This window comes from Spermophilus citellus (assembly GCF_964194105.1).
Source record: "Spermophilus citellus genome assembly, chromosome: 2".
Taxonomy (NCBI): Eukaryota; Metazoa; Chordata; class Mammalia; order Rodentia; family Sciuridae; genus Spermophilus; species Spermophilus citellus.
In genome coordinates, this window is record NC_138183.1 from 212666733 (window position 1) to 212738821 (window position 72089).

Genomic DNA, 72089 nt, shown 5'->3' on the forward strand with positions numbered 1-72089 from the left:
GATCATGTGAAGAAACAGCAGGAAGACAACCAGTTACAAGCCAAGGAGGGAGGCCTCAGAAGAAACCAACCTTGCCAACATTTTGATCTCAGATTTTCTGGCTTCAGAACTATAAGACAATAACTTTCTATTGTTTAGGCCACTTAGTCTGTGGTACTTTGGCAGGTTGTCCTAGGAAACTTATATACACAGAAAGCGATAGCAAAGTTGGTCTAGAAGCCAGGTCTGCCGAATCCTTGGCCCTTCCCATGACAGCACTCAGCTAGGAGATTTAGTTCTCTCCTCCATACCCATTCCCGAGGAAGGCAATGACAATGAAAAGGAAAATAGTTAACCCATATACAGAGCCTAGAATGAACCAGGTTGTCCTCTACTCTTCATTTATTAGCTCACTTAATTCTCAAGATAGCACTGTTAAGTAAGTTCCGTTATTGTCCCATTCTTACAGATGATGAAATTGAAGACCAAAGATATTTAGCAACTCTCCTAAGCACACAGAGCTACTAAGGCCTGGAGCTGGGATTCCAGGCATGGCAGGCAGCTTCAGGAATGCGCTCCGACAATCACATTATTTTACTGGGGTGGGTCTGTAAGGCAGATGAGAGTTAATGGGGACACATAAAAGCATCACTGTGTTTATTTTCATATAACATTAGAAAAGGGTGTCCTTATTCTAATCTAAAATAGCTCATTGGAGGCATAAAAACAAAGGCAGAAGGGAATAAGGAATCTGACTAGGAAGTGGAATATTAGAATTTATTTGCACTAGAATCTTCCAATATGTTAGAATATCAATATAAAAGCATTGAAGTAGCAGCTTTCAAGCCTCCCTAAGTTCAATAATACCTTCAACATAAATCCTTGAAAATGAAAGAACTAAACTACTTTGACTAAGGCACAGTAAGAGAACTGGGTTGAATCCTCTCTCTCCTCCACCTATCTGCTGAGTGACTTTGGGTTTATGGAATCAGTCTAAATCTCTTTCCTCTTCTGAGAGAAGAGAAAAATAACATCCATCTCCTGGATTAGACATAATTCATGGAAAACTCCAGCACACATACTAAGTGATCAATAAACAGCTTTGATTAGGTAAAGGAAATGACCACACCCAAAGCTTCTGTTTTCTGTGAAACCTTGCCCAGTGCTTGATCCTACTCAGTTCTAATTACTTGCTCTTTCTTCTGGCTCTTAATGGAAGGTGTTGAACTTCTATTTGTCACTCAATTTGTCCTTCCTTGTATTATTAAAAATTGATGACACATCTGTACATCCACCCATCCACTCAATACAATTGTGCTGAGTAGTTTTCAATGCCATGAGGGAACTGGAAGTTCACAGATGAAAAAATATGGTTCCCATTTTCAGTAAACTTGGGCTTTGAGGGTAACCCAGGGCTTGTGTAACCAGTAGGCAGGTGCACTAAAATAATCATAAGAGTTTTATAATTTAATTGTATCATAGGAGTATTTTTCATGGGAAAATTCCGTACTTTGTTGGATTTCTAGACACTTATTTTACGGTTTAACCTTATTTTTATAGAATAAGAGAGTCAAAATATTTTCAGTTCATCAGATTTTCAGTTCTTTAGCTTCTAAATGTCTTAATCCTGTTTGGTTTGGCATCAGACACATTAAGGAATAATTCAAAAAACTGTGCTAAGCGGAAAAAAAGCCCCAACCTATTCTGGGTGCCCATGTAGAAGAGCTTCACGCCCCCATTGGTGCTCCTCGAAGACAGGAACTTATTCTTTCTTTCTTCGTCGTGGACCACTAAGCAGGAGAGGGCTTAAATGCCAGCTCCTCCAGACTATGAAAGGGAATAGGGATGGGGACATTAATCAGGACAGAGTTTAAATGCCAGCTCCTGCAGTCCAATTCCCGTCTAGCAGTCGCGGAGGAACTCAAGGATATTTTCTGTTTTCTATGAGGAAACAGAGTCCTCACAGAATGCGATAGAAATGACTTGCCCAAGAACACACAAACGGACAGTGACAAATATGTTCGTAGCCAACACCTATTCCATCCATAATCACTTTATAAACTTTGGCTGGGAGCTTTACATGCTTTTTCTCATTTAATTCTCCAGACAATTGCCTGAAGTAGGTACTCTCGTCTTCCCCATTTTACAGACATGGAAGACTTTCACAAGGACATCTGGCGTTAAGTAGCCCAGTCCAGGTTTGCTCTCCACAGACGGTAGTTGACGTTGGAGTAACTTACCGACTCCCGGGGCAGATGGCGCAGTCCAGAGCTAGCGAAAGGAGCCGGGAAGAGAGCGGAGGGGCGGGCCGGGGGCGGGGCCTTCGACTGGCGGTTCAGGGCTAGACTCCCGGGCTCCCACCGGGTGAGGGCTGGGATTGGCTCTCCGAGGCTGATTGACAGCGCCAGGCAGGAGCCTGGACCGCGGAGGCGGAGGCGGGGGCGCGAGCAGGAAGTAGGAGTGGAGGCGGCCTGGGGCGCACTGGCCGGCGGGCTACGGCCGCCACTTTGCCGGGGAGTCACCACGCTGCGGGTGCCTGAAGAGATGGAGGGGCCGGGGCTGGGCTCGCAGGTGAGTGTGGCCCTACTTGGCTGTCCGGTGGCGGTCCGGCTGCGGCTGAGAGGAGAGGGAGGCGTGGATGTGAGGCAGCTTGGTGAGGGGCCTCCCGGGGGTGGCCGGGCCTGGGATGGGGAGGCGGGAGCTTGGAAACGCCGAGAATGAGAATGATGCTGGGACTTCTCTCAGAGACGACAGGGGAAAGGTGGGGGCCCTAGCCGGCCCTCCCCACCTCCATCCCCGGGCCGTGGCGCCCCCTGGGACCGGTTCCCCTTGCCTGGCAGACCTGTGAGGCCTGGGACGGGGGTGGGGGTGGGGGGTGTCGTCCGGGGAGAGGTGTCAGGTGACAACACCTGAGTTGGATCTACCTGTCTTGACCTTGGCCCGGAGTCTGAAGGTAGTTTCTGTTCTTCAGCGCTGGCGCCCCGGCACCCGCCTTCGCCCATGTGCTTGCTTACTCCTTGAAAGCAGTAAGACTGTTTAGGCTGGAGGAAGGGAGATATGTGATGGCTATCTGCAAAATTCCAGACGACTCCCTTCTTTGCATGAGGTTCATATTACCAAAAGCCAGATGTAGTTCCAGAAAACGGAAGGGCCAGTAGAGGAAGTTACAGGAGGTAGTTAGCTCCAGGAGAACTAGAATTTCGACTTGCTTGCTTTGAGCCTTCCCCACCCATTAGATTACTGACTGGCATATTGTAGATGCTCACTTAATGTTTGTTGAATAAACGAAGGATTCCAAGATTCTGCCAGACAGTACTTATATAACAGATATTTTATATGCATTTTTCATTCCAGAATGGAAATATCCTTAGGAAGTTATCCCATTTACAGATGGAAAAAACAAAGCTGCCCCCAATGAGAGTTAGGTGGTAGATTTTTCAAGCAGTTTGAAATTATTGGATTAGTTGGTTGGTAAAAAAAAACCTCGTCCAATCCTGAGAGTGTTCTTCATGCTCTCCTTTCTTTTAACAGTCTGGTGTATGTTTAAGTGAAGAACATGTGTAGAAAAAATGTTAAGGTTCTTGCATTTTGAAAGAAGAAAAAATGCTTTTCAATCCACCTAGATTTTCCAAAAGCATGTAGAATCTGCACATGGAAACTGTCTCATTCTTTTTCTCATACAGCCTCAAAGAAAAGTTGGTAAGGAGTAACTATTAAGTCTTAAATACTGCCACTTATTTATAAAAGTCTTCAAGTGCTTAAAGTTCACTCCCTTCTCCTGAAGGGAAGATCACCCTGCCTCATTTCTGGGACATGGAGGGAAAGAATGATTTGGAGGTGGGAATTAGTGAGGAAAGATAGTGACATTCGTTGGTTGTTAATAATAATTGCTGTTGTCAGTTTTTTCAATTATAATGTAAAGGCCTTACCCATAAATGGTGCTTTACAGTTTGCAAACTACTTCCCCATTTTTAAACCTCACTACCATTCTGTGAGGTGGGAAGGGATGATTATCCTAATTTTAGAGTTAAGAACGGAGGCTCAAAAAATTGAAGTCACTTGCTACAAATCAAAAAGCAGCTAAGTGAGAGTTAAGACTTTGTTCATTCATTCATTCTATAAATGTGTTTTGAATTTCTGCTAAGAGTTAAGCACCATTCTAGGTGAACAAGACAAATAAAATCATTCCTACTGTGATTGAATTTGGTTCTCTTGAATTCAAGTTCATTGCTGCTGGGATTTTGCCAAAATTTGTGTATATAGTCTGGTCACCAGTTTCCTTTTTGACCTCCTCTTTTCCTATTTTCTTGCTCAATTAATGAACCCCAGCCACACTGCCTTAGGGCCTTTGTACTTACTATTTGCTCTGCCCTGATATGCTCTTTCCTTGTGTATCCACAAGGGTTATTGCTCCACTTCTTTCAGGTCTTGATACAAATGTCACCTCAATGTGACTTTTAATCATCATGTTTAAAATCCCAAGCCCTTTCCAACTTCACAACTACAAGCAGCACTCCCTGGCCTCCTTCATTGCTTTATATTTCTCCTTGGCATATAATATTTGGCATATTAATTGGTCCTTTCCAGTGGTCTATTTGCCCTCCACTAGATATAAATGCTACAAGGACAGTGATTTATATGCTCCCTGCATCTAGAACAAGATCTAGTACCAGTATTTAATGAATGATCTTGTGGAAACTTAATTCTGGTACTTTTGTTAAAAAATGTCATGAGAAATTTTAATGAATATCTGTCAGATCTCAATATCTTGCCCCCTCTGTTTTATTTGATAACCAGGCAGGATAGTGACCCTCATCCGAGTTTTGAGTGTGGTTTACACATGAGAAAGTATCCTTTTTTCTCTCTTGCTGTCCCATTCTCACTCTCACTCTCGCTCTTAGCCTAGATCTTGGTTTTCTCTTAATGTCAACTATTAACTCCAGCAGTACTTATTTACTCTTTAAAAACATAATTTGATTATGATATTTTTGTGCAGAAGATATTACATGATACCTTATAGCTTAAAGATGTAGTTACCCATTGTATAATCAACCACTTCAAAACAGTGGTGTAAAACAGCCATTGTCATGGTCATGAACTCTGTGCTTCAGGGATTCAGACAAGCTGGTATAGGGTTGGTGTGTTTCTTTTCCACTGTGTCAAAAGCCTCACCTGGAAACACTCTTAAACTGGAGGTGGGGCTGGTATCTTCTAGGGGTGTCTACACTCACAGGTCTGGCAATTGATGCTGACTTTTAGCAGGGACAGCTACATGTAGCCTGAGTCTCAGCACAGCATGGTAGCTGGTTCTAAAAAAAAAAGCATCTCAAGAGACAGGAAAAGGAAGCTGCCAGTTTCCAAGACTTGCTAATTGGCATAGCATCACTTCTGCAATATTTCATTACTGAAGCAGTCACAGAGCTTAGACTCAAGAGAAAGGAACCTAGACCCCTACCTCTTGAAGGAGAGTTTGAAGGAATTTGGGGATTGTGTTGTAAAAATCACCATGAAAGCTGCACACGGTGGTGCACTCCTGTGATTCCCAACAACTAGGGAGGCTGAGGCAGGAGGATCGCAAGTTCAAAGCCAGCCTCAGCAAAGTGAGGCACTAAGCAACCCAGTGAGACTCTGTCTCTAAATAAAATACAAAACAGGACTGGGGATGTGGCTCAGTGGTTAAATGCCACTGGGTTCAATTCCTGATACCATATTAAAAAAAAAATCACCATGGATATAGCCAAATGTCTCTTACATAATTTTCATATTCTCTTGTTTTATTCCCATCCCGTTCTGTAGAAGAGGCCTCTTTTTCGCTTGTTCTCACTCTCTTACTTTTTGTCTATATATTTTAATTAAAGCAACTGGAGAAACAAAACAAAACAAAATACTTGTATTATTTTGTATCTTGAGGCATTTATGAACTGAAATCCTCAGTGGACCAAAGGAGGTAAAAGGAAACAGAGTAATAGAATACTTGGAACTACATGGCTTTTCAGTATATTAGGTAGTTTAGAGGTTCTTAAATATGTTTAGGAGAAGTTTTAGGGTGTCAGTGGATATCTTGAAGTTATAACCAGCCACCATGCTGTACTGAGGCTCAGGCCATGTGTAGCTGTCCCTAAATTATATTAGTTTGTGTAGTTCTGAGTATTTCTCTGATTAGAGAGACCTTATTTATAATAACCTTTTCAAGGACTATGACATTAGGAAGATTTAGGAACCATTGACCTAGTCCTATCCTTGTAACTTTTCTGTAAAGTTGAGACTCCAAAATATTAGTTTATTTCTCAAAGATCCACAGCAGAATAGTAGCAGAATCTAGATATCAGGACTTCTGATTCAGTACTTTTTTTCATCACTATTCAGGTGATCCAGTCATGATAGTGATCTTGTTTGATTGGTTGCTGTCACCTGGAATCCAGCCATTCTTCAATCCAAGGGCTGAAAGTAGTCTATTTGACCGTGTTCTGAGGCTAGGGAAGAGAATATGGGCTCCTTGAAATCCAGGGTTCTCGTCATTTGTGATCATTGCCTGTGCCTAGAATAGTGCCTAACAAATAGTAGGCATTCAGCAATTATCCAGTGAATGAAGGAAGTGTGGCAGAAATTATGTCTTACTCATCTTGTGCAATTGGCACTCGGTGTTTTTATATTTCCCTGAATGAAGATTAATGAAATCTCTTGTGAACCTTCTTGCCATCATGAGCATTTGCTTAGACTCTTGTGTTACCTTAACATTGTAGGTGTCCATGTAGCAGTTAAGCTTCCGTATCCATAAGGGCAGTTTGCATGCAGCAAATTCTTCATCAGTGCACAAGTCAGTAGTGACAATTATAACAGCTTCTCTTATACTTTATAGGTATATTGATTTGCCCCTTCCATTTTGCAAATGTAGAAACTGGAACCAAAAATACCATAGAGGATTATCCACTACTATAGCCAACATGAGAGTATTAGGAGGCTTTAGTTAGTTGATACCTGTCTCATCAGCACAGTGAGGACAGATGAGGCTGAGAGAATACTGTAGAAGCAGGGATTCAGTCTCATTCCTGCCTTTTGAGACTATGGATTTTCTCTTTCTCTGCATGGCCTTATCCTCCTTTTTCTTAACTTGCCTTCAACTTCACGGAAAACAAAAATTTCTACTCCCCTCCTTTTGAACATGCAAACAGAAGCCAGTTGCCAAAATCATATTGTCTTGGGTCATGTTACAATCTTACAAAGGCAGTCCAAATAAGATTTTACTTCGATCTGAATTGAACTTACAATAAGATTGGACAATATATTTCTAAATTATGTTCATTAATTTTAATTAAATAACTTATTAATAAGTTATATGCTTATCATATGCTCATTGAAGCTTTGAATTAAAGTTAATAAATATAAATCTGCTTCAAATTAGCCTTTTTTGATAATTTTAGATTGTTTTGGAAGGGTACTTATTTGTTAGGTTGGATTAGATAATCTAGACACATGAAATTCTCATTATAGATACTACTTGTGATATGCTGAATGTCCCACTGTCAGCCCCTTTAACTTTACTCTGTCCTAGATTACCTTATAAACAGAATATAATGAGCCACCTGCTTCACACAGATCAGTGAGACTTCCAGCCAGTGTTAAAAACTAATAAAGCTTAGAAAACTCAAATTGTTTTTATTGTTTTCCCTTTTGTTTTTAAGATAAAAGTCATTTTTAACACTTTTTTTTTCTTTTTTTGGTAGTGCTGGTGATTAAATCCAGAGCTTTGTGCATGCTAGGCAAGCACTCTACCAACTAAGCTACATTCCCAGCCCAAAATAAAGGTCATTATGACAGAAATTTTAGCATTTTCACCCTTTACCTAATGGATCACTGCATATATTACCTTGAATACACTTGTCTACTTTGGAGACCATTGACTTCAAATAGAACAGGCTTTGATTTTATATAGTCATTTCTAGGTTTTACTTTGATCTTAATTGAATTTAGAAAATACACCATGATCTCTGATATAAGGGGGGGGGGTGACTCAAAGTGGGATAGGGAGGGAGAGCATGGGAAAAGATTATTTCTAGATAGGGAAGAGGGGTGGGTGGGAAAGGGAGGGGGAGGAGATTAGCAAGGATGGTAGAATGTGATAGTCATCATTATACAAAATACATGTATGAAGATTTGAATTTGGGGTCAACATATCTTGTATACAAACAGAGATATGAAAAATTGTATATATATATGTATGAAGAATTGTAATGCAAAGAAAAGAAAATGTATAATGGCATAATTTGGCGTGAAGATACTTTATATACAGTTACGAAAAATCGTGCTGTATATGGGTAATAATGAGTGTAATGCATTCCACTATTGTTATGTATTTAAAAATAAATAAAATTTAAGTATAAAATATTCATGTTAAAATTCAAAAAATAAAAAAAAAGAAAGAAAATACACCATGAACAGAAAATATAGACTGTTCCATACTTTCTTTGGGGGGGATGTATTGGGGATTGAACTCAGGGGCGCTCGACCACTGGACCACATCCCCACCCCTATTTTGTATTTTATTTAGAGACAGGGTCTCAGTGAGTTGCTTAGTTCCTTGCTTTTGCTTGAAGTTGGCTTTGAAATCACAATCCTCCTACCTCAGCCTCCCTAGCTGCTGGGATTACAGGCATGCTTCACAGGGCCCAGCCTGCTCCATACTTTCTTATCACCCTTTTTGGCATTTAAATTATAGATTGCCTTCTATGTTTTAACTTTATATTTTCCCCATTGGACCTGAGCTCCTAAAGGATAAACATTGTCTTCTGTGCTCCTAGCACAATTCTTTGAACATCATTAATACACAATAATTAATTGCTCTTAATTATAAATTATCTATACATTGAAACATGTAGTCCTCCTCAACTTTATGCATGAGAAATGAAACTGATATCTTTAACACCTCAAGGGATTATAGAATCAACATATTTGTACCTATGAAAGGAGTCAGTTTTCTATGATTTCAATCTGTACATAAGAAAAAAAGGATTTATCTTCCTGACTACAAATAGAAACAGATATTCACGATCTAGGAAAACAAGTAAACTATGAAAAGACAGTCCAAATATGAAGAGACATATACATAACAACAAAACAAAGCACTCAAATAGCAACTAGAAGTGTGCACATGAAAAACAGGATGCCATCTTTTATCCATCAGATTGACAAGATTGTAAAATGATTGATGATTGGGAAGGTTTGTAGGGAAAAGACCATTTAACATGTCTTACTATTAGTGGTATAGATTGGGGAGGGCATTTGGTCAATATCTAGTTTAAGTGCATTTTTTTTTAACTTAGTAGTCAGTCCTGCAGAAGTAGAATATGCTGGGTGTAAATTGTAGGATTATTTGTGGAACTGAAATCAAATTGCATCTCTTGCTAGGAAAATGGTTGAATAAATTATGCTAGATATGTACAATGTAATAATTTAACTATTACCCACCAGCAAGGCTGTACATGATGTACTGTAAGTGAGAACAGTAAGCTGAAGAATAATGTGTATCCTATCCTTTTCAAAATAAATATAAAAAGGAAATTATTTTAAAATGTGCAAATGCAATGTAATATCAGGTGTGCATGTGTGTGGGAGTTATATCTACATACAGTCCACAATTCATCTGTGAAAGAGCAAATATAAAGAAAATAAGGAAGTATACATCAGATTTAATAATGCTTATCTCTGGTGGCATAGCATGAGAAGGGAAAGAGTTCAGGTTATTGACCCTTTATTCACTTTTATATTATTAGAGTCTAAAATTAATATATATCATTTCATAATTTTAGAATTCCAGTAAAACAATTAAGTTTAATATAAAAAATTGATTTTTCTATCCTTGGCTATTTTTGTTCCTTTCTTACTCACTACACTAGAAATGCTGACTATAATTCAACCTTAAACCCTTTTCTTCTTCCATTTGAATGTGATTATAATAATTGTGATATGAAAAGAACCCCAAAGAAATGTTCTTAATTACCTTTAAATTAGCTACATGTTTATTTGTAGCTGTGTGTTTGATTATTTATCAGATAAATCAGAATTTACCTATTCAAGAGAGCATTGTAGTTCTGCTTCTAGGTAAGATGGAGTAAGCACACTCCACCCTGTCTCACTTACTGAAAGCTGCTATGAAGCCTGGACAGAATTCAGAGAGATGCTCTTTAAGGATTCTGTAAAGTAAATAGTAGCATTTAGATTGAAGAGGAAGATCAGAATTCAAAAACCACAGAACCAATTCACTTTTTTCTCTTGTTTGCCCCTAGTAGTATGGACTTGAGCCCTTGAAGTGAGCATCAGTGCAGACAGAATTCCATGAAAAGTCATCTAACTCTGCTTAAGGAGCAGAAAAGTGTCCAGGCAGTACAGGCACTGGAAACTCTGGGGGAGAACTTTCCTGGCTGAATAGAGGAATTGAGATCCCAAGGAAAGTAGTTCTTAGAAGTGACACCAGAAGCACAATTGAACAAATTGGTACATTGAATTTCATCAACATTTAAAACTTCTCTGTGAAAGACTTTTTTTTTTAACAAACTTTTGTTTAAACTTTATTCTGTTTATTTATTTTTATGTGGTGCTGAGGATCGAACCTAGTGCATCACACATGCTATGCAAGCACTCTACCACTGAGCCACAACCCCAGCCCAAAGAGACTTTTTTTTAAAAAAGGGAAAACTATAGACTAGGGGGAAGTATTTGCAGGTCACATATCTTGCAAAAGACTTATATCTAGAATGTAAAACATAAGGAACTCAGAACCTAATTGTAAGAAATCAAACAACTTTGTTTGAAAATGGGCAAAGACAGGCTGGGGTTGTGGCTCAGTAGTTGGCCACATTTGTAAATAGTACTTAGTTTTATATCCTATGTGGTTTTCTGTTTACTCATACTTTTAGTTTCTGAGAAAAGGTTGAAATCCCCAAATATGATTGTCAATCTTTCTGTTTATCTTTTTAGTTCCATCAGTGTTTGCTTCATGAATTTTAAAGTTCCTTTGAGTGTACATACATTTAATGTTATGTCTTCTTAATGAATCAAGTGCTTTAATATTATGAAATGTCCTTTAACTCAGGCAATATTTCTTATTGTGATACGGACTTTCTTGCCTCAGCTTGCTAAGTAACTGAGATACAAGTGTGTGTCACCATGCCTCACTTCAAAGAATATTTTGGTTAAATTTTCTAGGTTTACATTTTTCCCCCCAGCTCTTTAGTTGTGCCATTTTCTTCTGGCTTTGTCGTTTCTAATGATAAATCTGAGTTCATTTTTTTATTTCTTTGAATATAATACAACTTTTTTCTTCAGATCACTTTTAAGATTATCCCTTATCATTGGTTTTTAGTGATTTGGTTTTAATATGCTTTGGTATAGGATTTTTGGGCTACCCTGTTTTTTTCTTTCTATGCTTCATTTTGGATATTTTTTATCACAATGTTTTCAAATTTTAGTCATCTTCTGTACAATCTGCTAATATTGTCTGGTATAATTTTCATTTCAGAAGTTATTTTATATAACTTAGATTTTATATAACTTAGATGTTCCAACCAGATCTTTTCTTATATCTTAATTTTCTCTCTTCATTTGCTATTCTCCCTTAAATATTTGTGCATAGTTATAATAGCTGTTTAATGTTCTTTTTTTTCTTCACTAATTCTGTCATGGTTATAATTTCAAGGTCTGATTCTTCTGGTTATGAATCCCTATTTGTTTCCTGGCATGTTTAATGAGTTTTGACTGGATGATGGACATTGTGAATATATGTTGTTGAATCTTGGGCTTTGTTACCTTTCTTTAAAGAGCATTATATTACTGCTGCTCCTGCTCCTCAGTTTGAGTTCTTTGAAGCTTAATCTTAACTCTTACTAGAATACTCCTAGGATAACCTTACTTCAAGTACAGTTCAAACCTACTAGTAAGGTATAGTCCTCTGAGGCCTCCTAGAATAACCCAGATCATTAAAGACTTTCCATTTTGGCTGGTCAGAGTTGTACCATCTTCCTGCCATGTATACATTCTGGTAGTTCTTTTAATTTATAAATCCCCAATTTTTTGCCTCACTTTGTAGATTTTTTACTCTGTATATTACTGTCATATTTTAATACATTTTTTAGTTGTAGATGACACAATACCTTTATTTATTTTTATTTATTTATTTTATGTGGTGCTGAGGCAAGACACTCCACCACTGAGCCACAACCCCAGCCCTACTGTCATATTTTTGAAGCCCATTTTTTTCCACTTAGCTCATTTCCCTTGAAATCACTTCTATACTTTCGAATTTCTAATTTCTGTCTCAATTTAATGAGGCTGCTGAGCTCTAAAAGCGTTTTCCTTGGAGTGCCCACAGTTCTGAAATTGCTAGGACAATCAATGGTGAATCTCACCTTTTTTTTTTTTTTTTTTTTTCTTTTTTCTTAGGGGATCAAAGTCCTACTTTTCCTATTATCCAAAGTCTGAACAGTTTATTTCATATATTTTGCTAAGTTTTCTAGGTTGTTTTTTTTTTTTTCCTCCCCAGCAAGCAGCAAAAGGTTCATTTTGCTATTCTGGCTATACAGATTAGAACTAGTACAGTGTGTCTATATTTATCAGATTGGCAAAAATTACCACATTTGATGACACCAAGTATTGGTAAGGATTAGAGTCACAAAAATTCCCATATCCTGGACTCTTTTGAGAATTGTATATAGTGTGTGTGTGTGTGTGTGTGTGTGTGTGTGTGTATACACTCATATATTGTATTTATACACACATATGTATTTATATATAACTTATATGTGTGTTTTTATATATTTAAATTATATATGTATATATATATATGTGTGTGTGTGTGTCCAGAGATACATACAAGATGGCTCATAGCAGTATTGTTTATAATAACAAAAAATTGAGAATAATCCAGGTATCTAGCTATTTTTATCTATTAAAATACAAATTAATTGATTATGGTATGCTAACATTTTTGGAACATTATACAGTGATGAAAATGAACTAATTGTAGCTTTTCACAACAACATGAATGAAGTTTGTAAGTCTAATATTAAGTAAAATATTATAAAGAATACATATGATGCCATTATATAAAAATTAAAACCATACTTTCTAGGGTTGCATATTTAAAGGATAAAACTATAAAGAAAAACAAAACAAAAAGTAGTTCCTTTAGTGTAAGAATTTGAGCATAGCACTTGTTGGGGGCAGTCTTCCAGGTGCTAGCACCATTTTTCTTGAACCTTAGTGATAATTTCATAGGGTTCATTTTATATTTATTCTTTATGCTGTAGGAAAGAAGAAGTCCATTTGTATACATATATGTTTCATGTACTCTTTTATATTGATATATCAATATTTTAAGTTTAAAAACATAGTGAGGTTTTTTTTTTTTCCCCCTCTGAGGACAGTTTCCTTAAGGAAAGTCTGAAAACATATGTAGGTGGTGTCATTGGAATAGCTAGTAATTTCCCAAGGAAACTGTTTTGAAGATATCAATTTTGTTGTTTTATTTTGTTTTGTTCTTTTAATTGGCTTTTAATATTTTAGACCAGGTACCTGTTAATTTGCTTAATAATAATTCAAGAAAGTTGTGCCGTACCTCAAATTGTCATTTCTTTAGAAAAAGCAATATATTTATTGACATTGAATAACTTAAATCTGTTCCTTTTGGGAATTTCCATATTTTGTTAAATTAATTAGATTGATTGCAATTAATAAATGGTATGAAGTACCATGATGGAGTCACACTTTATAGTCTGAATTGTAAATGATAAGTACGTTTGATATATTTGTACTTTTAGAAAACCTTAAATATCTCTTCATCTGGAAGTATCCCACTCTCAAGTAAAACTAGGTCTGTTTCAGGGGGTGAAAGTGATTCAGTGAGCCTCATTTGTGATAATAATTTTCACCTCTCCTGTCTGCTTGTCCCCCCCAAATAGTTTAACAGAATTGTTGACTAATGTCAAAATTGCTGATCTAAATTGATTGTTTGCCCTAGAGGTAATAATGAACTCTAAAGGCAATGGTAATAAAAAGGAAAAACAAGACATTAACAATCTACAGAATAATTGTTCTTAAATTAGGATTTTGTGGGCTTTTTAAAGTAATATTAGAGCTCTTTTGGGTTTCTGCTAAGATCTAAGCTCTGTTTTTGATACACTCAAGCTTTTTGATAAATAAAGTTGCTGTTTGCTCCTGCTTCTAATATGTTATCTGAATGTAACATTTGCTGATTTAGTTGATGGGACTATCTTTTAACAATGACCCTTTTTACCCTCACAGAACTCTAGTCACTTCTATGTTAGATATCTATTGAAGCATAATAAATTACTACATTTTAGTGATTTAAGATAACATCTATTTATTATCTTTTAGTTTCTATTTGTCAGAATATTTGGGTCCTGTGCTCATGGTCTCACAAAGCCACAGTCAAGGCTGTGTCCCATTTTGGAGTTCAGGATCCTCATCTAAGGTCATGTGGGTTATTGGCAGAATTCAACTCTTTATAGATGTATGATCAAGGTCTCTTATTTTCTTGCTGGGTGTCAGCTAGGAATACCTTCGTTCCTATAGGCTACCTGTAGTTCCTTGCCATGCAACCCTCTCAGGTTCCCTCATATCACAGCAGTGTACTTTTCTAAAACCAACAGAAGGATTTTCTAAGACAGTCTTAGATAACACTGTGGGATTAATTATCCCATCACCTTTGCCATATTTCATTGGCTAGAAACAAGTCACACGTTGTACACGGGAAGGGATAATGCAGGAGCTTGATTCTTTGGTGAGTATCGTTATGAGTTTGTCTACTGCAACCTCCCAAAGTAGGGGCCTGCCAACATTCTTATGATGACATTAGCCATGATCCTTTACTCACAAGTAACAGGCCCATTTGTTCATTTTCATCTGACTTTTGTTTTATGAGAAAATATGTCATTTAGATTTTTCTATTATAGGTATCTTTTTTAGTGAACGAAATTAAGATAAAGAAAATATTCCCTAGGATATACATCTATGATTCAAAAAATTTCCAATTTATTAGTATAGATATTGTTGATAGCAAATCCTTCATTATGTAATTGAATATGACATTAATTCTTTTATATGCTTTGTCACATTGTTCTTACTCTTCAGTGCAGGAATCACAGCCATGGCCCCCACCCTCCAGGATTTGGTCGACATGGAATCTCTGCTCATGAAAACAAAGACCTTGCCAAAGCAAGAGATGTGCTTCCTCTTATAGAGGACTCTAGTAACTGTGACATTGTCAAAGCTACTCAGTAAGTCTTCCAAATCCTTTCTTTTATTCTTATATTGTGTTGAATTATAATAATGTATGTGCACTTTATGGGTTTACCTTCTTCACTTCCTACTGGGTAGGTCACTGGTACCAGCTCGAAGATAAATGTTTGTCATACCAGCTTCAGGACCCATAGTACCTTAGCTGTTTATGTACCAGACTGTCCCCTTAGGTCACTAGCAGAATTTATCTTGTCTTTGTAGCCCCAGGGCTTTTGCATGGTTCTGTCTCCTGTTACATGACTAATAAATGTTTGTTGAATGAATGATTTAGAATGACACTAAAACTGAAGTGAATATAATTTTAAAATGTACTATAGCCTAAATATAGATGGGATGGAAAATATCAGCTCACATATATATTTTTAACTTTTTAATATTTATATTTTTCCCTTTCCCTCTCACTCCTCCACCCCATCTAGAATTCATCTATTCCTCCCATGCCCCACTCCCTATCCCACTATGAGTCAGCCTCCTTATATCAGAGAAAACATTTGGCATTTGTTTTTCTGGGATTAGCTAATATCACTTAGCATTATCTTCTCCAACGCCTATATTTATGTATTTTTAATCTTCATTGAATATAGATGGGATGGAAAATACCTCACACATATATGGTGTTTATTTTTTCAATAAACACCTATTTATGTAGCATTTACATTATATTAGGTATTATAATTAATCTAGAGATGAAAAAACATGGCAGGATATGCATACTTACATATAAAAACTATTATTTTATATAAAGGACTTAAACATCAATGGATTTTGGTCTGAAAGGGATCCTGGAATCAATCCTCCGTGGATCCAGAGAGCAACTGTATTGTATTTCTGTGTTGTCATAAAAATGGTTTGAATAAAAAAAAGACATGGTAAAAGAAAGAAATTTTGATATTTGTTGATAATTTTAATTATAATCAATTATGCCTTTCTTTTTCTTATTTGAGATACGGGATTTTTGAACGCTGTAAAGAGTTGGTAGAAGCAGGATATGATGTCAGGCAACCAGACAAAGAAAATGTATCACTTCTTCATTGGGCTGCTATTAACAACAGGCTGGATCTTGTAAAGTAAGATGCGAGATATGTGTGGTTTTTGTGTACTTGTAATTCTAGACCTTTTCTTCATTTGTCTTTTTTTTTTTTTTTAAGACCAAGTATGAGTGTTGAGCCATCTGTAATCTTCAATTATAAATAAACACCTGAAACTTTGTGCCACACACTTCAGTTCATTATAGGGTTGAAGTGGAACTTAGAGATCATCCAATCCGGTACCCTCATGGGTCCAGAAAGGAAAGTAGAGAAAGCTAAGGAGGCTCATCAAAAAGCTAAAGGTTCCAGTGGCTGGGGAGGTTGAATCAGAAGTTTAAAGCCAGCCTCAGCAAAAGCAAGGCACTAAGCAACTCAACGAGACCCTGTCTCTAAATAAAATAACAAAACAGGTCTGGGGATGTTGCTCAGTGGTGGAGTGCTCTGGAATTCAATCCCTGGTACCAAAAGTTAAAAGTAAAAAAAAAAAAAAAAAAAAAAAGAGAGAGAGAGAGAAAGCTTAGGAAGTAAAAGCGAACATTTTTGAAAATGGAAAAGTATAACATAAGGATAAAAGAAAGTTTCATCTAGTTTAGAAGACACATTGACTTATTTTATATTGTAATGTCAGGAGGAATAGATAGATAGGAAATTAAACCTTTTTAAAATTTAAATATGGGATAATTTTAGGTGAGCATGTATCAGATTATATAAAATTTATCCCCTTCATAAAGCCCTACTACCTACCCTTTGTTTTTTGTTGTTTCAACTTTACAGTTTTCTTAACACATACTCACAGGCATATTCCTGGTATATTGTTTAGATAACATGAAGAGAGCAATTGTACTATATTTCTGTGTTGTCAGAAAGATGGTTTGAAAAAACAAAAGACATGGTAAAAGTACAAAGCACAACTTTGAAGTAATGACTTAATTGTTTTAAACCATAGAAGAAAATCACTCTCATTGCATTAGAGGTTTGTTTGCTTTATACAGTGCATCATATCTACGTTCCCCAAATAGAGTGTAAAACATATAAAATGTCTAATTTTTCTGAAAGGATTTTAAATTAATTTTTTTTACTACGTTTAGAATATTTCCACCTGGTAATTCTAATTTTGAACTGTTAAAATTGACCTACTTTTACCTTTCTCTGAGTTAAATAGAGTATATACTGTTCCCAAAACTTTTAAATGTGAACTGAAGAGTACTGTGGTAGTTTTAATCTGCAAAGAATAGTTATCATGTGTTTGGTATGTGAGTTATAAAAGAATACTAGTTACATCAGCAATGATTACTGATGTGAAGCTGAGAATATTTCACCATGGATTTGTATGATGCTGTCTTTTAAATTTTTGAGACTTCTGTAGATTTGAGTTCTTTAGAGAGGGTTGTTATTATAATTTCTGTTTACTAATACATTTTCTCTAAGGAAAAAAATTATGTTTTCTGTCCCAATATGAATTTTAAGTTTCAAAACATATTTTCATTTGTGTCTGTTTTTAACAGGTTTTATATTTCAAAAGGTGCTGTTGTAGATCAGTTGGGTGGAGATTTAAATTCAACTCCTCTTCACTGGGCCATTCGGTGAGTTGTTTTTTTTTTTTAATCCTGAAACTAAATAGTCATCTGTGACTGGTAGCCACCATACTGTAAATCACAGATACAGGCAATTCAAAGGATTTTCTTTTTCCCCTTTGCTTAAAAAGAAATTACAGGGAGTTTCCAGAAAGGATAATTTTGGTGTTTAATTCAGGGCTCGATTATGATTATCAAACACAAATATGAGTGTTATACTTTATTTTTTTTAAATAGAACAAACATCTTTTATATTTTAGTCACCCTGAATAAAAGCAATAGTTCAGTGAACTGCAAACACAGTCATTTCAGTATTCAGTTTTATAACAGATGTCCATTTGGTAACTTATAGTTGTAATTTTATTTTAAAAAGATAAATTCCCTCTCAATATAAAGAGAGGGAATTCTCTCTTTTAGTATCAAATGTGTCGATTCAGGACAAGAAATTTTGAGTGGGTCAACTTATTAGAACATTTCTATTGACCTGTCAAAATTCCTTTTTTCTCTGGTATATATTGGCCTTCTGAAACTGAAGGAATAAATCTGAATACTTGACAGCTTCCACTTTTATTTTATTTCTTCTCTGCTGGGAAGTTGACAAGAACCTGAAACTAAAGTGAGTAATTGTTTTTGTAAGGCAAGGAGTTGAATCTTTTCTCCATAGACTGAGTACTGAAGAACCTGATGGTAATATTATCACAGTGTATCCACAGTCTCTGAATATTATACTTCCATATATCTGGCACATGATTTTTTGCTTTTAAAACAGCAACAGTGAAGTGTAAGGGCTTTTAAGGTTTTCTTTATTAGTATTAGTCATGTAAAATTATTATTTACACATGATTGTAACCTAAGGCTTAAGTTAGATTGGGAGGCTGTCAGGTTTATCACTTGCCCTTAGGAAGGAATATCCTTATAGTTTTAAGTTTGGGGCATCCAAATAAAAGACATTTGTACAATCTAGAGTGTTTTAAAAATCTCTTAGGAAATGTTCTTTATATCTAACCATTATGTCTAAGTGATATTAGTTTCTTCCTGAATTTTTGTTGTGACTGAATTCTTTTTCAACAGAATAAAACATAATTTTTTTATCTTATATTTATAGACAAGGGCATTTACCCATGGTCATATTATTACTCCAGCATGGTGCAGATCCTAGTCTCATTGATGGAGAGGGATTCAGCAGCATTCACTTAGCAGTATTATTTCAGCACATGCCTATTATAGCATATCTCATCTCAAAGGGACAGGTATGTTTTTAAATGGATCTCATACTACAGCTATTATAATCTGAAGAGATTATTAGTCATAGTCTGTTCTCATTTTTAAAGCAGAAGTTATTAGATATACTGATATTCAAAGATTAGACTTGGTAAGTCTAACTATCGTGTACTGAGTTTTCAGCTTCATAGAAGGGTAAAGATCATATAATAGATAATTCTGAAACTTGTAAACCTGTAATAGTTTTTCTTATGAGCCCAGTAATTTGCAGAGTTTTTCAACATGGCTTTAAAGCCTATATTTTGTTTCTGGTTGAATGTGGAAATGGATCACTAAATTAACCCATCATTTGCTTTCATTATTTGAGCCCAAATGGTAGCCAATTTGATTGTATGCCTCTTATTGTTCTCTAAAGTAATTCCATGAAAAATGATTCGCCTTAAGAGACAGAGGTTAAATTATAGGTTATTGGCAGTGGAGAGTTTCACTGTCAGCTGTACTTGCCTAGAATGTGCCTTTCTGGAAGCAAAGTAGTTTATGTATTAGCATTCTTGCCTGAAATAGGCAGGAAAACATGTTTGCACAAATGCTGTTGGAGCAATTGTGTTCCCTTTAAATAAGTACTTTCTTTCAGACTTAGCCAACTGAAGTAGAATAATTATAACAGTCTGATAACCGTCTGAGTTTCATTTTGAAAAGACATATGAGGAGGAGTCTTTACTGCTTCTCTTCCAGCTCCTTCCCAAGTTCTGTTCCCGAAAACCTCTAAGAAACTTCAGTAACTCAAATTCTTTTTTTGGTTTAGTTGGAACCATTATTGTACACCTCATACATGGACCTGTTTTACAAAAAGAAGTTATTCTCATGGGGATATGATTTCTTTCTTCTCTCTTTAAAATAATAAAAAGAATTTTTCCTGTTACACTGTTTGAAACTTAAAATAAGTCAAATAATACAAATGGCCTTAGAAGATAGGTTGTGCACTATTTCTGGGAGCATTCAAATAGAGACTGGATAACTTTGCTTAAGAAATGATAGTATGTATTCATATGTCAATTAAGATCTAAATTCGTTGACTTCCAGGGCATGTACATTTATTATATTTGATGATGGTTATCAACATTTTGCTTTTTTTCCCTAGCTATCGTATAATGCTCTACATCACATATTTAAATTTTACTTTTATTCATATCATATAATGCTCTATATCACATATTTAGATTTTACTTTTAAAAATATTTTGTAGAAATCCATGGATTTTACCCTATGGAAGTGAAGAAGAACATTTTTTATTTGATAAGACTTGAACTCTTTTTATAGAAACAATGGTAGTTTCTGAATGTATAAAGGAAGTATTTCTATCAAGAGAGAAAAGAGGCTTTTGACTATGTTTACAGTTTTGTTAATAGTTTCTTCTTTTTGAATAGAATGTGAATTTGACAGATGTAAATGGGCAAACACCTCTCATGTTATCAGCTCACAAAGTAATTGGGTGAGTTTAATTGAATTGCCTCAGTCTGATTCTTGGTTCCTACAATTTCTTTTCTGTGAAACTATGAGATGATAATACAAGCTGATGAAGATACTTGCCTGGGGTTATGATATGGATTTTTGAGGTATTTGTAGTTAGAAATGCACCACTGAAGTACATTTTCTCTTTTCTGAAAGCTTTGGTGAAAAATTTGAAAACTACTAAGAAAAAAGTTTCCTTATACAATAATAGAGATTCCTTAGCATATGCTTGTTGACATGACTGATATTCTACAAGTTTAAATGTTTACAAGTTTAAATGTTCTCATAATTTGAAATCTAGATGATCAATTTGCTTTCCAGAGAACAATAATTTGAAGTTCTCTGACATTATTGTTGAGTCTCTGAAAATATTAATTATAACTCACCTATGAAAAGAGTCTATTTACATTTCACATTAGACACATTTAACTTTTTCTGTATAATTTATAAACATACATAATTAATGACTAGATTGTAGTCCAGCTTCTGGTATTTATCTGTGCAAATGCATACTATAGTTTTCACTTTTTCAGTTTGTTTATGTCCTTGAAATGAATTGCCAGTTCTGCTTTTCCTTAGGACTTCTCTTGTAGGATCTGAGTTTCTTTTAATTATGTTTCCTTTTTTTTCATGGAATGATGGGATTGAGGGTGAAATATTGTTAGAAAGCATTTTCTCTCTGTGGTGGCACACACTTTTAATCCCAACTACTCTGGAAACTGAGGTAGGATTGCAAGTTTGAGGCTACTCTGGGCAATTTAGCAAGATCCTGTCTCACATTAAAAGTAAAAAAAGACTCGGGAAGTAGCTCAGAGGTAGATTGCTGTTGGGTCAATCCTCAGTGTCAAAAAAAAAAAAATAGAAAGCATTTTCTCTTTACTGAGCTCTGAAGTCAGGTATAATATCTAAAGATCTTCATTGAATAATCATAGTAGAATATTATTTTTCTTGGGAAAAAAGTATATTCTTCATACTCTAACATATTTCATATACTTCTTTATACTCTTGAGTATAAAGGAAAGAAAGGCATTGATGTTTAACATGAAAATATTTTATTGAATTTTTATCTTTCTAGTTTATACCTTTCTAACCTGTACAGATATTTTAGGGCACTTCAGTTTTGCATCTGCAATCTGCAATATGGTGCAAAAATCTGAAAAATTTTTTTGAGCCTAAACATGTTGCCACAAGTGGAAAATTCCATATCATGAAACTTGGTTTCATGTACAAAATTATTAAAAATAGAACTTCAGGCTATGTGTATAAGGTACATATGAAATATCAATGAATTTCTTGTTTAGATGTGGGTCCCATCCTGAAAATCTCTATTATATATGTGTAAACATTCCAAAATTAAAAAAAAAAAATTAGAAACATCCCAAGCATTTTGGATAAGGGGTACCCAACCTATATTTATACATGCTTTATTTAATAATTGATTAAAGGAAGAGTATAAAGTAACTTTTGGTTTATCTGCTCAGATAAAACATTTTACAGGACTAGCGTTGTAGCTCAGTGGTAGAGCACTTGCCTAGCACATGTGAGGCAATGGGTTTGATCCTCAGCACCACATAAAGGAAAATAAATAAAATAAAGATATTGTGACCTTTTCCAACTAAAAAAACTTGTTTTTAATTTTACATTTAGTTCTTAAATTGGATAAATAACATAACACTTAATATTGGCTAAAGTTAAATCCACAATTTTAAAAAGTGTTAACCAATAGAGCAGCAGTATGAAAGTAAAGTTTTTCTTATTCTACTATATTGATGTTTAAAATATGTGTATAGCAGATTATTATTTAAAATGTCTTTTTTTTTAATCTCTCCTGTAAGTGTTAGAATAGAACTCTGAACAAAGCAGTTCCTCACTTGTTCAGAATACTTAATGATTCCTCAAATCATCATCCCTATTAATGCCTCTTGGTATTTTATTATTTTGAGACAGGCCAGAACCAACTGGATTTCTTTTAAAGTTTAATCCTTCTCTCAATGTTGTTGATAAAATACACCAAAACACTCCACTTCACTGGGCAGTTACAGCAGGAAATATTAATGCAGTTGATAAACTTTTGGAAGCTGGTTCTAGTCTGGATGTCCGAAATGTTAAGGTATGACCAGGTACTTATCTCCTTTCATTTATTATATTTTCAGTTTGAGGATTAGTCGTTTTAGAAAAAGATAAGCTATATGTTTATTTTCAGTTACTATGAAGATAAATATAAATAATAATAGCTAATTGCCCTTAGAGTTAATATGTTAAGTCTATGATTCTGATGAAAAAATCTTTAACACCCATAATATGTCAAAAATATAATAGATTTTATTTTTTTTTTTAAGGGACAAACTCCTCTTGATATAGCTCTTCAAAACAAAAACCAGCTCATTATTCATTTGCTAAAAACAGAAGCCAAAATGAGAACTAACCAAAAGTTCCGACTTTGGAGATGGCTACAGAAAAGCGAGGTATTTTCATATGGCTCTGTTCTCTGGGATATAAGAATTTTTTTTTTTTGTTAATTTGTTTTTGATTTTTAGGGCAATAAGGAAAACCAGAGAGTTGGCTATCTTATGGATATTCTGTGGTTTTCCACATTTACTTAATGAGTGAATTAAGATGAAAATGAAGCAAAATAAGAACAACAAATTGTTGTAAAGAATTTTATAGAAGCTTTTTTTAATGAGATTGTTCCTTATTAATTTTTTAAAGGAAAATAATAACATTCAATTCAAATTTTCAAAATGGGATATTGGATGATTCCATAGTTTGTTGTTTTCAAATATGATAACATTATCAGATAAAAATTAGTAATTATACTTCCAGAGTGACTGAGAATTAACAAATACCAGATTTCTATGTAGAGGATCATTATGAATGCTACACCTATTTTGCATTTAGGTACGTGAAAGAGGACAGAAAGGCTACTACTCATTCTCCTTTGCTACTTTTTTCCCCTCACTTTTTATTGGTAGGATGCTCCAAGATCTTGTCCTTGAACCTCTTTTTTATCTATTCATTCTCTACGAGACATCTGTATGTTGACAACTGCCAGGCTCATCTCTCTAATCTAGAACTTTCCAGATTTATAAGTCCAGTTATCTACTTATTCAGTTTAGTGTCTAATAGACATCTCACAATAACATATCAAAAACGGAGCTCCCAAGATTACAACAAAAGCAGTTCTAAAAGGGAAATTTATTGCTATGGGTGCTTACATTAGAAAATCAGATCTCAGATAAATAATGTTAAGGTGTGTCTCAAGGTCTTAGAGAAACAAAACAAACACAGAATCAGTAGAAGTAAAGAAATAATAAAGATCAGAGCTGAAAGTAATGAACTAGAGGCTACAAGAATAATACAAAGATTAATGAAACAAAGAGTTCTTTGAAAAGATAAAGAGAATTGATAAACCCTTAGCCAAATTAACCAAAAGAAAGAGAAGATTCAAATTAATAAAATTAGAAAGTAAAAGAATTATTATATCAGATACCCCTGAAATCTAGATAATCATTAAGGACTATTTTGAAGGCTTATATTCCAATAAACTCGAAAATCTATATAAAATGAATATTTTTTGGCCTTCCAAAACTGAACAAGAGGATTAAAAAAAACCTAAACAGATGGATAACAAACAGTGAAATTGAAACATTAATAAAAATTCCTGAAACAAGGAAAAGCGTAAGATCTGATGAATTTACCTCTGAATTTTACCAAATCTTTAAACAGGAACTAACATCAGTTGCTCAAACTATTCCATGAGACAGAAAGGGAAGGGATGTTTCCAAACTAATTCTACCAAGCTAGTAATCCTGATACCAAAACAGATAAGGTTACAACAAAAAAATATCCTTGATGAACATAGACTCAAAAAATCCTCAGTAAAAGCTTGCAAACCAAATTCAACAGCACACTAAAAGATCACATACCATGATCGACCATGTTAGTTTTATTCCAGGGATGCAAGGATGGTTCAGCATATGTAAATCAGTAAATGTGATCTGTCACATAAATAGAATCAAGTATAAAGATCTCTTGATCATTTCACTAGATGGAGAAAATCTTCAACAGAATTCAAAATCCCTTCATGATAAAAAGCTCTAAAGGAACTAGGTATAGAAGAATCTTAGCCTCGATATAAAATAAAGACTGTATACAAAAAGCTTGTGGCCAACACTATACTGAATGGGGAGAACATGGAAGCATCTCCTCTGAAATCAGAAATGAGACAAGGATGTCTACTTTCACCTTCCTTTTTAATATAACACTTGTTATTTTAGCCAGAGCAGTTAGGCAACAGAAAAAAATAAATGGGATATAAATGGAAAAGGATGAAATCAAATTGTCTCTATTTGTAGGTAATACAAAGCTAAAATTAGAAGACCCCGAAGACTCCACCAGAAGACTTTTAGATCTGATAAACAAATTCAGCAAAGTAGCAGAATACAAAATCAACATAAAAAAATCAATAGCTTTTCTATACACGAATAATAAATCTGCTGAAAAAAATATCAGGAAAATAGTTTTACCAACCAAAAACCAACATAAAAACTAAGAATAAACTGAACCAAAGGGATGAAGACATCTACAATGAAAATTGCAGAACACCAAAGAGAAAAATTGAAGAAGACACTAGAAGATGGAAAGACCTTCCATATTCATAGATTGGCCGAATTAATATTGTTAAAATGGCCATAGTACAAAAAGTGCAGCCACCGCAGTCCCCATCAAAGTATCAATGACATAATTCACAGAACTGAAAAAAAAAAAAAAATCCTAAAATTCATATGAAAGCTCAGAAGACATCGAATAACAAAAAAAAATCCTGAGCAAAAGGGGTGATGCTGGAGGCGTCACAATACCCAGTTTGAATTATACTTTAAAGTTGCATAAACAAAGACGGCATATTACTGGTATAAAAACAGATACATAGACCAATGGAATAGGATAGAGGACACAGATAAACTCATGCAGCTACAGCCATCTGATCCTTGTCAAGGGTGCCAAAAATGTACATCGAAGAAAAGAGACCTTTAACAGATGTTTCTGGGAAAACTGGATATCCATATATAGATTAAAACTAGATCCCTATCTGTCTTTTTGCATAAAAATCAACTCAAAATAGATAAAATGTGACCCTGGAACTATAAAAAAAATACTGCTAGAAGAAAACATAGAGGAAACACTTCAAGTTATAGGCAACAACTTCCTGAAAAGGATTCCAAAAGCTCAGGAAATAATAGTCCAAGCCAGGTACAGTAATGCATGCATGTAATCCTAGTGACTGGAGTCTGCCTTAGCAATTTAGCAAGGCCCTAAGCAACTTAGCAAGATCCTGACTAAAAAATAAAATAAAGAAAGGGCTGAGAATCTGGCTCAGTGGTTAAGTGCCCCTGGGTTCAATCCCTGGTACCAAAAATTTAAAAATAAATGTTTTAAAAAGGAAATAATGGTAAGAAACAACTACAGAATGGGAGAAAAGCTTTGTCAGCTACTCTTCCAACAGTGGGTTAATATATAAAGAACTCAAAAAAACTTAACAGCAGAAAAAATAAAATAAAAAACAGAACCCAGAACACAATCAGTAAATGGGCAAATGAACTGTACAAATACTTCTAAAAAGAAGTACAAATTATATGAAAAAATCGTTCAACAGCTTTAGCCAACAGAGAAATATAAATCCAAACTACACTGAGATTCTATCTCACCCCAATCAGAATGGCTATCATCAAGAATACAGAAAATATGGGACTGGGATTGTGGCTCAGTGGTAGAGTGCTTGCTTACTATGCACGAGGCACTGGATTCAATCCTCAGCACCACATAAATGTGAAATAAAGATATTGTGTCCACCTAAAAATAATAAATAAATTTTTTAAAAAAGAATATAGCAAACAGTGCTGGCAAGAATGCAGAGGAAAAATTAACCTTATACATTATTGGTGGGAATGTAAATCACTATAACCACTATGGAAACCAGTAAGTTCCTTAAAAAAGTAAAAATAGAACTACCATATGATCCAGCTATATCACTCCGTAGTATATACCTGAAGTAATTGAAGTCAGCATACCATAGAGCTAACCTGTGTACCCACTTTTACCTCGGTCACATTTACAGTAGGCAAATTATAGAATCATCCTAGATGCCCATCCGTGGACAAATAGGTAAAGAAGTGACATATACAGACAGACACACACATACACACACAATACAGTATTATTCAGCCATAAATAATGAAATCATGTCATTTGCAAGAAAATGGATACAACTGGAGATTATTATGTTAAAAGTAAAATAAGCCAGACTCAAAAAGACATACATCTTGTTTTCTCCCATACATGGAATCTAGACACAGACAAACAAAAGTGAAAAAATATGACCTGAAAGCAGGAGAGAGAGAGACTATTAGAAAAGAAGAAGTGGGCCAGGGGAGGGGGAGGAGAGGATAAGGAAGGGTTATAGTAAGGGAGAATATGACCAAATTATGTCATATGCACAATGAAGCCCATTATTCTTTTTATGAAAATGCACTAATTTAAACTGAATTCCAATCTGGGTGCGTGATACATGCCTGTAACTCCAGAAACTTGGGTGGCTTAGGCAGAAGGATTACCAAGTTCAAGGCCAGCTGTAGCAACTTAGTGAACTTGGCAAGACCCTATCTCCAAATAAAAAATAAAAAAGGCTATGGATGTGGCTCAGTGGTGGTGTGTCTCCAGGTTCAATCCTCAATTTCAAACAAACTGAACTCCTGATCTCTTCCTGATTCGTGACTAAGCCTTCTGCATCTCAATCGCATATTCTCTATCTCAGTCGCAACTCTATAGTTTTCCAATCATGTCTTAGTTTGTGCTCTCATACCACATACCCACTCCATTAGAAAGATGTGTCTAATTCTTCCTTCAGTCTATATCTAGAATCTGATCCCTTCTTACCACTTCAGTAATGCCATGTTAGTATAACAGATGACTGTTGTAAAGTTTAAGATCCTATCATTCATCTACTCATATAACTATTATGTCTTCCCGTTTCACCCAGAGTAAAAAGAAAGTCATTTAATGGCTTCCAAGACTTGGGGATATAGCTTTTTATGTACTATAAAGTTAATAGATTTGTCTTCCCAACTAGAGCTGAAGCTTTATAAGAGGAAAAACCTTAAATCCTTTTGGTTGTCTCAGATGCCTCAAACAGACCCTTACATTCAAATATTTATTAAATTAATGAATTATGTGACTCTTGAGCATTATATCTGAGATTTAGAATTGTAAAATCTTTACTTCTTATTTCTGTTCTGCTTGTAGATTCTGAATTTAACTGTTTTAAAAAATCTAAACTTGCTTACTTTATGTCACCAAACAAATTGGGATTGTTTTAAAGATTTGATGTCATTTGAAATTACCGATCCCTAGGTATGGCTTAGAGAAGTCAGAATAAAGAAGATAAGACAAAATACACTTTTCCTCTTTGCTGTTGCAAAAGCCATGCTTGCTTTCAAGATCTTCATTAAGGGACTGCTTTGCACAAATGTGGAGCCTAACTTCAGTGCAGACAGTCAAACTGTTGTACCATGGAAGTTTCATTCTTTTGACTTTATCAAAATTAGCCTTAATCATTAGCATCCTGAAGATATATTTCAGTCTTTGATCTCCATATGCCCTTTGGCACTAAGAATCACTCCCTTGAAATTTTCTTTGCTATCTTTCAGCAAAGAAAGGAAAAAAATTTCTTTTCAGACTGTCTTTCTGGTCAGACTTTCTTGGTAACCTTTAGGATCTTAGCTTTGTTCCTTGCCTTCACTGTTTGTGTTGACCAAGATACTGCCCCTTTCTACCTTTCTTTGGTATGTTGTGCATTCATGGCTTTACAATCCATATACTTGCTTTTTTAACTGTCTCCTGGATATATCCAGGTATTTTTAAATTTCACATGTCCAAAACTCAGCTCATCTTTTTTGCAGAGTTGTTTCTTCTAACTTTCTTGATTAGGGGATGGCACCACCTGGTGCCCAATTTGAAGCTCTTCTGTTCCCCTTATTTAGTCTTTATGCTTCCTAATAAAGAATGTGATTTGGAAGAAGTTATTTTAAAAAATATTAGCTTGTCACTACTTATGTAAAAAAACACAATTTATTGGAGGAAAGGGGCAGCACGTTAAAGCTACACTGAATGAAATGTAAGGCTTTTTAAAAGAATATTTCCAGCATATATATATAAACTGCTCAAATTTCAAGTTTATCAGTTAGCCAATTTTTAAGAAAAACTGTTAGTTTTGCTGTTGTATTGATTGTTATTATACACTTAGGACATAGCTCTTTTACTGAACTAATTAAAATGACATTATAGGAGATAAAAATGCATAATGCTCTAAAATTCTTAATCTCTTAATAGATTTTCTTGCTGCTGATGCTTTCTGTGAGTACCATGTGGGCTGTTGGATACATATTGGACTTCAATTCAGATTCTTGGCTTTTAAAAGGATGTCTTCTGGTAACACTATTCTTTCTGACATCTTTGTTTCCAAGGTGTGTATATTAGTCTTTGCAAGGCTGGTTATTGCCTTTGCAATGTGATTGCTTATTTCTGTTGTGGATTAGCTGGAATCCCAGATTTATACTGAGCTATAACTATTACATAACTACATAACAACATTCTTGGGGTGGTGGGAGGAAAAGACTTTGGTGACATATTTTCTGGCTGAAAGCAAATGGCTCAACACAGTAATTTGTTTGTATTGACAATCATTGGAAAATAAATATCCTGGGGAATTGCTTGAGTTATTAGTTTTAGTAAAAAATGGAGAGATTTTGGTAACTATTTTTTATCTAGAAGTATTTTTGCCCATTTTTCAGAATTTTGGGGGGATGGTGGTTTTCCTTTTTAAAATCTAAATTCATTGTAAGCTTCAAACATCACCTTCTTATCAAGGCCATCCCTGATTAATTCTGCTGGATTACCTGTTTTACTTTCTTCATATAGTATTTAATCACTTTCCTATAATATAAGGTCCATAAAAGCAAAAAGCTTGTCTTCACTATTGAACATTTTCATTCATTGAATAAAAGAAAGATGTAATCACGATGATCCATAGAAAATAATATAAAAGGAAATAAGCGGTGTTGACTCTCTTCAGGGCATGATTATAAGTATTCCTGAATTCTTTTGCTTACCAGCATATTCTGGAATAAGCATGCACTGCTTTTGTCTTAAAAGAAAACAGAATATTAGAGGAATCTTATTACTTGGTCACCCAAAAACAAGATAGTTGGCTAGAAATGAATTTAAATTTAAATGTGACATGAAAGCTCAAATGCTTAGTCCGATGTTCAGAAAACTTGTAACATCCTTTTCCACTAATTGATTTGACTTGATCTCTAAGTTAATTTTAGGCCAAATCATCAAGGTTCACAGTCTTTTTTTTTTTTTTTTTTTTTTTTTTTTAGAGAGAATTTAAGGGCTGGGAATATCTACTCACCCAGAATTGGAGCCTTTGTGATCTTGGTGGCTATTTGTTTTAGCTGAAACCTCACGAATAAAAAATTTTATGTGAAAACTTGTTTTGGGTGACTGTGAGTTAAGGGCTTTCATGTGCTATTCTTGGTATATGTATGCAGTTCAAATTTAAGTCATATTTATATAGCAATTTTAACTTTACTGCCTTATTTTTCTCATCCTCATCAGTAGAGTTCCAATTTTATGGAAATAAGTAGCTGCAAACTTTTGTTATTATTGGATTCCAGGAGCAGTTGCCTATTCATCCATGTTGCTATGTGATACATGTCAGAAATAGACAGGTAGAAGTAGCAGCCTTTTACAAATTAGGTAATTTACTACCTAATTAAATCAAATGTGATGTTTGCCACACATAGGTCATATCATGGAGTTTGTGTGGATTCCATTTGTCTTCTTCTGGCAGAATATTGGGTGCCTGAGGTTGGGCTCTTTAGGTCTTCTCAAATATAATTTTATCCTAATTATGGTTATGAACCTGATGACTTCTTTAACCCTTTATATCCACCAACAACTACTGTTTATTTCTAGTAGAATTTTAGTATATATCCAGTTAAACTCTATTCATGCATAAAAAGACTATAGAGTATTTGGTGAAAGACAGATTTTTTCTTTTGAAACTGCAATGTTAAACATTTTGAGTAGATTATATGTGGACTTCAAGTTGCTTGTTGCCTGAAATTTTTAATGTTATGATTGTTAGTATCATTTTTAACCTTTGTATCTTCTCATATAGTGACTGTTTCTTGAGGTGGTTACAGAATGAAAATGCTTAAGGTTGTGAATGAAAGGATGTATAAATTAGAAGAACTAGAATATATACTTCTTCAGGATCATTATATTTCAGTTTTCTCACAATGAAATGGGGTGATGGTAGTGTATAACTCTGTGAACACATGGAAAGTGCCAGATGACACTAGTAAACACTCAGAAAGTAAAAGGTATTGCTGTTGCTGCTGTTATTACTACTATCATTATTTGAGGGGTTTAGGACTAAAATTGACATGAATAATACTAATACTTGATTTCACTAATACCTTATGTTTGTCCTTTTTCTTTTAGGTTCTTGGTTGGGTATAAGAACCTTGTATACGTACCAGCAGTTTTTCTGCTAAGTTCCATTTTCTGGACATTTATGACTTGGTTCGTCTTATTCTTTCCTGATATCCTTCAAGCTTAAATTTAAATGCATATTTAATTTTACCTTTCAAAAATAATGCCTATTATTATAAACTTAGATATTGGGAAATATTTAGGGAATGTAGCTAACATTTGCACTCATTTATTGATTCTGCTTGAATGTTTAATGTTAAGAATGTCCTTGATTCTGAAAGTTATCTCAACATACTATGAAAATAATAGGTTTCCCATATTAATTACATATAGGAGGGGAGCAGTAGAGTGAATTATTGTTTTACTTGATCCTATAATAGTAAATTGGATTGTTTTTAGAGTTCTTCAAGGACACATGGTTCTTTTAATTTAGTCAGCAGTAACAGTTGATGATTTAATCTTCAGGGTACCAAGATGACCTATATGAGAGGGATATTTAGGAAAATGTGGCTTCCTCATTAATGGTAAGCATCAGTTCTAGCTATTGTCTAAGGCATTGATTCTTAGTTCACAGAAAAAATGATATTTTTGCCTCCAAAATTAATGTAAAATGAACTTTGAAAAAAAATGCCTAATGTGTAATTCACCTTGTTTTACTTTATCCTGTGTTGTTGTTGTTGTTTTAATTCTAGTCATAGCCCACTTAATTCTTTCATGACCTACTGATAAATGGATAGCCTGCAGTTTTAAAAGGGGAAAAAGAAACACTCAATGTGGGTTTATAACTTGAGGATTAGGGCCCAGGTCTAAGTCCAGCTTAAGGGTAAGTAGTCCTTTTAGATTGGTCAGGTCCAGTCATGTAGCAGTGCAGAGAGTGGCTACTTCTTGGTGTTAGAGCTGTTTATAATACCAATTAGATGAGGCACATTTTTCATCTTCCCACCTCTTTCTAGACTTCTTTTTCCTCTCCTAAGGACATTGCTTGAGAATCCATTATAACCTTGTTCTTCTTATAGGATAAGGAAAAAAGGAATGTAGTGGCTAGAGATAATACCTTTCAGCATATTCCTTTAATTTATATTTTTCCCAGGTATAAATATGAAATGAGATAGGTATATGAGTTTTCAGAGGTGCATGCATCTACCTCTATTGCAGCATGTTTTTGCTTTAATGCTACTTTTATTTCTGAGTACTATCTAATGTTTTTCATTTCTTTAATCTAAATGAATGACACAGCATACCATGGAAATGATTAGGCTTTTTTCAAAAGATTTAATTACCCCTACCCTTTGTCTCATAATTATTGATTTGGTAGCACCTTTGTAAGCACCTACCTTTTTGCCAGCACTTAATGAAAGCTTAGAAGATACAAGATTAAAAATTACTTAATAAGCAACTAGGAATACATTTATAAACAACACGTACATTTAATAACAGCACAGTTTAAACCAACAGCACTCGCAGAAGACCCAAAGCTCATAAATCTTTGGGTAATGGACCTGATACTGAGAAGGGATGACTGATATTTTGTTTACGAACCAGTGTAGCAATGTAATAAGCCATTTTTAAAATTATGGCATTTTTTGATGAATTTTAATAATTTGAGCAACTTAGAATATTTCAAAATTTTCACAGATCATTTTTAATTCAATTTTACAGAATCAGACATTAAAAATGTAACAACTATAGTTCAAAACCTTAGTTACAGAAGTTAATATTTAGTTGAATGTAACTAGAAACTTATTTGTGAAGGAGCTATTATTACCTTAGAAGAACTGATTACCATAGTTGGAAGAATGTTAAGATGTTGGAATTGACAGGATGGAATGTTTTACTTACTTGTACAACATAAAACTATTTGATCCAGGTACTACTTGAAGTTGCTAGTGTTGAGGGCATGAGAATACTTCACTATGAGAGCAGTGTTTTTCAAGCTAAATGTTAAAAGTGATTGGAACTGCCCTGTGGATGAAATGAGGTGTTGTCCTATATAGACCTATCCTAAGTATGTTGACTAATCTTGGCTCAGGTTGCCACAACAACTGAGTGGGGGCTTCTACTCCCATAGCCTCTGGTCTGCATTGGGAAGACAGTCTGGGACACTGAGGAAAACATAAAGTCTTTGAAATCAAACAGAATGATTCTGATTTAACTTGTTTTTCTCACTAGTTATATACATCTGACTAGTTCATTTTACCCCATTTTTTGTTTTTCTGTAAATTGGGGACAGTGGTACCAAGCTTATGGGGTGGCTTCAAGGATCACTATGCTAAAAGATTCCCATTTAGTAATTGGCATTGTATAAATATACTTAATATTTTATTATTAATTACTGTTAGGAAGAAAATCTGTGGAAGGCTCAGGTTGAAACTAATTTTAAGAACAATTCTAGTTTTGCTCCTCAGATTATCAGTTTCTTTTGATGTCTGTTATATGTCAGAGAAGTAAGGCATTTTTTTGTCTTCTGTGAGGGAGTTTGAATGAAACAGACAGGAACCTTACTGACAAGTTTGGAGTTACAGCTAAGACTTGGGAAAGAAATGGTATAGCACTGAATATATGTGATACTGGTTATAACTGAGTTAAGTTTAAGAGAACTCAACACATGTAAAGTCCTGTATGATCACTGCCTCCCAGTTTCACATGGAAATATATTATTTGGAAGCCAATGTGTACTGTATGGAATGGGCACTCAATAAAAAGGATCATTGAACAAAGGAAGGAATAAGTCTATGTAGGGTAGATCTAAAAGATCCAATGAATGGAAACCGATTGGTCAAGTTATAGAAGGGCAAATTTTAGTTCCATATTGAGAGATTTTTTTTTAACTGCAAGAGATGCCAGTTTATAGGGGAGGCTGAGACATCTATAAATAATTATAGTCCAAGTGCCATAGAAAAAGTTCTCCTAGGTTTCGGTATGGGAGAGAATCCTTCTTTTCGTGGAAGTAGAAAAAACAAAGGGAAGGAAATGGTATATTAAGTATTCAAGGCAGTTAGGACTAGGACATCCTAAAATTGTGGCTGCAGAAGTCAGTGAGAGGAAGTAGAAAATGTTTGTGAACATAAAGCAAGGAACGTGTTTGCCTTTTATGTTTGGAGAAAAGGGATCCACTGATTTTTCTGTGATTTGTAAGTTAATTCAGAATAGGAGCTTCAAATTCAATCAGTTCACTATGCATGATCACCACATGATTCAACTGAATGAATTTTTGAGAATATGTTGTGTGTGTTGATCAGAACTTTGAAAAAAAATTAGATGCAATTTTTTTTATTGGTTGTTCACATTACAAAGCTCTTGACATATCATATTTCAAACATTAGAATCAAGTGGGTTATGAACTCCCATTTTTACCCCAAATACAGATTGCAGAATCACATCGGTTACACATCCGCATTTTCACATACTGCCATATTAGTGACTGTTCTATTCTGCTACCTTTCCTATCCTCTACTATCCCCCCTCCCCTCCCCTCCCATCTTCTCTCTCTACCCCATCTACTGTAATTCATTTCCCTCCATGTTTGTTATCCCTTTCCCCTCACAACCTCTTATATGTAATTTTGTATAACAATGAGGGTCTCCCTCCATTTCCATGCAATTTCCCTTTTTTTCTCCCTTTCCCTCCCACCTCATGTCTCTGTTTAATGTTAATCTTTTCTTCCTGCTCTTCCTCCCTGCTCTGTTCTTAGTTGCTCTCATTATATCAAAGAAGACATTTGGTATTTGTTTTTTAGGGATTGGATAGCTTCACTGAGCATAATCTGCTCTAGTGCCATCCATTTCCCTGCAAATTCCGTGATTTTGTCATTTTTTAGTGCTGCGTAATACTCCATGATGTATAGATGCCACATTTTTTTTATCCATTCATTTATTGAAGGGCATCTAGGTTGATATCACAGTCTAGCAATTGTGAATTGTGCTGCTATGAACATCGATGTGGCAGTATCCCTGTAGTGTGCTCTTTTAAGGTCTTCAGGGAATAGTCCAAGAAGGGCAATAGCTGGGTCAAATGGTGGTTCCATTCCCAGCTTTCCCAGGAATCTCCATACTGCTTTCCAAATTGGCCCCACCAATTTGCAGTCCCACCAGCAGTGTACAAGAGTACCCTTTTCTCCACATCCTCGCCAGCACTTGTTGTTGTTTGACTTCATCATGGCTGCCAATCTTACTGGGGTGAGGTGGTATCTTAGGGTGGTTTTGATTTGCATTTCCTTGACTGCTAGAGATGGTGAGCATTTTTTTCATGTACTTGTTGATTGATTGTATGTCCTCCTCTGTGAAGTGTTTGTTCATGTCCTTGGCCCATTTGTTGATTGGGTTGTTTGTTTTCTTATTGTCTAATTTTTTGAGTTCTTTGTATACTCTGGATATTAGAGCTCTATCTGAAGTGTGAGGAGTAAAAATTTGTTCCCAGGATGTAGGCTCCCTATTTACCTCTCTTATTGTTTCTCTTGCTGAGAAAAAACTTTTTAGTTTAAGAAAGTCCCATTTGTTAATTCTTGTTATTAACTCTTGTGCTATGGGTGTCCTATTAAGGAATTTGGAGCCCGACCCCACAATATGTAGATCGGAGCCAACTTTTTCTTCTATCAGACGGAGAGTCTCTGATTTGATATCTAGCTCCTTGATCCACTTTGAGTTGACTTTTGTGCATGGCTAGAGGAGGGGATTCAGTTTCATTTTGTTGCATATGGATTTCCAGTTTTCCCAACACCATTTGTTGAAGATGCTATCCTTCCTCCATTGCATGTTTTTAGCTCCTTTATCAAATATAAGATAGTTGTAGCTTTGTGGATTAGTCTCTGTGTCCTCTATTCTGTACCATTGGTCCACCTGCCTGTTTTGGTACCAGTACCATGCTGTTTTTATTACTATTGCTCTGTAATATCGCCATTTTGATAATGGTAGTTCTGCCTATCCATGAACAAGGTATATTTTTCCATCTTCTAAGATCCTCTTCTATTTCTCTCTTTAGGGTTCTGTAGTTTTCATTGTATAGATCTTTCACCTCTTTTGTTAGGTTGATTCCCAAGTATCTTATTTTTTTTGAGGATATTGTGAATGGAGTGTTTTTCCTCATTTCCGTTTCAGAAGTTTTGTCGCTGATATACAGAAATGCCTTTGATTTATGTGTGTTGATTTTATATCCTGCCACTTTGCTGAATTCATTTATTAGTTCTAGTAGTTTTTTTGGAGACCCTTTTGGGTCTTCTAGGTATAGAATCATGTCATCCGCAAATAGTGATAATTTAAGTTCTTCTTTTTCTATTTTTATGCCTTTAATTTCTTTCGTCTGTCTAATTGCTCTGGCCAGTGTTTCGAGAACTATATTGAATAGAAGTGGTGATAGAGGGCATCCCTGTCTTGTTCCGGATTTTAGAGGGAATGCCTTTAACTTTTGTCCATTCAGAATGATGCTAGCCTGAGGCTTAGCGTAGATAGCTTTTACAATGTCAAGGTAAGTTCCTGTTATCCCTAGTTTTTCTAATGTTTTGAACATATAGAGATGCTGTACTTTGTCGAATGCTTTCTCTGCATCTATCGAGATGATCATATGGTTCTTATCTTTAAGTCTATTGATGTGGTGAATAACATTTATTGATTTCCGTATATTGAACCATCCTTGCATCCCCTGGATGAATCCTACTTGATCATGGTGCACAATTTTTTTGATGTGCCTTTGTATCCAATTCGCCAGAATTTTATTGAGGATTTTTGCATCTAGGTTCATCAGAGATATTGGTCTGTAGTTTTCTTTCTTTGAGGTAACTTTGGTTTTGGAATCAGGGTGATGTTGGCCTCGTAGAATGAATTTGGTAGAGCTCCCTCTTTTTCTATTTCCTGAAATAACTTGAAAAGTATTGGTATTAATTCTTCTTTAAAGGTTTTGTAAAACTCCGCTGTGTACCCATCCGGTCCTGGGCTTTTCTTGGTTGGTAGTCTTTTGATTGCTTCTTCTATTTCATCCATTGATATTGGTCTGTTTAAATTGTGTGTATCCTCCTGACTCAGGCTGGGCAAATCATATGACCTAAGAAATTTATCAATGTCTTCACTATCTTCTATTTTATTGGAATATAGGTTTTCAAAGTAATTTCTAATTGTCTTCTGTATTTCTGTAGCATCTGTTGTGATATTGCCTTTTTCATCTCGTATGTTAGTAATTTGAGTTCTCTCTCTTCTCTTCGTTAGCATGGCTAAAGGTCTGTCGATCTTATTTATTTTTTCAAAGAACCAACTTTTTGTTTTGTTAATTTTTTCAATAGTTTCTTTTGTTTCAATTTCGTTGATTTCTGCTCTGATTTTAATTAATTCTTGCCTTCTGCTACATTTGCTGTTGTTTTGCTCTTCCTTTTCTAGGGCTTTGAGATGAAGTGTGAGCTCATTTGTTGTTTTTTTCTTTTTTTGAGGAATGACCTCCAGGCGATGAATTTCCCTCTTAAAACTGCTTTCATTGTGTCCCATAGATTCCGATATGTTGTGTCTGTATTTTCGTTTATCTCTAAGAATTTTTTGATTTCCTCCTTTATGTCTTCTGTAACCCATTGATCATTCAGTAACGTATTGTTCATTGTCCATGTGATGTAGGTTTTTTCCTTCCTTCCTTTTATCATTGATTTCCAGTTTCATTCCATTATGATCTGATAAAATGCATGGTATTATCTCCACCCCTTTATATTTACTGAGGCTTGCCCTATGGCATAATATATGTTCTATTTTTGAGAAGGATCCGTGTGCTGCTGAGAAAAAAGTATATCCACTTGATGATGGTTGCTATATTCTATATATGTCAGTTAAGTCTAGGTTATTGATTGTGATATTGAGGTCAATAGTTTCTTTATTCATCTTTTGTTTGGAGGATCTGTCCAATGGTGAGAGAGGTGTGTTGAAGTCACCCATGATTATTGTGTTGTGGTCTATTTGATTCTTGAACTTGAGGAGAGTTTGTTTTATGAACGTCAAAGCGCCATTATTTGGTGCATAAATATTGATAATTGTTATGTCTTGTTGGTGAATGGTTCCTTTTAACAGTATATAATGTCCTTCCTTATCCCTTTTGATTAACTTAGTCTTGAAGTCGATTTTATTCGATATGAGAATGGCCACCCCTGATTGCTTACGAGGACCGTGTGCGTGGTATATTTTTTCCCAACCTTTTACCTTGAGCCTGTGTATGTCTTTTCCAATCAGATGTGTCTCCTGGAGGCAGCATATTGTTGGATTTGTTTTTTTAATCCATGTTACCAGCCTATGTTGCTTTATTGGAGAGTTTAAGCCATTAACGTTTAGAGTTACTATTGATATATGGTTTGTACTTCCTGCCATGTTTGATTATTTATCTCTTTTTTTTTTCTAATTTAGTTTGTTTCTCCATGATTAGCTTTCGCCCCATCCTCTGTCTTTACCGAGGCACTTCCCACTGATGGTTTTGGTTATTGTTTTTCGTTTCTTCCTCGTGTAGTGTTTTGCTCAAGACACTTTGCAATGCTGGTTTTCTGGCTACAAATTCTTTTAGCTTTTGTTTATCATGAAAGATTTTTATTTCGTTGTCGTACCTGAAGCTTAATTTTGCTGGATACAGAATTCTTGGTTGGCATCCATTGTCTTTCAGTGTTTGAAATACGTTGTTCCAGGATCTTCTCGCTTTCAGCGTCTGTGATGAAAAATCCGTTGTTAACCTTATTGGTTTACCCCTGTATGTAATCTGTCTCCTTTCTCTTGTAGCTTTTAATATTTTCTCTTTGTTCTGTATATTGGTTATCTTCATAACAATGTGTCTTGGCGTTGGTCTACTGTGATTTTGTGTGCTCGGTGTCCTGTATGCATCTACAATTTGTATATCTGTTTCCTTTTTTATTTCTGGAAAGTTTTCTGTAATTATTTCATTCAGCAGGTTACTCATTCCCTTGGTTTGAATCTCTGTGCCTTCCTCTGTCCTGATGACTCGTAAGTTTGTTTTTTTTATGTTATCCCAAATCTCTTGGATGTTTTTCTCGTCATTTTTTACCAGCCTTTCTGAGTTGGCTAGACTCTTTTCAAGATGATATATTTTGTCTTCATTATCTGACATTCTGGCTTCTACTTGTTCCACTCTGTTAGTGATACTCTCGATTGAGTTTTTAATTTGGTTTATCGTTTCCTTCATTTCTAGAATTATTGTTTGAATTTTTTATAATCTCTATCTCCTGATAAAGATGCTTAACTTCATCTTTTATCTGTTTATGTAATTCATTTTCAATGTGATCTTTAAGGTTCCTTTCCATCTGTCTAAGGTGTTCCTTGAATTCTTTATATGGCCATTTTTCTGATGACTCTAGGTCCTCCTGAATATTTAGGCTGTCCTTCATTGTTTTTACTCCTTTTCTTCCTTGCTTTTTTATTCTCATGTTACTTCTTGTTCTGTTTGACTGCTGAGTTACTGTTTACTCTTATAAATTTATTTGATGCTTGGGAGGAGAGATATTAGAAGGGAAGGGAAGAAGTCACTAAAGAGAATGAGTGTAGGCAGGTAGAATTCAAGAAAGGGGGAATAAGAAAATTGAAAAGAAATGAAAAGACAAAAGAAAAAAAGTGAAAAGAAAGAAAGAAAAAACAAAAAAATAAAAATTTAAAACAAAAAAAAATTATAATGATAATAAAAAATGGAAATTAAAGTTTAAAAAATAATAGTAATAATAATAGAATAAAAAGAATTTTTAAAAAAATTGAAACCATTAATAAGAAAGTTAAAGAACAACAACAACATCAACAACAAAAAGTGAAAATAAAAAAAATACTAATAATAATCATTAAAATAATAATAATAATAATAATAAATGCAGTCATAGAGCTCGATTAACTTCTCTTCCAGTAGGTGGAGCTATGCCCACTGGGCCAGGCTTCTCTTCTTGATAGGTGGGAACCAATCACTGTGCCTCAGCTCTTCTTCCCAGACTGTGCGGGTCTCCAATCCTGAGTGCCTAGGGCCTTCTCTTGTGGTTCCTCAAGCCAGGCCCCGCTCACCTGTGACGCTCACCACAATAGTGGCTACACGCCGGGTCTGCTGCTCCTGGGAGTCCTGTTTTTATGGATGCCTGGGCACACCCTTTCTGTTTGCCTCCCTCAGACCCTAAGTTTGTAGGGCTTGGGGCTGAGGACCCCCAGCGAATTTGTTTGCCCTCAGGTAGCAACTCCCCTGGTAGCTGGTTCAAGGGACCTCTGTTGTCAGCACTGGTGGGAGCAATAGCCGGGAGTTCTGCGCTGCTAGTCCCATGTCACTCCTGATTCCCTGGGTCTGGCTATCGTGCTCAGTTGGCTTTTACCTCTATGAGTTCAAGTGGGCCGACTAGTTATTTCAGCGGGATCATTAGTGCTGAGTCACGAGAAGCAGGCGAACCGGAGCTAGAATGCAGCCAATCCGGGCTCGGTGTGTTCTGAGAAGGGCAGACTGTTCGCCCAGGATCCCCTTCAGCTCAATAGTGCCTAGTGGTCCTGAGCGAACAGTATTTTGACAGTTTACTTCTCCCTATGCCCGTGCAGCTGAAGGGGTTAGAGACTTGATCTCTCCGCATCCACCGCCATGTTGTATCACTTAGATTTTAAATTGTCACTCATCAGTTGTTCCATTTTACTCGGCAGCTCACTCGCGCGGTGAAGAGTCTACTCTAAGGTGCTCCGCGGGAAGCGGCGGTGGCTTCGGCGGCGGCAGCAGCCCAGCTGTGGCCTTCGGGACCCCCGGGGAGGGGGTGCGGGCTGGGGGAGGGGAGGCAGCGCCTCGGGGCCCGCGTGGGCACGCGAGAGAGCGGGCAGGGCGGGGGAAAGAAATTGAGATCTAGATTTAGGGAGTGAGCGTGGGAGGAGAGACGGTGGGGGAGAAGCAAAGCGGAAAGGCGGAGAGGAGAAGGAGAAGGGGCCGAGGGAGCCGGGCAGCTCGGGGGCTGCAGCCTTACTGCTCGCGCTGAGGTCGTGATGGACTCACTCCACTTTGGCTGGAGTTGTGGCGGATTCACTCCACTTAGGCCCCTTTCTTGACATGGTGCTGAGTCTTTGTCGACAGATCTCCTTTTTTTTTTTTTTTATTGATTGTTCAAAACATTACAGAGCTCATGATATATCATCTTTCATACATTAAACTCAATTGGGTTTTAAACTCCCATTTTTACCCCAAATACAGATTGCAGAATCACAACTGTTACATACTCACATTATTACATAATGGCATATTAGTGACTGTTGTATTCTGCTACCTTTCCTATCCCCTAGTATCCCCCCTCCCCTCCCCTCTCCTCCCATCTTCCCTCTCTACCTCCTCTGCTGTTGTTCAATTCTCTCCCCTTTCCCCCCCCCCTCCCCCTTGCCCCTCATAACCTCTTATAATTTTGTGTATCATTGAAGGTCTCCTACCATTTCCATATGCTTTCCCTTTTCTCTCCCTTTCTCTCCCCCCATTCGTCTTTGTTTACTATTAGTCTTTTCCTCATGCTCTTCCTTCCTGTTCTGTTCTTAGTTGCTCTCTTTATATCAAAGAAGACATTTGGCATTTGTTTTTTAGGGCTTGGCTAGCTTCACTTAGCATAATCTGCTCTAATGCCATCCATTTCCCTGAAAATTCTATGATTTTGTCATTTCTTAGTGCTGCATAATACTCCATTGTGTTTAGATGCCACATTTTTTTTATCCATTCATCTATTGAAGGGCATCTAGGTTGGTTCCACAGTCTAGCTATTGTGAATTGTGCCGCTATAATCATTGATGTGGCCGTATCCCTATAGTGCGCTCTTTTAAGGTCCTCAGGGAATAGTCCGAGAAGGGCGATAGCTGGGTCAAATGGTGGATCCATTCCCAGCTTTCCCAGGAATCTCCATACTGCTTTCCAAATTGGCCTCACCATTTTGCAGTCCCACCAGCAATGTACAAGTGTACCCTTTTCCCCATATCCCCGCCAACACTTATTGTTGTTTGACTTCATAATGGCTGCCAATCTTACTGGAGTAAAATGGTATCTTAGGGTGGTTTTGATTTGCATTTCTCTGACTGCTAGAGATGGTGAGCATTTTTTCATGTACTTGTTGATTGATTGTATGTCCTCCTCTGAGAAGTGTCTGTTCAGGTCCTTGGCCCATTTGTTGATTGGGTTGTTTGTTATCTTATTGTTTAATTTTTTGAGTTCTTTGTACATTCTGGATATTAGGGCTCTATCTGAGGTGTGAGGGGTAAAAATTTGTTCCCAGGATGTAGGCTCTCTATTTACCTCTTTTATTGTTTCTCTTGCTGAGAAAAAAACTTTTTAGTTTAAGAAAGTCCCATTTGTTGATTCTTGTTATTAACTCTTGGGCTATGGGCGTCCTATTAAGAAATTTGGAGCCTGACCCCACTATATGTAGATCGGAGCCAACTTTTTCTTCTATCAGGCGCACCGTCTCTAATTTGATATCTAGCTCCTTGATCCATTTTGAGTTAACTTTTGTGGATGGCGAGAGAAAGGGATTCAGTTTCCTTTTGTTGCATATGGATTTCCAATTTTCCCAGCACCATTTGTTGAAGATGCTATCCTTCCTCCATTGCATGTTTTTAGCTCCTTTATCAAATATAAGATAGTTGTAGCTTTGTGGATTAGTCTCTGTGTCCTCTATTCTGTACCATTGGTCCACCCGCCTGTTTTGGTACCAGTACCATGCTGTTTTTGTTACTATTGCTTTGTAGTACAGTTTGAACTCTGGTATCACTATACCTCCAGATTCACTCTTCCTGCTTAGAATTGCTTTTGCTATTCTGGGTCTTTTGTCTTTCTGTATGAATTTCATGATTGCTTTATCTATTTCAACAAGAAATGCCGTTGGGATTTTGATTGGCATCGTATTAAACCTGTAGAGAACTTTGGATTATATCGCCATTTTGATGATGTTAGTTCTGCCTATCCATGAACAGGGTACATTTTTCCATCTTCTGAGATCATCTTCTCTCTCTCTCTTTAGAGTTCTGTAGTTTTCATTGTATAGATCTTTCACCTCTTTTGTTAGGTTGATTCCCAAGTATCTTATTTTCTTTGAGGATATTGGGAATGGAGTGGTTTTCCTTATTTCCATTTCAGAGGTTTTGTTGCTGATATACAGGAATGCCTTTGATTTATGCGTGTTGATTTTATAACCTGCTACTTTGCCGAATTCATTTATTAACTCTAGCAGCTTCTTTGTAGACCCTTTTGGGTCTGTTAGGTATATTATCATGTCATCCACAAATAGCGATAATTTAATTTCTTCTTTTCCTATTTTTATGCCTTTAATTTCTTTTGTCTGTCTAATTGCTCTGGCTAGTACTTCGAGAACTAAATTGGACAGATCTCCTTTAATGATCTTTACTTCTTCTTTTAAGACGCGGCAACATACGCTGCGGGCACGGCGGCGCAGAGCACGGAGCGGCTTACTCACTTCCCACCTCCATCTTTTTCCTCCTGTAGATGCAATTTTTAATTTTAATTGTTGATGGACACTATATCTTTATTTTTTATTTATTTATTTTTATGTGGTGCTGAATATCAAACCCAGTGCCTCACACATGTGAGGCAAGCGCTCTGCCACTGAGCCACAACCCCAGCCCTAGATACAATTTTTTAACAAAAGATCATGACCAGTGTATCCTTTAATAGTGTCCATCTTAATTCATTCTAACTAAACTTTGTTAAAAATTCATCTTATCATGACTTCTCTGGCTCCTCTTTCTTAAAACTGTACCTACCTGCAAATAAACTGTATCAAACTAAGCCACCAAGATTTGTTCCTGCCTATCTGAACCAGATGTAGTTGTGCTGGTCATTGAGGGTTAGAGCAGTGCTTCTCAAACTTCAATGTGTGGTTGAAGCCCCAGAGATTGAGTCTAGTTCTATAGGTTTGGGGTAAGGCCTGAAGTTCTGCTTTTCCAAGAAGCTGTTGTTGCAGGTCTTTGGACCACATTTTGAATACCAAGAGTTTATTTTGCGGCTTCCTTTTCCACTCTTAAGTATGGCATAAGAAAGCTTGGCAATATCTTGTAAGGTAGATGTAGTTACTGTCTATAATATTTTAAATTGGATGAGGACACTGGATTTACTAGAGGCTTATTGAGTTATTACTGTACATTTATTTGTCTTTCTTTGGAGTAAAATTTGACTTTTTATATAAAGAAATTTTACAACCTTAAAAATATTTCAAAGTGGAACGTGGTTATTCTTGAAATACTTTTTTTCTTAATTTGTCAATAATATCAGACTTTCCCAAATAGTATGTGATTTGTTATTATTTTGCAAGGAGAGCAATTTATTTAATTAACTCAGATTAAAACAATTACAAGAATCAGTTACTAAATTCTCCAGTAGGAAATTTTTGTAAGCATTTGTCTACCCTATAGGGCAATATTATAGTTGGAATCCCTGAACCAAGCTGCATTGTTGCCTTAAATGCTTTTGTTAAAATGATCAGAGAATTTTATATATATATATATATATATATATATATATATATATATATATATATATATATATATTTTTTACTCAATATATACTCTCAGGAAAGCCATAGTTACACCATTAGATGTTAATTTATTTGGGTCTAAATGTTTTTTAATCTTCAGGGTGTTCATAAATGTGACTATTTTTATCAATTAATATAGATATCAACTAATGATGGAGCATTAACTATTAGCCAACTAGGAGCAAATTCCTATTGGATTGGAACATAAGATTGAGCCATGTTTGGGAATAACACTGTATATACATAGAGAAGTAAGATGCAGTGCAGAGAATAGAGGTTCCTAGGTACAAAAGATAAACTTTGCTTACATCATAATTAGGCTTTTGTGTGTGTGTGTGTGTGTGTGTGTGTGTGGTGCTGCGGATTGAACCCAGGGCTTTGTGCATGCAAGGCAAGCATTCTACCAACTGAGCTATATCCTCAGCCCCATAATTATGCTGTTCTTAATAGAAGTTTGATATATTCCTTAACTTTGCTTTAACATATAGCAGGTACTCCTTTCTATTTTGCTTTCATTTTCAGCGTAATAGCCTTTCTGTACTTTTATTATAAGACTTGGGCAACTGATCCAGGCTTCACTAAAGCTTCTGAAGAAGAAAGAAAAGCGGTGAGCTCTCTTTGTAATGTTTTGTGTTTTTGTTTTAAATCAGAGGACATGTAAACTTGAGTATTTCATAGTCATATTGGTTTTTGCCATGAGTGTGTCTTTAGAGCTTGCCATAGATAACACAAATAGATAAAACATATGTAAGGTAATTAATTCAGCAAAGTGAGATATCTTCACAATTACACTTTTTTTCAACTATGTATATGAAAATTTAAAAAAATACTTTTATTTTCTGTGACAGTAATACCCCACCAAAACTTTTTTAGGTGTGATTTTTGTTAGCAGAAATGATTACCTACTTCCTTTTATTTAATAATATTTAGGTAAGGGTCATTTAGCTTAAATTTCCTCACTTACTATATAAAGGCAAGGGCCAAGGGGATTCCTTCTCTATAATGACTGAGGAGATATCCCTTCTCTTCCTCACATATGAAGTTGTCACATGACATGGCATGTTTTCCATGTACTCCTGTTTGGAACAAAGTTAGGGAGAATGTTGTTCATTGTTACCTAAAGCTAAAGTACCTGAAAGACTCAGTCCTTGGTGCTTGTAACCATTGATTTTGATGTATACTGATTTTTGTTTCTTTTTTAATAGATGTGTATGTATGAATTTTTATTTTTCTTTAGCATGTTATAACTGGGAGAAGATGGTGAGGTAGATCGCAGAGGGTGCAATTTTGTACAATCTAATTTCTTGGCTACTGGCTAAAAACATAGCCTTGAAAAGTCACATTATTTCAAGCACAGAATGATTTTGGTGGCTATATTTCAAATTGCTTTTCTAACTATTTCAGTTGGGAGTGAGTTGTAAGAATAGTACATAACCATGCATAATACTTTCTCCAATAAAAAGCAATCATAAGGTCAAACTTCATGTCTTGTAGAATATCATCACTCTTGCAGAAACTGGCTGTCTGGATTTCAGAACATTTTGTACATCATGTCTTGTGAGTCTTTTCTGTATAATTTTTTATTTTTTCTAGTAAAAGCAAATTCTTGGTAACATTATTCAAATAAGCATTTGTCATATCTTCATGGTATACTTACCTACCTTTGTTTTTACCCAGTTCAAATTTTGTATTAACTGCCAGAACAATTTTATGCCTTAAACATATGGAAGAATATTTATAATCCCATGAAAGTTGCCTCCGGTTGAATCTCTTTGTGAATTATCCACAGTGTGTTTTGTTTACTTTTCCTGTCAGAAAGTATATAGTATATTAGAACCACCTTCAAGTCAGAGACTCATAATGACCTAGAAACTTCTTATATTGCAATTGAAGACTTAAGACATAGAGGAGGAAGTAATTTCTCATGATTATGAGAAGAGCCAGAAAGGGAACTCAGCTTCCCTTTCTTTTAGTCCACTGCTTATTCTGTTATGTTGTACTTACTGCCTCATTTCCCCTTAGCTAGAGTGAATAAGCTCTAGAATTCAAATCCATTTTAGTAGTGGCTTAATCAAAGTTGACATAACAGTAAATGTTAATAAGGCATTCTGAAGATCCTGTGCGAATTTAAAGGTTATATGTGCCTATCTCTTTACAACCTCTTTGCTTATGATTTGTTATCACTTTGAGACATTGTTTTTTGCTTAGGCCTTTCTTAATTATTCACTTAGATAAGGAAGCCATTAAGGTCACTCCATTGCCATGTGTGCAACTCTTGTGTGGCTCGATATGATCAACACTGCCTGTGGACTGGACGGTGCGTAGGTGAGAGATTTTATTTTTCGATTACTACTATGAAGTTAAACATGTTTAGTTGTGTATGTGATTCATAAAAAAAGGCTCCCATTTTGTAGCTCTTCCTTGTCTGTGAATCCTCTTTATGGTATGAAGTTTTGGGAAAATTTTTGAAGTTGATAATGATAATTATTGTCATTCATACAGTATTTTGGAATTTAAAATATGGTATCCAATTTGATCATCAGAACACACGTGTGACTTCATATTATCATTTCTGTTTTGGAGCTGTAAAAGTATAAAAAGATGAAATTATTTGCTTAAGGTCACTTTAGTACTATCCACCTTCTGCTCCAAATATCATGTTTTAATATGTTGAGACTTGTTTTATTCATATTCTCCATTTGTCTCCTTCGGTATTAGGTAAGACCAGGAATGGCAGAAATCTAGGGATTGCCTTCCACCCAGGAAATATTAATTTTCCTGACCTGCAGCTCTGAGTTTTCTCTGAGCCAACACAGTAAAGGCAGGAGTTTATTATGAGGAACTATGATTGTATGTCTTCAGTACAGGATATATTTTTATAATCCTGATGAATAGAAGGCGACTTTGACTTAGTTTAGTCAGGTTTCCTTGGTGCATTTCGACCATCTTTTCCTAAAGAAGGTGGCTAGATTATTCTTAGGGTTCCAACCCTCATGGACTTCGTCCCACCATAGAGATTAGATGATTGGCATTATGCCAGGCAGCATTTAATGGCAACTGAAAAACAATAGCAATGAGCTCATGCATACTTATCATACTGCATTTAGAAGTTTTTTTCAAATGCATCATCCTGTTTATGTGTCATAGGCCTGAGAAGTAAAAGAGATATTGTTATCTGCATATTGTAAGTAAGAATGCTGGATCAAAGAAATTAAATAGCTTAACTTACAGTGACACAACTAATAATCAATAAATCTAGGTATCCTGATTCCAGTGGATAATGCTTTTTTTGAGCTTTGCTGCTTCAGGAGAAAAGGGTACAGTGACGTACCTGAAAAGCATTTATGTCATTACCTCTGAAATGCTCCCATCTCTATGATCAAGAAGGCAGGGATACAGCACATACATACATACATACACAGGCTGCCTGGCACCCCTCACACTTTCTTCTCCCTGCATTTATTAGTACACTATGGGTTTCCCCTCTGTGCTATGGCTAATCTCCTGCAATATATGTATGTATTGCTGCTCCTCAGATTTATTTTTTTCCATCCCCCTGATCAAATCAGTCTTTGATATTCAGAGGATATAATTATATAAACATGTTTCATGGAAGAAAGTAAAAAAAAAAAAAGATAATATGATTTGCCCCAAATCTGCCTACTTTCCTCCCTCAACAGAGTATAGGCCAGCCCAGAGCTGTTTTGGCTTAGTTAATTTTATTCAAACACATTATTTTCTTTTAGGTAAGTAGGGAATAAATACATAAGTTGACCATGACATATCAGACTATTTGGGTTTGATATAATAGTATTTAAAAAGTAAAGCAACAACTTTATTTCTGTTAAATTTTGATTAAGCCTTTTGACTGGAAATTTAAAAGGTCTTATCTGGAAACTGAGTGTTTTACTTTTTTGATTTAGGTTTTGGCAACCATCACTATTACCTGTTCTTCTTATTTTTCCTTTCCATGGTATGTGACTGGATTATATATGGATCTTTCACCTGTAAGTATAACTTTTCCTTACAATGCACCCATACCAAAATGTACTTTTTCCTATAAATTCTCATATATCACAAGTGGTCGGATGATTGTACCTTAGCCCTAATAAAATCGAAGTAGATGCCTCTAAGACTCTTTAACAGTGGTAAACTGAAAGAAATGTTAGGTTAGTTCTCAGTACTTTGGAAGAGAACCTTCATATGTTTGAAAAGTGCTCAAAAATAGAAGTTCATGCAGTCAAGTTTAGAGGTTTGGGGGGGGTGGTCACAGTAAATTGAGGAACAGAGCTTTGAAAGTACATGCCATGTAGTATCAAGTTGAAATTGAGAAATGGAAGTTCTCAAAAATGAACAATTGAAAGATTGGAAATACTAACTAGGAAGAAGACATTATTGCTTATTCTGCAGCTCTGAGAAAGGAAAATGGCTTTTAGTAGCAGTTTAATAAGGTATTCTAGGTGTATCATATGTGGAATAATAGCCAGCTGTTCTGAAGTGATTGATGAAGAACAGGGTTTAAATTGAAGCAAGAAGAATTTTGGTTAACTCTTAAGAATTGCAAGTGCCTTGTAATCCCAGCTATTCAGTTTAAAGTTTAAAGCAGGAGGATTGCAAGTTCAAAGCCAGCCTGAGCAACTCAAGAAGACCCTATCTAAATCTTGAAAAAAGGAGCACAGCTGGGAATGTAGCTCAGTGATAGAGGACTCATCTAGCATGTGCAGGAACCTGGATTCTATCTCTAGTACCACCAAAAAAACAAAATACATGACTGAACTTTTCACACATTGGAATAGATTATCAAACTGGAAAAACCAATATAGTGCCAGTAATTTATTTTTATTTATTTGGACTTTACTGTTTGGTTTTTATTTATTCAAAGGCTTTGGGAAAACAGTCTCCACATCTAATCTGTGCCCATAAACCTTTCTTTTATGTTGTTATTGCTTGAGCTGAAATCTACCGGAAAACTTTAGGAATGATTTTCCCTACATTGTTTTCTTTTTCCCTGAGCATAGTACTCTTATGGGCTCATGTTTTCTCTCCTTGTCCCCTGCCCCACACTTTCCTCAAAAGAGAATTTCTTTTATGCTTGCCCCCCCAGCCTCCCAGTCCCCTTCCTTAGGATTATCTAGTATTGCAACTTTTCTTTAGTTTGGGGTTTCATGTTTGGAGATTGTTAGTATCTACGTGAAATGGATTTTTTTTTTTCCCCTGACATAGGCATGACAAGGGCTTCAGTTACCTTGTAAGACCATTTCTCATTGACATCTTCAGTGTCTGATCTCCAGGGAATGCTTTGTAGCTAAATATAACTGTCACCTTCCCAAATAGGACTAATAGAAGTTTAAAATTCCTTCACTTAGAGCCAGACATAGTGGCACACGACTATAATTCAGGCTGCTTGGAAGGCTGAGACAGTAGGTTCACAATTTGATGCCAGCTTGGGCAATTTAGTGAGGCCCTATTTCAAAATAAAAAATTGGAAAGGCCCAGGGATCCACCTTAATGGTAGAGCACTTGCCTAGCTTGTGTGATGCCATGGGTTCATGCTCTAGTACAACTTCTTGTTCAAGGTTCCCAGTAACCCTGAACACTGAAATTTTAAAACCCTACTAGATTATGTCTTGTGACATAAGAAATAAAAGATTTCTAAAAATGGGAGTTCAAAACCCAATTGAGTCTAATGTATGAAAGACGATATATCATGAGCTCTGTAATGTTTTGAACAATCAATAAAAAAAAAAGAAAGAAAGAAATAAAAGATTTCTTGTCGGTGCCTTAGAGAGGGTTGCCCTTTTAAGGCTTGCCAATAAAGCATATTCTTGGAAAACCTTTCTAGGTTGGCCTGCAGACCAGTTTCTGTCTTAGACTTGATTCTAGGGGAGAGGAGCCAGATTTTACGCCACTCTTGTCTCTTCTCTCTTCCCTCTCCTCACTAAAAATAGTCGTGTGTGTGTGTGTGTGTGTGTGTGTGTGTGTGTGTGTGTGTGTGTCCCCAGCATAAGACTATTGATAAGGAGAGAAGTGATTTTCTATCACATTCATTCTTTCCTTGGTGGTTTTTTTTTTTATTACATAAATTGAGTCTTCCCTCCTTTTTGTCTTTTTTCTCTGGCTCTGAACTATTGTTTATATTATATTTTGTTGGTAATAAACAATCCCACCTTTTGCTGACTTAAAACTCTGTGTACTACCCGAGCATACTTGGTTACTTTATTGCATTCATATTCTGACAATATTTCTTTACACTGAATGAGGGAATTTTATCATTTATCATTATTTCACAAACAGGAAACATGAACTTATGTTCCATTTCTCTAATGAGGTGTCACTGTCATTCAGCCTCCTTTGTTTACCATTAATGCTCTTGCCAGTAGAGTTCTGCTATATACTCTCCTCCCATACACTTGTCATGTGATCCAGTAGCAGATACTTTTGCCTCTGCACACCTTGATCAATTCCATCTTTCTTGGAGGTCTATTTTCAGAGCGGACAGTAAGTGAATCAGAAAGTGTCAGCATCATAAAAATGACAGGGAAAAGGGTATTAGATCAATATCAGGAAGAACTATGTAACAGTCAGAGCTCTCTAATGATGAAATGATAGACTTGAAATAATGTGAATTCCCTATTATTAACCAGTGACTGCCTGATAAGAATGTATTAGCACAAATTAAAGTGTTATATTGCATAAAATAATGTTGGTGGTCATTTGTATCTTGGACACTAAATCTTAAATCAGTGCTTCAGTGTGAGAACTTCCATATAAGATCATGTTGTGTTATCAGAAAGTTCCCACAAGGGAGCAGTAGAAATCCATTAACTAAAAGAAAGTAGATAATCTTTCCCATTCTTTCTCCCTCTGCTATTGGAAATTATTTATTGATTTATTCAATTTTTTTGTAGTATTAGGGACATAGGATGCATCTTTTCTTGCAGTCCTAATGTGTACTTCTAAACAGAGTATAACTTGCCTTAACCCTGATTTTTACTCTATAATGATTGCTTTTAAAAAGCTGTTGGCATATATTTATGAAAGATGGTTGAGAATCAAATGAGTGAGTCTCAAAAAACTGGGAGAAAAAAAGATGTTAGGACTAAACAGTTGACAGTAAAGTCATAGATTCATTTTCTTCCTGCCTCAGGAGTTCTTCTGTACGTATGGGGAAATGCTAGAAACTACTTATCAAATTTGTCAGAGGCCTTTATGAAACCTCAGGGGGCAAGCTTAGAGAATTCTCATTTTAGAAATAATTCACACTTTATGTGTAGTTATGGTGCCTATAAAAGTCATAACCTTGAAGATCTATTTCCCTTGTTTCTGCCACTTCCTACCTGTATTGTTCCTTACTGCTGCTTTTTAGTTGCATAGATTAGGTTGTCAATAACATGAAGGCCATAGTGAAATCCTCTTTTAATTGGCATATAGATGCCCTGGGGGAGAAACTGAGTTGTGACCTCTGAATCATGCTCTGTGCTCTTTTCCTGGATGTGTCTGTTTTGTGAAGTCACTTCACCTGGCCTTTCTTCCTCTGCAGAATGAGTTGCAGGGCCATTGTCAAGGTGCACCCATACCCATTCCCCTGTATGCTATATGTGTTCTAATTTAATCTAGGCACTTATAGGACCTCTTGTGCTCACAGCAATCACTTGTTCATCTGAACCATAAGTAAGAGAAACCCATAACTTGGTGTAACATGCATAATAGAGGTAATTTTCCTGGACTAGTATTTTATTAAATATAATCATTCTCCATTGTCAAGTCCTTAAGTAGTTCTGGCCAGTGTGTTTTATGCTGAATAAGCTGATTTGAACGAAGGTTTTATGAACCACTTTCATACCTTCACTATCAACTACTAACATGGTGTTATCTAAACCTTCACCAACACCGAGGTACCATGTTCTCACCTTTGGTGGTTGAGCTAGCATTTGAAAAGTAAACTCCTGAAGTTGAATTCCTAGGGTTTTGTCTATTTAATGCTGGAAATTGAACCCCATTCCTCGCAAATATGCTAAGCATGTGCTCTGCCCCTAAGCTATACCTCCAGCCCCTAAAGGTGAATTCTGATCTCTGCCACCATGTTTTGCTTTCTTTGCTCCCTAAATAGAACATTAGTTTGTGTCTTTGAAAAATAGTCACTAGTTTCTTGCCATTTTTAATAATGAGTTCTTTTTTGTGAATTCACAGATTGGTCAAATCATTGTGCTACAACATTCAAGGAAGATGGCCTATGGACCTACCTCAATCAGATTGTGGCCTGTTCCCCTTGGGTTTTATATATCTTCGGGGTAGCAATTTTCCATTTCTCATGGTCAACATTTTTATTAATAAATCAACTCTTTCAGGTATTTATTTCTCATAAATCCTTTGAGTAAAATTTCTAGTAGCCTAAAGTGAAATAAAAATACTTGAATTTAAAATCAGCAAATTTAGATCTAAATCTGTTGCTCCCTCTGTGGATCTAGGCATGTCATTTGACCTCTTTTGAATTTCAGTTTCCTTATCTGTAAAATGAGGGTAATAATGCCTATCTACTTTCACAAGATGGTTTAAGGGTTAGAATAATAAATAATTTATTGGAGCTGGACCTAAGGGTAATCTAATTTATCTCCTGATTTTACAAATAGTAGAGGTTCAGAGAGATGAATCAAGTTGTTCAAGATCACTCAATGACTGGCAAAAATTAGAATGTAAACTTAGTTCTTCTGACCACCCTCATTCCAGGGTTCTTTCCATCATACAGTTAAACCATATGATGTGTGAAAAGATGACATAAACTCTACAGCATTGTACAAATGTGCGATGATTATTTTCCCTCAGTTTTTCAACCCTTGCCATATGTAGTGCTTAGGTGGATAAGAATGGGAAGAAATGGAAGATATACCACTGACCAACAGACGTGATAATTATGTTTTCAGAGAAGGTCATGGCTATTAAAAAGTTCAAGCTCCAGGGCAGTAGTCATCTTCAGCTTTATATGATGTATCTATCCCTTCCCTGCCGCCTTCCTCTCCCATGAGCCTAACCTAATTATCATTGTTGCCATGACCTGCCCACATGGAATGGGCAGCAGTAATCAGTCCAAACCAATTACTGCAAGACCTCAGATAATTAGAACATTATTCAACAAAAGCAGAATGAATTCCACTTTATGCAGAAGTAACCAATTCCAAAATAGTAAAGATAATAGAAAGAAAAAAAAAGACAAGGGGGAGGCTGGGGATGTGGCTCAAACGGTAGCGCGCTCGCCTGGCGTGCGTGCGACCAGGGTTCGATCCTCAGCACCACATACAAACAAAGATGTTGTGTCTGCCAATAACTAAAAAATAAATATTTAAAAAAAAAAGACAAGGGGAAAGGAGAGAGGAAGGAAGGAAAAAAAATGCTAAGGAAGGAGTTCAAACTTATTAAACTGAGGTTTCTGAGTACTCACTCTATCCCTTTGATATTAACAGTTCAGGTAGTAAGAATAGGTGATTACTGTCATTTATAATATTATAATATTTATAATATTTATATATGCTTTACATTTTCCAAAGCACTTACCCATTTATGTCCTCATAAGCATTTGAGACCATGCCAAAGTAGTTTATGTATTTTATGGACAAGAAAACCAACCCTAAGGTATATTGACTGCCTTGCTTACAGCCATGGTAAGAGATGGAATTAAAAGCAGAACGTAAGGATTCAGATATCAATTTTTATTTTCTTGCTTCTTTTCTCAACTCTTAGTACTTGAGGTTATGATATTCTTAATCTTTAAAAGGAAGGCTTATATATTTGAATAAGAATTTTGAACAAACTTATCTTCTTAATGAGCAAAATAATCTAGTTCTTTGAAAATGTTCGTTTCCTGAGTGTACTGGTTAAACAGGATTTTGACTGAGTCTCCAAACTGCTGGCTAGGAGCAGGGGCAGCTGTACCCTTGCTCTGAATCATGTCAGTCCCAACTCTACCACTCTCTCAGTTGTATGGCCTTGGGTCAGTTATTTTCCCTCTCTAAGCACTAGGTATTTTAAATCTTTTATCTCAAATCCATAAAACTGTGTGATAAGCTGTTTGATATGGTGGTATGATAAGGTCCATATTACAGATGAGAAAATTGCCATTGAGTTTTTTTTGAGGATTAAACAACAGTTAAATAACCCTCTTAATGGTTTTTACTAATTTGGGAATTTTTGAGTCATCTTCATTCTTCAAATGTATAGCCTTTAATGTTTTTTATTAACTTTTTTCTTTGGCACCTTTTCAAAGAAGTTTCAAGAATAACACACAAATTGCAATAACTGCATTGAAATTGACCTTTTATTGTTTTATTCACCCAAAAGTTGTATCCTGGATGTGTTGAAAATCTAAACATGGCCATAAGCCATGCTTTGATTAATGAAGCAGTTACTTCATGACTCTGAGTCACTGCCCAGTGTTTTTTTGAAGATTAATAAAAATCAGACAATGAGAGAATGGTTTAGGGTGCTGAATCTTTGCCTTCATCATGATCTTGGTTAGAAGGTTAGAGAGGGAGTGCTAAATATTTACCAGTGTCCTGTAATGTACTGCTAGGAGCAGTGGAGCCACAATGTGGTATTTTTCATGTATCTTCCAACCTTCTTTTTCAGATTGCTTTTTTGGGCCTGACCTCCCATGAGAGAATCAGCCTGCTAAAGCAGAGCAGGCATATGAAACAGACCTTGTCCCTTAGGAAGACACCTTACAAGTAAGTGAGTTCTCTTCTCACCATTTGAAGATCCCTAGCCACTGATTTCTTAACTTAGTGCCACTACCCATGGCCACTCTGCTATTCTTTAACTTGAGCCCTTCTTTATTGGAAACCTCAGGGACAAGGGGTAGGTGGTAAGGTCATGAGCCCTGAGGTGGCAAGGAATTTAGTCTGCTGGACTTAGCACAAATAGTAAGTAACTTTGAAGTTTTGCCAAGTTGGGGAATCTCTCCAATCAAGCCACATGGTCACAAGGTTGTATGTTGCTGGCGAGGAATTGGTGTGAGATAATTAACCATGTGGCTGGCCCAGCCACAATGTTGTCTGTAGAAAGTATTAGGTTGTGTGCTTTGCCAGGAATTTTAACCTGACTTTCTATCACCAGTCATTTTTTTTTTTTTTTTTTTTTTTTTTTTTAGCCCTCTGTTTAGTGTGCCCATCTGTGTTAGGGAGAAGCTGGTTTTTTGGTTTTGTTTTGTTTTGGTTTTTTTTTTTTTTTTTTTTCAGATTTGAGGTGTTTTCTTTAGAGAAGTGGTTGTATAAAACCTGTCCTCAGTAGAAAATGTGTTTATAGGAAGGCTGTCATCTTGTGATAGGAAATATCAGGCTTTGAAGCTTATCTTCCTACCACCTACATCATCAGGGTCTTGGAGGCTCAGAGTGCTGCAGAGGTGACCCAGAGCCCTCAAGGGATTTGAGCACTCACTGCATATCTCATGAGCAGTCTATTTTAAAGCCTACTCTTGGTACAAGATGAAACTGTTAGGTTGTTAGACAAGGAAATCAGAGACTGGGATGTGACTACAATGTGTATTTAGGGAGGAGAGAAGTTGACTTAATTGGGAAGAGATGGCTACAGCAATGATAATGGAGAACTGTGCAAATCTTGTGATTATTTCAGTCCAGCAGTGATAATAAAGTCACAGTGATTTAACCAGAGGAATAAATATTTACTCCACTAAAGTATAGAAACCTTATAATAGAGGTGGAATTTTAAGGTGAACCTTGAGAGATCTGAAGCAAGGCGTGATGGGGATGGGAGGAAAGTTATTCCAAGTCCTGTAGAAGAATCTGGAAGGAGAGAGGGAGATGAGAGCTGGTGCACTTTTGCTGAATAATGGCAGCATAAACTCGAACATTCCTTGAGAACTAAGGTAAAACCTTGCAATAGCTTTGAATCTTACTTTCAAATCCTGCCCATATGAAACATTCTGCTTTCTTACCCTCCTCTAAGTTACTTATGCTTACATAGGTCATGAGCCAGATCCTGTACTTCTCAGACATGTCTCCCTGCTGCCACTTAATCAATCCCATGTAGTCAGCCCTCTTTCTAGGAAGCTACTTTTTGAGTAATGATGGTCTTTTTACTCACAGTAGCACAGTCATGATTGTGCATACATGAGGATTGAGTTAGGCACTGAAAAGATTGGGCATATGCTTTAAAATAAGCATTTCTTATACTGGAATAAGGCAGTAGTAATCATAAATAAGGCAGTAAATCAGGAATTTATGGGAAAAAATGGGATGCTGAGATAGTTGTAGTCAGTAAAGCTCTAGTGGGAATGTGAGCCTTGAATGGGTCCTTGAGAGCTGGTAAGACTTAAAAGGATGGAGGTATTACCTGAGATAAATTGGGGGAATGTGGATTTCCAGGCCCACACAGTTATAATCATGGGGAAAATCGAGCCAGGTAGGACTGGGAGGTCTATGGAGACGAGCTGGGCAGCTAAAACTTGAGTTCATTATATAAGGCCTTGAATACAAAGTTGAAGATTTTGGATTTGAGCCTCTGGGCAAATGTGTATCTTGAAAGGGTTATAATTGAGAGGTTAGTATCAGGGGTTTTGGAGGACTAGAAGTCTCTATTATGTAAAATGAACTGGAAGGAACTGAGAAAGACATCATTAGAGCTGTGAGAAGGCTTAGGGGAGAAAAACCCATCTTGTTGATTATAGTTCTTCTGACCTATAGGCCTTTGAGATACTCAAAAGTCTGAATTAGGGCAGTGGGAATTGAAAGATACTTTATGATGACAGTGACCAATACAGTGAGGGGGAACCCAAAATGAAACAATGAAGAAAAATTCAGTTGAATTGCTGGACAGAATCAGGGAGTTTCAAAGTAGGGATTCAGGTCCAGAAATGGAACTAGGTTTCAGTTTTAAGGTTTTATAAGTCCAAGAACAGTCTGATTACCTTTGATTCTCAGTGAATGTATGCTTTGAATGAATGTTTTTCAAGAACTACACAGGAAGTATAGTGAGATGTGTTCTCTTCTCTTATTGGCAGCCTTGGATTCACACAGAACCTGGCAGATTTCTTTCAGTGTAGCTGCTTTGGCTTGGTGAAGCCCTGCGTAGTAGATTGGACATCCCAGTACACCATGGTCTTTCACCCAGCTAAAGAGAAAGTTCTTCGCTCCGTATGAAGAAAAGCAACTCAAAACTTGGACTCAGATTTGTTTCTGTTTACGTCAGTGCCCTGTGGTCTGAAAGTGAAGTGGAATTTAGAATTCACCTAAGCCCAAGGAAAATAACAAGTAGTTTTAAAGCCATTTGGCAAAACAGTTCCCAATAAATGCATATAGTCTTTCAAACTCAGAAAAATGGACTGTTCCAGAACAATTTTGGAAGACATCTTTAAAAAACATATTTTTCACAAGAAAATTAAAGTTAACTTTTTTGGAGATAATATTCACTAATTATGGATAAAATAGAGTATTTTCAGATACTGTATTGGCTGTTTCAAAATAGTACTATTCTTTAAACTTGTAATTTTTGATAAGTTATTGTCTTTGTTCTATCTATTAATGTGTAAAGAATATTTAAATATACCTGTTTTGCTTTCATGTATAATAAATTTTTTTTTTTGTAATTTGAGACATAGTTTCTGACACTAAACACTTTTAGAATCTTAAGTTGAGAAAAGATGTTTATATGATATAAAGAAAGTAATTCACAGTCCCAGGAATGAGATTACTGTTAACACCAATAAGCAAGAATTAATTGAGTTTCCCATCTGATTTAGAAAATCAAATATAGGAAATCTTAAAGATATTACTGCTTTTACTAGCTACCATCAAAATATTAGACTAGTGTGATTGTTACTACTATTTTTTCTTTATTCTGGAGGAAATGCTGGTTCAACTTTAATTCTTGGTATAGTATATGCTCTCCTGGGCATAGCACTTTCTTGCTATAAATCCTTTCATATGTTCCCATTGCTCTTGGTTAAAGTTAAATTCTCATCATGACCAGCAAGGCCCCAAGTGATACAACCATGTTTTGTTTAACTAGTGTTACTCTGCACCACATTTTGTACCTTAATCCCTTTGAACTTTCAATTCTTCAAGAATCCATTCACCTGTCTTCTACAGAATCTTTGCAAAAACTAAGCCAAAAGAAATTTGTGTCTTTTCCAAGGTCCCATAGATACTTAGTGGGATTGCCACTCTACAGTACCAGTCACCTAGAATATGGCCCATAGCGTTCATTCAATAAATATTTGAATTAATTTGTTGAATGAAATAAAGGTGTTTTTTTTGTTTGTTTTTTTAAGGAACACATGGTATAATCAAAATTGTATTTTAAGAATCTGATTCTCATCTGATGGATGGAAGGATTTTTCTCAAGGAGTTATTCTCTTCTTAAGTATTTTCAAGTTGTGGTCTATTGACCATTTAGATCAGAATCACAGGGACTAAGTGGGAATCCAGATCTTACTTTTTAAAACTTCAAATTCCCCACCTAGACCTTCTAAATTAGTTCAAAACACTATGTATATTCCACTGCTTCTAACTGATATCTGCCAGAAAAGATGGATTTAATTTTTGGTTATTCTACAAATATTTATTGAGCACATGGTAAGTCTTTCAGGCCATTAAACACTTAATCGGGTATATTAATCATGGAGCTTGCAGTCTAGAGGGAAAACTAATATAAATGAAAACTATAGTATAAGGTAGAAAATATTAAAAGCCATTAAGAGGGTGCAAATAAAATATTATTGGAATTTAGAGGTTTAGAAGAGCCTCAGTAGATGTAATCAAGAAAGTGTTTGTGAAAGATTTTTAAAAGGAAAGGATGGTGGGCTGGGGATATAGCTCAGTGGTAGAGTGCTCTCCTAGCACACTCAAGACTGGATTCAATCCCGCCACCACACATGCACACACACATACACACCTGTTTAGAACAAGGTAGCCCCCAAATCAGTGGAAATTGGAATAATTTGGTTGTGGCACATTGATTTTAATCAAGTATTAATTATTATTAATAAGTATCCCCTCAGGATGGGGATATAGCTCAGTGGCAGAGTTGTTGCCTAGCATGTTTGAGGCCCTGAGTTTAATCCTCAGCACCAAAAAAACCCCAAAAACAAAAAACTCCCCTTAGTGACTAAACATTCTCTATCTCAGTGGCTACACACAAAACAAAGCTATTTTTTTTTCTTTGTGTCACAGTCTATTTAGCTGTTAGCAGGTGTCCTTCCATGCAGAGACCCAAGCTTCTTCCCAGCTACTGGCTCCACCATTTCCTAGGGCCTCAGGGTCTACTGAACCCTCTCTTGAGACCAATAGAGAGAATGTAGACTTCCAGAGATTTTGGCCAAACCTAGTTGCATGGCCGGAACTTAAGAAAAGTAATAGATCAGTGTGTTTAGGAAAAACTCTAATATTACTGGACATGGGTTTTTCCTTGCTATTGTTTACTTTTGAAGTTCCTTCATTGTAGTATATATAATCTTTTCTTTAAAATTTTGGCAGAATTTGTGTTTAGTCTGGCTTATGTTCTCCCACTTCATTCACTCAACAAATGTTTATTAAGTGCCCACTATTTGTTGAGCACTGTGAATTCACCTCTGCCACATTCTAGTAAGGAGACAGATGGAATTAAAAATTCAGTGCCGTGAGACAGGCTGTTATATACCAGCTGTGGAAGTACACAGTGAACTCTTTCTCAGGTACTACAGAAATGATTTGGCGAAAGAGATGATATTTGATCTGTGACTTGCTTAACAGTAGTTTATCAAGCTAAGGAGTTGAGTTACATATGAAGATGGAGGTATTCATCCATCTTTCAGGAATTCCAAGCAAAAAAAAAAAAAAAAACATTAGCAAAAGCATGATGTCATAAGGGTACTAGGAGTATTAAGAAAGCTTCAAGTCTTTTGAGTGTAGCTGGAGCTTATAGAGAAGAGATTTTTCTGAAACTAAGTTGAAGGGGTGAGGCTTAAGTAAATTTATGAAAGTCCTGGTACGTACTGTTACGGACTGAATTGGTGTCTCCACATAATACACAATGTGAAGTCCTAACCACCCCCCCACTCCCCCCCCCACACACACACCTCAGAATGTGACTATTTGGAGGTAGGGCCTTTAAAGAGGCAATTAAAAGTTAAAGGAGGTTTTGGAAGGGCCTTAATCCAAAATGACTATTGTCCTTATTAAAAGGAATTTAGTACACAGACACACAAAGGGAAGACCATGTGAACAAAGAAGATGGACATCTACAAGCCAAGAAGAGAAGCTTCAGAAGAAAGATCCTGCCGACCTCTTGATCATGGACTTCTGGCCCACAGCATTGTGAGAAAACTTCTTTTATCTAAGCTACCCAATATGAGGTTCTTTGTTATATCACCCCTGACAAACTAATATACATACCAAAGAGTGGAAATTGAGAGGATGCATTCTAGAGGTAATTTGGAGTCAGAATCAAGGAGGCTTGGGGAATGAAGCCAGGGGGAGGGCAAAGTTAAGGATAACTGAAAGTTTTAGCTTCACGTGTGTCTTACCCCCTCAGCAAGCTGGAAATCCCTAGCATAGAACCAAGGTAGTATATGGCTTTTAAAATCCGCACAGGGCATTGTCCAAGATACCACATAAGCAAAACTGAATAAATGCTTATTTTGAAAACAGGCTTTCTTGGGATTTGGAGCATAGAAAAACCCATGGTTTAGCCTAGATTTTTTTTCTTTTCTTTGTGGTTCTAGGGATCCAACCCATGGTCTTGTGCATGCTAGGCAAGTGCTTTACCACTGAACTACACCCCCAGCCCATAAATGAATTTTTATTTACTCCAAATAATTCAGAATTATATGGAAGCAGGAGAAATAGTGTGACTATTAAAAGAAGGGGCCCAAGAGATACAAATGCTGGAGCTGCTGAAATTCGCTGAAGAGGCAGAGATAGACATCTCTAATTGGCTGTGCTTCATTTGCAAGGCTGGCAATTTGATGAAGGAGAAGTTTTAAGAAAATTGCTAAACCCCAGGGAATTGTCCTAGAATAAAAGAAAATCATCTTCATGTTGTTTATAAAACAGAAGCAAATGCCATGCTTTGTTGTCACTTTTTAGTTTTCACAAGTGTGTAATATTGCAAAGCCCAGGATAGGAAAAAAGGATCAACTCTTCAGCAATTTCATTAGTTTTGATTTTCCTTTTAGAATATGTTATCCTGTTCTCTATTTCCTCCCCAACCACCTATTTCTTCTTCACTAGCAGTAACTAGAAAACACTCAGCTGACAGGTTCTGGAAGACTGTCTTCCTTGGCCCTTTGTTTCTTCTTTCTCAGTCTTTTCCCAGTTGACATCCAGATTCATTTGCTGCAGCTAGTTTTTTGAACTAGCTCTTAGCTCTGTCTTTTTGAAAATTCCCCTCTATCCAAAATAAATAAATAAATAAATAAATCCAAAGACATACAGGGTACCACTAAAATGTTTATTCATTGTTTTTTCCCCATCCCAGGAATCGTAAATAATAAAGCATTTATTGCAAATTAAATTTTACATAATTTTTTTTCCAGAGGTCCTTTCTCACTTTGGGTAAAGCCTATGTTTATTTCAGAAGAGACACACTGTCCAGCTTCAAATGAGGCTGTCCAGGAAAAGCTTTCTAACCCTGCAGGATTGCTTGGCAATGCTTTCTGCCGATGAAAGATCTGAGAAAGAGTGCATCTTTTCATTCTTTCTTTTCCACTTGTTGTGTAAGGCCTCCAAACCCAATGCCTGTGGGGCCAAAATTTTTGGCATAGCAAACTGTGAATGAGAAAGGGATGAGGGAAGAGAGTGCATTAGTTACCAACATTATTCCAGGTCTTGCTGTCTGGGCAGTGTTTTTACTTGAGACAACCTTTTGATAAATTTGTGCATGAGTTAACTTGTAAATACACTACACTTCTATCTGCTAATAAAAAAAACTTGCTTAGACCTTTTTGCACATTGTATTCATGGATATATTCTTATTGGAATTGGCATAATCTGTCTCTGATTGCCTGCCCAGCCTTGAGCCCTGCCACTTCCTGCCTCTGCCTTCTTCCCTAAACTCCAGGTGCATAGCACTACTTGCAATCCCTGGGTTATACCATGATGTCCAGGCTTAAGTCTCAATACTCCCTGTTCCTGGAATGCCCCTTCCCAAACCCACATTCACCCTTCAGGCCCCAGAGAAACATATCTTTCAAGAAGACTTTCCCATTACTCTAAACTGATTGCTTTTCTCTATATAGGCTACTACACTATGAAGATTTTAGGGGGCTAAGATTTAGGGGGCTATGGCCTATAAATGTTGAAGACCCTCTGTCTCCTACAACCCAGAGAAAGCAACTGCCTATAGTTCCCAACCTGTCTCATTGTGGGAAAAGCTTGGGTAACCTAAGGCCTTGGTTAACAATGCCCCCTTGACCCCCTACCCATCACTCCTCCACTCCCAAAACGTGGAGATTATTAAGACATTGTTAAGTGATGATGTACCATTGAGCAGCACAGGAGACCTTGGAGAGGCTCTGAGGTTGAAAACACATTGTCCTGGCCCTAGGGCATCTCCTTATAGTGTCAGTAAGGGCTGAGCCTCTCTATCCCCTACAGAAGACCAAAGGTTGTGGAGGAAGCTAAAGGCAGAGCTGCAAGGACCAGGAGGAAAGCCAGTTCTATCCCTGTAATCACAAGTGACATGCAGCATCAGAAATGTCAGAAGGGAGGTGAGAGAGAGGAAGAAAAAGGACAGAAGGTAATGATGGAAGAAAGGAAGGAGGGAGGCTTATAGGAAGGAGAGAGAGATGTCTTGATAAATTCAAGTGAGACCAGACTGAGTTTCTTCTTCCCCAGTCACCCCTATGTGCCACTCAGGTAGACAGTGTTTTTAGAAGAGACTGAAACTGTCGAGGCCTGAGGCCTCTTCCAAGACCAGACACAGGACACATTTTCCTCCTCTTTCTCTCTCCTCACAGGTACCAGCTATCCTGAATCACTGAGCATCTACAAGCCTGTGCTTCAATGGAGAGGACCAGAGATGAATACATTTTACTCTCCATTCTGAAAGCCCAAAACCTGACAAGCCTGAGCTTCTCTGCTCCTGACAGACACAGGCAGGCCTCTACTCATGAGCACAGTTCCCTCCCAAGGGCCCTTAGGAAGACAAGTCTAAAGTAAGTCTCCAGGACCACTCACCTTTGCAATAAAGTTCCCCGTCTTTGTCAGTGACATTTGTAGACTCTAGACTCTTCCCACAGATGGCACAGCGGAAACAGGTCTTGTGCCAAGGCTGAGGGGCACAGAAGAGTTGCATATGAGGAAAGTGAGCAATGTAGTTTATTCCATTTTGAGTCCCCTGGCCAGCAACATACAGAGGAATGCCCTTTCCCTTCCTGAATGAAGCCCCAGAATAATCTTTCCAGAGGTTTGAAAAAAATGAGATGCAATGGCCATAGCTAGCAGTTCTCAGAATCCTGTAAATGGATTTATCATGAGGATTTGCATGTATTCCTTAAGAATAGAGTGTTGCTCTAGGGTAAAAAAAAATCCAGGGAACAAACTGGACAAGAAAGGACTCGGGCTTGGGGCAGTAGGTAATGCTTATATTTAATATAAAATTAGAGAAGAAAATGGGTGAAGAAATTGGCAATTATTCAGGCCATTCAATCCTTTTCCTTTTGTTTGTTTGTTTTGTTTTGTTGCAGATGGACAGAATATTTTATTTGTTTATTTATATGCAGTGCTGAAGATCGAACCCAGTGTCTCACGCCTGTTAGGCAATTGCTCTACCACTGAGCCACAACCCCGGCCCTCATTCAACCTTTTTTTTTTTTTAGTTTTAGGTAGACACAATATCTTTATTTTCTTTTATGTGGTGCTAAGTATCGAACCCAGTGCCTCACGCATGCCAGGTGAGTGCGCTACTATTTGAGCCACATCCCGAGCCCTCCGCCTTTTTTTTTAACTCTATAAATCTGATGGCAGAGAGCAGCAGTCTGTACATTGCTTGCCTACCAGGTATCACCCATTGGTCCTCATATGTCTCTGTAAAGGGCTGGTCTTTTTGTGGAGACAGCTCCTATGTTTGAAGCCAGATTCTCTCCATATCCCTTCTTCTCTGCATTTAATATTAACAGGATTTTTTTCTTAGGTCCACCTCCTTTGGTGAATAACTTGGATTTGGGCCTGAAACTAGAGCTTATAGAAAAGTGTGCATTACTGTCTTGGATATTTAATGACTTTCCTGAGAGCCAGGACATTTGTAAGTGAGGATGCATTTCACCGATGTGAGGCAGTGGTTGTGTGGTGGCAGCAGCAGGTTGAGTTACATGGTGGTTATAGGTTCGCAGGGCTCACAACTTTCTGGAAGGATTGTGAACACTGATGGGCAGGGGCTTGTGTGCCTTTGTATTCCCCAGATCTTTTAACTGGGTGCCTTCTCCTTAGTAGGGTAATTCTTGTCGTAGCAAACTGCACCAGTTCTAGCCTTCCAAGGCAACTGTCAGGTGACAGTCACAGCCCCATACAGTGGGCAAGGATGTGTAGCATCTAAAGAGGTTGTGGGATCTAAGGAATGAAGAGTCTGACCCCCACCTTCCCAAAGTTCCCACTCTGTCTCTCATTCCCCACAACTGATCTGATGGAGATGAACAAAACCCATGTGTCTCACACAGAAGGCCTTACCTTGCCACCTCCCATGACCTTCTCAGCAGCATAGACTGACTTTCCACAGCGAGGGCACTTCTCGGACTCCCCAAACTTTGCAGTGAACTTGGAAGGATTGCTGGTGGTAGCTGAGCGTGCTGGCTTTGGGGATCTAGTAGAAATAACAAATGAATGAAATGTAAACATCCCTTGGCACACAGCATATGCCATGTGATCTTGAGTGAATTGCCTCCTCTCTGAGCCTCTGTCTCCTCATCTGGAAAGTGGCACCTTACTCATAGAATTGTTACGAGAGTTAAATGACCTGTAAAAGGACTGATAACAGTACCTACCTGGAGCGTATGGACTAATAAATGTTAGCTATACTGGGTTTAAATCCATCCTTTCTGTTGTAAAGCACTTAGCAAGTGTTCCGTGTATGTTTGTGTATGCTATTATAATTGTTGTTATTATTACTGTGATTATTTGTAACAGATTATTAACTGTGATTGTTTAAGTTTTTCTGTACATTCCAGAAATCCACCAATCTGCTCTCTACCTGAGTTGTGACAATTCTAGGTCAAGGTCTCAGGTGTAGCTCAGTGGCAGAGTGCTTGCCTGGTATGCACAAAGCCTTGGGTCAATCCTCAGCATCGCAAAAGAAAAAGAGAAAGAGAAAGTCAAATGGGGTCTTGACTGTTGGTGCTGATTCATACAAACACATTCCATGGACTGTTGAGGCATTCCTTATTACCATTCAGGCTGTAGGCCTGCATCCAAAGGGTACCTGTCCCCATGAGGACAATGTCCAAATTAGAGGCACAATAATAGCCCCTTGTGTTTTGCTTCTGTTTTTGTTGTTGTTGTAGTAATTGTTGTTGTTATTGTTTTAATATTTTAGTGTTCCCTTGTATATTATGTCACTTGAGCCTCACCACAGCCCTCTAAAAAGATAAAGCTATCTGCAGGAGAGCAAGGATCAGAGGGAAACTGCCCAACTGGTGGGGCTGGGATGACCCCTGGTCTTTAGATTCTTGTCATTCTTTGGGCAGCATTGCAAGAAAGCCCTAATGCCAAAAAGTGAGCTGTAGATAACCCATGGCAGAGAATGCCCTTAGTTTCATCTTCTTTAAGAACAATCTCTAGCTGGGATAGAGTAATAACGTTAGAATGAGTAATCACACATTCCCACACTTTTCCTGGCTCTATGGGTGGTTACTTTCTTCTAAAGGGACCAACAACTCCTCAGATGGCTTACCTGCTTTCTGGGGGAGCCTTCCAGAGAACATTTCCTCTTTGGATGTTCTGGGTCTTTTGGGACCACCCACCACCCCACGCTACCACCACAGAACTGAGCAGGGACACCAGCTGACTGGAGAGCAACAGTTCTGGGCCAGGGTATCAGTGTGATCATTAAGAATGTGGACCCGAATCTAATGTATGAAATATGATATGTCAAGAGCTTTGTAATGTTTTGAACAACCAATAAAAATAAATAAATTAATTAAAAAAAAAAAAAAAAGAATGTGGACCCAGAGAAGTAGACTCATAGATGAAGATGGCCCTTGTTAGACTGACTTTGGAGAAAATCAGGCAGTATATGGACAATCAGCAGCCAGGCAGACCCACAAACAGTGGTAATAGGTTATTTATTTCTGAAAGGCTCATCCCATCTCTGTTGACCCCTCCTCCTACGGTTGACATTAGTCATCTTACACCCAAAGGAAAGAAATCTTTTTAGTGACAAGCACACAGAGAATGGCCATTGGCTTCCTTGCCATATTTATGTGATTTACACAGAAACTCTCAAAGGGGAAGAAAAGAGACTCCATGCAGTTTTGCAAAGGTCAAACAATCGAACATCTGTACATTCTGGTTTTTCTCTTGACATGCAAACCAAGAGCCATGGTGTAAAACTAATTGCCCTTTCGAAAGGCAGATAATTTAAAGAAAGTCTTTGGAGAGATGACACATTGTTAGAACTTGGTCAGACTGAGTATTCCTATTGTTGGCAAGTCAACAATAGAGTCCATTCTCCCACTTCCAGAAAACGTTGCCATGGGAACGGAATGAACTGTCCTGGTAATTGGAGACTCTAAGGGGCGGGAGGAAACTGGGCAGTAACTCACTGTTGGAACTGCAGGCCGAGGTGCTCGCCCGTGTCAGTGCTGAGACAGCCGGCGCCTTGTCCATAACCGATTCCTTTGGGGCCATACCTGCGCCCATAGCAGACCTTACAATAGATCTCCGACTCATGAGCTGCTACTGTGGTGCTGTCCAGAGCCTTCCTGCAGGCCACTGCCAAAGAAAGGGAGGATCAGAGAAGGATCTAGAGTTGAGATCCTTCTCCCCTTTCCTGTACCCACAGTCCAAGAACACAACTTTGATTCCTGACCAGAGCATCTGTCCTAAACTGTAGACTTCAAGAGGGTCCCAGTTTCACAGATGAGGAAATTATTGGTACACAGAAAAGGGAAGTGACATGTGCTTAATCTACTAGGTAGAAATAGGCAGAGGCCAGCAGTGGAGGCAGATGTGTGGTCTTAAACCGGCTAAGAAAATGTCCCAGGACAAGAAATCATGTTAGATGATACCAAGAAGTGAGCGAGCTTGTGGGGATGGGAGAAGTTTGGGGCAGAAGAAGAACTTATTTTTCCCTAATCATGTAGGAATCAGGACTGAGCAGTTTCTGTACTTACCCTGGCCTATGAAAGGCACTGTGAGATTCAAGGAGATAGTCAACATTGAGATCACTTTAGGTCCAATTCTTGAAGCCGGGGAGGGGCAGAAAGAACAGATCTGGTCCACAGACTCCTTAGTTTTACATTGGCTCAAGTCTACTGGTCACTATATATTACCTCCTATGAAGTGTCCCCAAATTACAAGGCCACCAGTCCCCTTTTTTCCAAGGAGAAGATTTATAGATCTTTTTTTAAACAAATCTGAAGGCAAAAACTTCTAAAGATTTAAATTAAAATGTCAAATATCTTATTTAATTTACATTGTTCATCAATAATACATTGATTTGGAAATGTTACTTTTTTTTCTCGTCTCACACAAATTCAGGAAACAATTGCATCCAGTTCTTTCTCTGCATCCTACTTACAGCCAGAGTCACTTTGGGGGCAGCTGCCCTAGTGTCCCTAAGCAGCTCCCCTTCACTTCTGTCTGCTTCCTTTGCAAGGCAGTCCTATTTTGTACCTAACTAGGAGCTGTCACCTGGAAATTGTATTTTACAAAGGCCTATTAGCATAACATTCTGGCAATTTTAAAATAAATGAAGGATTTCTCAGCTTAACAATTTTCTGTATTGCTCTGCAACAATGATCCTTAAAGTGCTTATAATAAGAAGGTCATATCCCCAGTAACGATAAAACGTGCATTAAATTTGTTTTTTTTTTAACCTTTTTCCATTGAGTAATATCTGTAATCAATCCAGTAGGAATGAGGTTGTTTCAGGCTAACATGCCTTCCTCAAATGCCATTTTGTTGTTTAAAAAAGATAAAGTAATTGAATACAGACATAGAAGAAGTGAGGTAGGATTGGCCGGGAGTTGATTGAGGGTCTAGGAAGACAGGCAGTTGATGGGAGGGAGTTCATCCAACTAGTCTGTCAATATTGTGTAGGTTAAATTTTCTCAGTTAAAATAAAAAGGTTTTAAATATATAAGGCTTTGAATATAAGGCAAATCTTTTTATAAAGAATAATTTTGGGGGGAGAAAATGCTGTATATTGGGGCATAGAAGATCTGTCTCTGCCTTTCTTGCTGTCAGTTACCACCCTCCATGGCAAAAACTGCTCACATGTTTGCTGAAATTCTAGCTACTGAGGTCTTGGAGGGCAAAGATGTTTTACCTTAATATCTCCAGAACATGGCTGAGGGCCTGGGCCAGAGTTAATCCTGTGTATGTATTTTGAATGAATGAATGAATGAACGCATGTGTCAGTGAAGATCAGCCACTTATCTACAACTATACAAGAGTAAATTGCAGAACCGTAGCTGACCTCAAATTCTTTGATTCCTAGTGCTGTGCTTTTTCCCAGTCTATACCCTATGTGACCTGGCCAAGTACTTCTGTAGTGGCTTCTTAGTATCCAACTAGCTTTTGTACACAGATAGAGGAGAGCTATACTGTCCAGTACCATAGCCACATGGTATGCTGTAAGCAAAAGATGCATACCTGATTTCAAACACTTAGTACAAATACAGAAAGAATGTAAAACACCCCATTAATAGCTCATATGATTAGAATTATAGTATTTTCAATATATTAGGTGAAATGAAATGTTTCAAAATTAATTTTACCTTTTTTTGTATACTTTCAAAATAATGGTTACTGGAACATTTATATATTTGTTACATTATATCTCTTTTGGACAGCACTGGTATAGAAGATTAGTCTGGAAACTAATTATGAAGATTTATCTAGAAGTCAGGAGAACATTGGCCAAGGTGCAAGATAAAGTAGACTCTGCCTCTTTCAATTCTATTTTCAGCAACTGGAGGTTTGCCTGTGGACAGGTAAGTCTTATGAAGATAGAAAAGTATGCCCCTCTCTGGAGTCCTTCTGTTCACCACTACTGAAACTTACACTTCTCAGACCCCCATTCCCCCCTATTAATTCCAAAGAAGCCACAAAGGGTTAAAAAGGGATGTACAGCAAATGCTCAAGTCCATCCTTCCATGGCTCTATTGAACAGGGTACCTTCCTGCTACCTGTTTAAGATAAGATACCCCTACCACAGATAGCTTCCCAATTATTTCCTATTCTCACCCAGATATAATGAAAGGTTGGAAAACTTATATTTCCAGATCAAGAACCCCAGTTTCCTGTTCATAATAAACTATGCAGTAGAGATGAACAACCTCCTATAGATGGGGGAAATGCAGGCTCACAATGGTGAAATGACTTGCCCAAGTAATACATAATGAAGCCCAGGCTCAAACATATATAAGTATTTCTTAAATATCTATATCTATATACATCTATATATAGATAGATACACACACACACACACACACACACACACACACACTCACATTCCTTTCTTACTCCAATTCAGTGTTCTTTCTAAAATTTCTCACTTCCACTCTTTTTAATAACAATAGCCATTTTTAAGCAGAGGGTTCTGGAATGAACTCTCTTGATAATGAATGGATCCTGGATAATTGTAATAATAATAATGAATAGTAATGATGAATCTGAGGAGTGTGTAAGATGAATTAAAAATAATTAACCATCATTAAAACCCAAAGTATCAATCAGTAATTCCTCCAACCCAAACACTCAGAGAAGTGCTTCCCCTTTTGCTTCCATGGTAATTATATTTGCTGTGGGAGCTAAGTGATCATGAAACTCCTATATCTGGTAAAATGTTACTATTTCTAGCAATTTGAGATTGGAGTATCTCCCCCCTAACAGATGCTGCCCAGCCCTTGAAGTTCTGTTTCAAACTATATGGACAATTTGCAGCCACTGGGCTGAGGTATGGGGGTGAGATGGGGATGGGGGATGATGTAGGGAGGGAGTCTGCCAAATATGTAGCAAAGCCACCTCTTAAGCCAGACCTACAGGAGGAAAGCAGAGAAGATAAGTGGCCATTTCAAAGCCTCGGTTGTTTTTTTCCAGAACAGGACTACCTACTAGGAAACTGTAGAATGCAATGGTGTCAGAGAGCACTGGCTCTGTGGCAAATGTGTGTGACCAAATATGTGTTACAGATGGGAAATGACTTGTCCAAAGTCACAAGAGTCTGGCCGTGGACCTCAGGGGCTCGAAGCTACCCCTGGTTTTGACATTGTGTATCTATGCCGGATTCCCTTCATGAAGTCACTGGTTCCCAGGCCCTGAATTTACAGAAATAGCATGTGTTGCCTCCTACCTTACATAGGTTCTCTCTTAGGAAAAACTAGTCACAGTTGGCTTCAGTGACAGCTGGCTAGAGGTGGTGGGGGTGTGGGAGGAGGGGAGTGGCAGGGGTGTGGGGGGAGGGGAGCAGGGGTAACAAAACAGAAAGCCAAATCCACCCTGGCTTTAGATAAGTGCTGGCTTTCTATTTCTGCCAAGTCACATTTTGTAAATGCCACCACTGGGTCAAGGGTTTTGCCACAGAGAGCAGAGGCAGGCCAGCTTGTCCTGACTGTGAGCTACAGGAAAACGACCTCTGAGTTGGGAGCGTGGTTGGAGAGAGGGTGCTGGGTACTCAGGAGAGCACTGTTCCCTCTAAGTGGGACCCATGGGTTATATTCCTCACATGTTCCTGGGCCAGGCTCCTACATACTGACATCAACCTACAGTACCAGTGGTTTAGGGAGAACTTTGAAATGCCCTCTGGATGTGGAAGGCCCTCCTGAGGTATCCACCCAACTCACTGCAGTGGAAACAGGTCTTATGGAAACTCCTTCCATTGCACTGGATTTCTTCCGCATGGTAGACAGTCTTTTCACAGGCTCCGCATTTTGCTCCTCCACCCCAGTTTGGCATCTTGAAGACTCTCTGATCAAGGTCAAGTCTAAAGAGGTTATAAAGCAAATACTATTAATTTAGGAGGCCCCAAAAGTGAATCAATCCCAAGTAATACAGCGATCTGAGAACCAGGATCCAGCCCCATTTGTTTGGTGGTTCATTCATTCATTAAGCAAATAGCTAGTATGTGCGAGTCTTTGAATAAGCTCAGATGCCCAGGAGGCTTTGAGTGGTCATTTTATCACTTTGGGACTCAGTTTCCTCTTCTTTTAAATTTCAATAGCATCTTTCCCTATTTGTCTCACAGTGTTCCTAGAAGGGATGGATGCTAATTTTGATT

The 72089-nt window shown here is 36.9% G+C and overlaps 2 protein-coding genes across 3 annotated transcripts in view; one reads left to right on the plus strand and one right to left on the minus strand.

Annotated features, from left to right (window-relative positions):
* Nucleotides 1-2377: 2377 nt before the first annotated feature.
* Nucleotides 2378-58904, plus strand: ZDHHC13 (zDHHC palmitoyltransferase 13). 2 transcript variants are annotated; one of them, XM_081279411.1, is made up of 17 exons: nucleotides 2378-2550; nucleotides 15124-15269; nucleotides 16236-16358; nucleotides 17825-17902; nucleotides 18999-19143; nucleotides 20542-20606; nucleotides 22574-22736; nucleotides 22966-23091; nucleotides 29012-29145; nucleotides 31193-31293; nucleotides 45152-45276; nucleotides 46164-46226; nucleotides 46901-46994; nucleotides 48593-48676; nucleotides 52860-53017; nucleotides 55290-55387; nucleotides 57679-58904. In XM_081279411.1, the coding sequence occupies exons 1-17, from the start codon at nucleotides 2524-2526 to the stop codon at nucleotides 57815-57817; spliced, it is 1869 nt and encodes a 622-aa protein (XP_081135537.1). In that variant the 5' UTR covers nucleotides 2378-2523; the 3' UTR covers nucleotides 57818-58904. The 2 variants fall into 2 exon arrangements, with proteins under 2 accessions (XP_081135537.1, XP_081135538.1); XM_081279412.1 differs by having other exon boundaries at nucleotides 2440-2550; nucleotides 15129-15269.
* Nucleotides 58905-62086: 3182 nt separating this feature from the next.
* CSRP3 (cysteine and glycine rich protein 3) overlaps nucleotides 62087-72089 on the minus strand; it is an 18806-nt gene continuing 8803 nt past the window's right edge. The window contains exons 2-6 of the mRNA XM_081282005.1: nucleotides 71656-71795; nucleotides 67411-67579; nucleotides 65321-65453; nucleotides 63833-63926; nucleotides 62087-62422 (exon numbers count right to left, since the gene is read on the minus strand). Coding sequence (XP_081138131.1) covers nucleotides 62346-62422; nucleotides 63833-63926; nucleotides 65321-65453; nucleotides 67411-67579; nucleotides 71656-71767 — 585 coding nt within the window. The 5' untranslated portion in view covers nucleotides 71768-71795 and the 3' untranslated portion in view covers nucleotides 62087-62345. The remainder of the gene's footprint in view (nucleotides 62423-63832; nucleotides 63927-65320; nucleotides 65454-67410; nucleotides 67580-71655; nucleotides 71796-72089) is intronic.

Excerpts from the sequence above, each read along its gene's own strand:
- ZDHHC13 (XM_081279411.1), top strand. The coding sequence starts at position 2,524 with ATGGAGGGGCCGGGGCTGGGCTCGCAG. Across the intron at positions 23,092-29,011 it reads GATGGCTACAGAAAAGCGAG|ATTTTCTTGCTGCTGATGCT; the intron begins GTATTTTCATAT and ends ATCTCTTAATAG. Across the intron at positions 48,677-52,859 it reads TATATATGGATCTTTCACCT|ATTGGTCAAATCATTGTGCT; the intron begins GTAAGTATAACT and ends GTGAATTCACAG.